This window comes from Ipomoea nil, unplaced genomic scaffold, assembly GCF_001879475.1.
Source record: "Ipomoea nil cultivar Tokyo-kokei standard unplaced genomic scaffold, Asagao_1.1 scaffold1770, whole genome shotgun sequence".
NCBI classification, from domain to species: Eukaryota; Viridiplantae; Streptophyta; class Magnoliopsida; order Solanales; family Convolvulaceae; genus Ipomoea; species Ipomoea nil.
Genome location: NW_017618198.1, coordinates 1504890 through 1565837, shown reverse-complemented (window position 1 = coordinate 1565837; position 60948 = coordinate 1504890). Strand labels below are relative to the sequence as shown.

General features: G+C 32.8%; 6 protein-coding genes across 11 annotated transcripts; 2 read left to right on the top strand and 4 right to left on the bottom strand.

Moving 5' to 3' along the window:
• The first annotated feature begins 508 nt into the window (after positions 1 to 508).
• LOC109192222 lies at positions 509 to 1401 on the top strand. The gene has a single exon (XM_019342790.1). The coding sequence runs from the start codon at positions 575 to 577 to the stop codon at positions 965 to 967; it is 393 nt and encodes a 130-aa protein (XP_019198335.1). The 5' UTR covers positions 509 to 574; the 3' UTR covers positions 968 to 1401.
• A 23917-nt stretch (positions 1402 to 25318) lies between these two features.
• Positions 25319 to 27758, bottom strand: LOC109192520 (auxin-responsive protein SAUR61-like). 3 transcript variants are annotated; one of them, XM_019343199.1, is made up of 3 exons: positions 27663 to 27758; positions 25741 to 26302; positions 25319 to 25674 (listed from the first exon to the last, which is right to left on the bottom strand). In XM_019343199.1, exons 2-3 carry the CDS (start codon positions 26210 to 26212, stop codon positions 25655 to 25657), a joined length of 492 nt encoding a protein of 163 aa, XP_019198744.1. In that variant the 5' UTR covers positions 26213 to 26302; positions 27663 to 27758; the 3' UTR covers positions 25319 to 25654. The 3 variants fall into 3 exon arrangements, with proteins under 3 accessions (XP_019198744.1, XP_019198746.1, XP_019198745.1); XM_019343201.1 differs by having other exon boundaries at positions 25319 to 25620; XM_019343200.1 differs by having other exon boundaries at positions 25741 to 26217.
• Positions 27759 to 28982: 1224 nt separating this feature from the next.
• On the top strand, positions 28983 to 30856 carry LOC109192519 (peroxiredoxin Q, chloroplastic-like). Its single transcript, XM_019343198.1, has 4 exons — positions 28983 to 29241; positions 29337 to 29474; positions 30136 to 30225; positions 30505 to 30856. Exons 1-4 carry the CDS (start codon positions 29038 to 29040, stop codon positions 30721 to 30723), a joined length of 651 nt encoding a protein of 216 aa, XP_019198743.1. The 5' UTR covers positions 28983 to 29037; the 3' UTR covers positions 30724 to 30856.
• A 51-nt stretch (positions 30857 to 30907) lies between these two features.
• Positions 30908 to 36533, bottom strand: LOC109192292 (probable flavin-containing monooxygenase 1). Its single transcript, XM_019342867.1, has 5 exons — positions 36108 to 36533; positions 35350 to 35590; positions 32080 to 32258; positions 31477 to 31832; positions 30908 to 31260 (listed from the first exon to the last, which is right to left on the bottom strand). Exons 1-5 carry the CDS (start codon positions 36531 to 36533, stop codon positions 30918 to 30920), a joined length of 1545 nt encoding a protein of 514 aa, XP_019198412.1. The 3' UTR covers positions 30908 to 30917.
• Positions 36534 to 47727: 11194 nt separating this feature from the next.
• On the bottom strand, positions 47728 to 52320 carry LOC109192517 (3-oxoacyl-[acyl-carrier-protein] synthase II, chloroplastic-like). Of its 3 annotated transcripts, none has more exons than XR_002056113.1 (14): positions 51748 to 52320; positions 50920 to 51125; positions 50638 to 50841; positions 50270 to 50380; positions 50085 to 50180; positions 49917 to 49962; positions 49757 to 49836; positions 49612 to 49680; positions 49435 to 49519; positions 49196 to 49350; positions 48968 to 49048; positions 48729 to 48788; positions 48308 to 48481; positions 47728 to 48018 (listed from the first exon to the last, which is right to left on the bottom strand). XR_002056113.1 is itself a non-coding variant. In XM_019343195.1 (14 exons), the coding sequence occupies exons 1-13, from the start codon at positions 52100 to 52102 to the stop codon at positions 48365 to 48367; spliced, it is 1665 nt and encodes a 554-aa protein (XP_019198740.1). In that variant the 5' UTR covers positions 52103 to 52320; the 3' UTR covers positions 47728 to 48039; positions 48322 to 48364. The 3 variants fall into 3 exon arrangements, 2 of the variants coding, with proteins under 2 accessions (XP_019198740.1, XP_019198739.1); XM_019343195.1 differs by having other exon boundaries at positions 47728 to 48039; positions 48322 to 48481; XM_019343194.1 differs by having other exon boundaries at positions 47728 to 48029; positions 48322 to 48481.
• A 5082-nt stretch (positions 52321 to 57402) lies between these two features.
• On the bottom strand, positions 57403 to 59728 carry LOC109192518. Of its 2 annotated transcripts, none has more exons than XM_019343196.1 (7): positions 59635 to 59728; positions 59201 to 59533; positions 58558 to 58651; positions 58278 to 58396; positions 58080 to 58148; positions 57906 to 58001; positions 57403 to 57821 (listed from the first exon to the last, which is right to left on the bottom strand). In XM_019343196.1, exons 2-7 carry the CDS (start codon positions 59531 to 59533, stop codon positions 57765 to 57767), a joined length of 768 nt encoding a protein of 255 aa, XP_019198741.1. In that variant the 5' UTR covers positions 59635 to 59728; the 3' UTR covers positions 57403 to 57764. The 2 variants fall into 2 exon arrangements, with proteins under 2 accessions (XP_019198741.1, XP_019198742.1); XM_019343197.1 differs by having other exon boundaries at positions 59201 to 59536; positions 59662 to 59680.
• Between the last annotated feature and the right edge of the window lie 1220 nt (positions 59729 to 60948).

Sequence of the window (60948 nt, the reverse complement as noted above, 5' to 3'; positions counted from 1 at the left end):
TTAATATCGAACACTGTTATCTAATCATAAACACGTTGTTATCTAGTCAGCACAATGAGTATTTCACCATAAAAGACACAATTATCTAACGAGGAACCCGTTATTTCTAGTTGGCACAATGAGTATTTTAATATGGAACACTGTTATCTAATCAGAAACACGTTGTTATCTAGTCAGCACAACGAGTATTTCACCATAAAAGACACAATTATCTAGCGAGGAACCCGTTGTTTTCTAGTTGGCACAATGAATATTTTAATATCGAACACTGTTATCTAATCAGAAACACGCTGTTATCTAGTCAGCACAACGAGTATTTTATGATATCACCGTAAATTTCGCAGGTGAACCGGAATAGTTTAACCCGGACGAAGGCCGCAGCTGGTTTTGCTTTACTGACTTGCATGGGCCAGCTTGCTTAACTAACACAATGTAACCGCTGTCGTCCTACTTTTACCATTTTACCCCTCACCCCTCCGCTTTATATACCAACCTCCCCTCTCTCTTCTCAACCCAGCCTAAAACCCCTCTGTTCTCTCTCTCTCTCTTCTCTCATCTCCTCTGTTCGATCGCCATGGCTAAAGGTGGAAAGCTCACGAAGCTCAAATCCGTACTGAAGAAAATGCAGTCCTTCAAGCTCGGCCGCGGCAACGGAAGCTCCGTCGTGGCCGCCGCCGCCACCGCCTCTTCCGACGACGAGTCTAGCAATAACAATAACAACAGCTACGCCAAGGATCTCCGCCCGGTCTACGTCGGGAAATCTCGCCGCCGGTACCTCGTCAGCTCGAGCGTCATCGAACATCCGCTGGTCCGCGAGCTGGTGGACCGCTCCGGCGACGACGCGGACAATTCCGTCACCGTCGTCGGCTGCGAAGTCGTGCTGTTCGAGCACCTGCTGTGGATGTTGGAGAATGCGGATCCCCAGCCGGAATCTCTGGATGAGTTGGTGGATTTCTATGCGTGTTGAGCGGCGATTGGGCCGGGCCGGCTTGTAACCGTCGTCAAGTGGCGGAGGAGGCGGATTCCCATGTTCTCGGCTCTATTGTTCTTATGGTATATAATCAGTTTGTAAATTTTTCTTCTCCAAAAAAAAGTTTAATGATTTGCGTATTCGTAGCGTAGAAAATCGAAGCAGAAATAGTGAGAAAAATGGAAGAGAGCGAATTTGGCTGATCGGCAGTATGTTTCAGACTTTCAGTTCGCCGGCCGGCCGGCTGGGTTCGTGGCAAGGGTTAACCCATTTTTAAACATTTAATCTCTTGATTATAAGAGAATTTAGTAATGTGGGTAATTATATTATCTTAATCAAGGCTGTCCCTTTTGTTTCTTGTAATTCCATTCGTCAATGTAAGTGTTAATTTTCATCATAATGTTTAAGGGCATTCTTGTTTTTTTCTTTAATTTTCTTCTTCTTAGTGTGTTTTTTTTTTTTTTTTTTTTTTTTTTTTTTTTTTTTTCTTTTTAAGCAACTGAACTTATAACTTTTGTGCAATAAGACAAGTGAAATTCAAATATGTATAATTAAGCCATTAAGCAAGTAAAATATGTGTAATTTGACATTTTTAATTTTTTTTTTCTTTGGGTACAATTTGAGTATAAAATATTTCAGTCTTTCCTCCTAACTAATACACTGTGTAATACTCGATTATTCAATTACACACATTTTAAGTTCATGACCTAATTGCACAAAAGATATAAGCAAGTTTTTTTTTTTTGAATGCAAATATAAGCAAGTTAAGTTATTTATTTCACACTTTTTCATTTGATTATTTCAAATAAAGTGTTTGTTTCGAGCCACTTATCACCTTATTTCTTACTTTCTGGCCGGTTTGTAATTAGTTTCAAATATCAATTTTTCTTCTATTTAATCAATACAAATTGAGAGACATAACTAAATAAGTTGGAATTCTCATGAAATAGAATTCACATTTCGTCTCTTGAATGTCTGTGGCCTTCCTCATTATATTTTGTCAGACCATGAGGTGTCCTGAGCAAGTTCTAACTGTAAGAGACACCTTTAAGCCCGTATCATATTCAGACTAATTCCCATTTAAGAATAATGTTACATATATCAAATGTTGTCATTAAATGTTATGTTAAATGACGTGGATTAATATAATTACAATTTAAGTAATTTTGTGCAAATGAAAAATAGTACTAAACATTCTTTATTTAAATTATTATGGGGTATGAGATGGTTGGAAGGAGGGCCCAAAGTTGTGGTCAGCAGAAGACGACCAAGGGCAAGGAGATATTTGTCTGAATGTTAACCATGCATCCGATAGTAACATAAAATATAGTATTTTGTTGTTGTGTGATAGGTATGATTCCTTTTAAGTAATGAATATGTTATTTCTACAAAAGGTTAGACCCAACTCTAAGGGATTTTTCACCGCTTCATCTCTAAAATCTTGTGGAAGAGGCCAGGTAAATAACAGAACGTGTCTTAGGGTGTGTTTGAAAACTCGAAAATTAATTTTTGGATTTTCAGTGTTTGGATGTGCCTGAAAAATTGAGTTAATAGAAGTCATTTTCCACACACCTCACAATCGTCTCTGACCTTGGTTTCCGGCTGAAACCCAGAGCTGCCGGAAACCAGACCCTTTGATTTTCGCAACGGAAATCAGAGCAGCTCTGGTTATCGACGGGAACCCGCCGAAAACCATAGTTTTTTATATAAATTAATTTTAATAAATAACATTATTTTTAATATTACTATAAATATTTTTATATTCTAAATAAAACAATTAAAATGTTTAATTATACAATTCTACCCATTTTTCAGAAAATGAACAAAACACACCAAGTGTCGAGTCTCACCAGTGGCAGTGTGGGAGCAACCTCTCAAAGTGAGAGGGGCTCCTTGTGCGCAGTGAGCAAATGTCTAGTCTCTATGGTTTATGTTCAGTTAAGTTACCATGATTTACATCCTCCCAGATGCCCTGTCGGGCCGAGGTATAGAGAGCCCTTAGGGTTGGGGTTCAACCTTTTGGAAAGAATAAAACTATTTTCTGAAAAATATGATTTGTTTTCCAGAAAACATACATTTTCCAAAAATTATTTTCTCAATTTACAAACATACCTCTTAGTGAAATTGAGTGAAACTCATGCTATATATGTAGGATTGTAGGTGTCAACATTGCTGAAACTTATCTTACTTTGTCATTTGCACGGTTGAGCTGACATGGAAGTGTTATGGTATTTTATTTATTTTTTTTGAAGAATGTAATAGAAATTTTTTAGAAGAAGTTCAACTTTCATGAATGATTTGAATAAGTCACAACAAGGAAACAGTTAATTACCTACTAAATGTATATAGCTTAAATACTTGCGTAAATAATTCATTGATTTACTTATGGAAATTAAATCAGTTACTAAATTCAATATCTATAGATTTCATTGGTTTATGTATGAATTTTTTTGTTGGTAAATTTAATATTTCTTGTAGTGAATTAACACTATAACAAATTAAACACAAATGTAATAACCTACTTGTTACTTGTGTGAGATTTAAAGAAGTTTGGGGTAAGAGATTTAAAGAAGTATAATTTCATCCGCATTTGTAAGTAATTTGAACCTTGAACTTAAGATTAAATTTAAACTTTTTTTTTTTTTTTTTTTTTTGTCATTAGTGGATTTGAACCTATACCATGCATGCACCATGTATTTGCCAACAAAGCAGAACTTATAAATTTATTTTGGATTGATTAACTAGTTGAGATGTGTCTGACAGACTCTCATTCGCATTTGTGAATCTATTGATGTATGGTGATATACGTTGGGTTTAAAATATTTATGCATAATTATATTGAGCAACTCTGATCTAAATTATAATTCATTGTTTCAATTAAAAGAAAAGTGAATAACCAAATATACTAAAAAAAATACAAAGAAGTTAAATAAGAATTGTATTTTATTGTCGCTTGATATTTGTTTGCATTTGAACTTTGCTAGAAAATCTTCTGTTTCCTACTACTTAAAAAGCGAACAAAAATTTCTGATAACTTGTATTGTGTTGGTTGCCAGTGTTATTGATAAGAATTATTTTGGGTCTTCAAATTAAGCGGCCGAGAAATTGGTCAGCAACTCAATATCTAACCACAAACTTTAAATTCCTGACCACTTTTTAATGATCAAAAATCCTATTTTTTTTAGTAGTCATATGTAGCTAATTAGTATTTTCTGGATCATCAACATCTATATGGCAATAATCAAATGTCAAATAATTAATATTAGGTTTGTTTTTAAATCAACTAATGAAATGGCATTTAATTTGTTTAATTAGCTAAAACAAAAGGAAACTTGAGAAGGAAGGCAAGGCTAGAATTGAAGAAGCTAGACAAATTAAAGAAGATATATAATTGCAGCAGAAAGAATATAATGTTAAATCACAATAAGTTGTGGGTTGATAATGATACATGGACATCATTGTCCTCCCCATTTGGTCACATAAATTAAATTAGCATTCCTTCTTATTAGATGCATGCTGCTAGCTACCTAAGCTACCTTAACCATTATTATCACACAACTCCATTCCTATCTAACTTCTTGTGAACCCACCCACCCTTATACTTAACTGGATCCAACTAGCTTCTAAATATATACATTGCATGCACCATATATATTCATTCTATAATCAATTATTACAAGTGGCCTATCTTCTTCCACACCTACTTAATTGCAATGCAATCACACCTACTTCTATTTTTTTTTTTCTTAATATGATTTTTACGGTACATTACTGCATAAGAACTTAGACAAAATTAGGCGGGCAGAATCACAATACAACGAGTTAACCTGAGTATAGGCTTATGAAGCTAACATACGTGTGAGCTAGCATGCATATTAACATTTCTAAGAACTACAGAGACAGAGCAAACAGAAAAGTGACACATAATATTCCTACAATCATTATTAGTGATTCTAACATATGACCAGAGCTCAATTGTGAGAGCCATTAAATTGCGATATAGATTGAGAAGAGCAGTCAGTGTGTAGATGAACTATAGTTATCCCGTGACCCTTCAACCATGATAAGGCCTTGCATGTTAAGGTTTCTGCCATGACTGGTTACACATTTTTTTCTTAATATGGTATTTAATTTAAGTAAATTAATGAAATGGTTCATCGCTTATACTGGTTTCACCACTTTAGTTCTTGCATTTTAATTTTATTCAATAATTAGGGACGAAATCATTAACTTTCAGTAGGAGTCTAAAACTATTATTTATAGTTAGCGCTATCCAAGTGCGGTGTGCCAATATTCAATAATGTTTTTTATTGTCAAAATTGTATCTTTTTAAAGTTCTCCAGGAAACTAAAATATATAAAAATTTGGACGAAACAATACCTTCAAAGGACTAATTAAATATGTACATATTTAATAGTTAATGTGCATGGTGAAATCACTATGTATAATCGATGAACCATTTTGGTAATTTAATTAATTTTAAATGTAATTTGTTCAAAATAAGTATAATTAGGTAAATTGGTTTTATATGTTTCGTATTTAATGTTCAATTAACAAAATTTTTAACCGAGTAAGTGTAATTTCATCCAATGACAGTTCAAACTTAAATGTCTAACTTCTGCCTCCAAATGCTTGTACAATAATGTCACAACAAGGCAAAATTCATTCCTTCCTCTTTTTTTTTTCTTTTTTTTTTTTAGGTAATTGGTAGAATTATATTCAAACTCGTGGCTACTAATAAAACAAACCTTATAATTTATCCTGAATTGATTAACCAGTCAGCAGTATCTTGAGACCTTTATAAAATTTTATATTATTACAAAATGGTGTTTGGTGACCAGCTCGGCGTCACACACACACACAAGCATTTATTTAGAACCCCACTTTGCTAATTAATCATCATTGGTGTAATTAACAAGTACTAATAGCGCTGTGTGCATGCTATACATCATGGTACGGTACGGGGTATGCCTTGTTTTTTTGTGTTCTTAAAGCATAGATTATTAGGTGTTTTTTCATGAGTTTAAGGATTGATGCTTTGCAATAAGTATGTAAGAAGGTATCGCACTGGCAGTACCTTGTGGATTATTTTTGTGTCGTAGAAGTTTTATAACATATGATCCAAACAAAAGAAAATGTACACTTTTCATTATTCAAGCCAGGAATAAATTGAGGGATTACAATTTTTGCCCTTCTTTTTGTGTGACAGTAAACCACCAGTTAATAGTGGTTGGGTTAGGCAAATCGGCACATATTTATATTAGTACACGGAAAAGAGGTAATATTCAAAATGATCTCTCAACTTAATCATAATTTTAATATTAGTTTTTAATTGTTTATTCATCCAACACCATTTAGTCATCATTTTCATATTAGTCTTTTAACTGCTAATTCACCCAACACAATTTAGTCATCGCATTTGTTTGGTTATGTATTTGCAGGGCCGTCCCTGGGCAAGTCTGCCCAGGGCGGCCGCACAGGGCCCCCAAATTTTGGGGGCCCCTTAAAAAAAAAAAAAAAAAAACATAGTATTAGGTAGTTTAGGCTTCAATGCAGAAGACTACAAACAAAGCACAAATTAAAGCTCATAAACCTTTCTTCAAAAAAAGCCCAAAGCTCATAAACCTTTCTTAAAAAATAAAAAAAAAAAACAAAGACAAACACCGTATCGGAAAATTATGCTATGGACCCGTGTCTACCATGTGCATGATGGACACGCTATACATTCATAATTTATATACTGTACATTTATAATTTCTATACTGTAGATTCATAAAATTTATAATGTAGATTAATAATTTCTATACTACACATTCATAATTTCTGTACTGTAGATTCATAATTTCTGTAATGTATATTCATAATTTCTAAACTGTATAGTTATCAAATTATGAACACATAGTTATTAAATTATGAATCTACAGTACATAAATTATGAATGTGCAGTATAGAAATTATGAATCTACATTATAAATTTATGAATCTACAATATACAAATTATGAATCTACAGTATAGAAATTATGAATCTACAATACAGAAATTATGAATGTGTAGTATAGAAATTATGAATCTACACTACAAAAATTATGAATGTGCATTATAGAAATTATGAATCTACATTATAAATTTTATGAATCTACAGTATAAAATTATGAATCTACAGTATAAAAATTATGAATGTATAGCGTGTCCACCATGCACATGGTGGACACGGGTCCAGGGCATAATGCTCCCACCGTAACAATGGATTAGCTTTAATCTCTATTGAAAATGACATTTTGGAAGACATTGATATCAAAAGTTTGGTGGATGATTTTGCATCTAAGTGTGCACGACGCATGTCACTTTTTAAATGAAATTTTAGATGTATTTTTTTTATACAATATTTATATTTTAAATTTTTAACACAACTTTTTGAACAACTATTATTTGTATATAAAAATTTATTGAAAAAGGGGGCCCAAATCAAAATATTGCACAGGACCCCAATTTTTATTGGAACGGCCCTGTGTATTTGCTATAGTTGAAGTTGATAAGGGTGATGAAGATCGAAACTGAAAGAAGTGCTCCCCTCATCAACTAAAAAATTGCATGATTCTGATATCAAATTAAACGATATGTTATGTTTCAATTAAATATTGCGCACACACAGTGTGTGTGTATATATATATATATATATATATATATATATATATATATATATATATATATATATATATGTATGTATGTATGTATGTATGTATGTATGTATGTATGTATGTATGTGTATGTATATGTATATATATGTATGTGTGAGCATATATCCATTAATGTGTATCCAACTATCAGCTTAAGCTTTTAGTTAAGATGGAGCACATGTTTTAATTTGGTATCAGAGCCAGACCAAAGGTCATGGGTTCGAATTTTAGCGCCACTCATAAGCGACTACAGTTTACCGGTCCACGTGTTGCTTGGAACCCACCGCACACGTGAGGGGGCGTGTCCACGTGTTGCTTGGCACCCACTGCACACGTGAGGGGGCGTGTGAGCATATAACCATTAACGTGCAATCCAACTATCAGCTTAGGCTTTTAGTTGAGATGGAGCACATGCTTCAATTGTATGTATATACATATATATATATATATATATATATATATATAATATATATATATAATGAAAGGTTCGATTCAGTGCGGTTGAGTGCTTTCCGTGCGGGCGGTTGTACGGTTGATCAATGTGTGTGAGTTTTGTGCTTAATGTGCCTGAGATTTGTACTTAATATGGGTGAGTGTGTAATGTTAATGTGCGTGAGTTTTGTACTTAAGGTGTGTGAGTATTGTGTCTAAGGTGCGTGAGTTTTGCGCTTAATGTGCGTGAGTGTGTACTTAATGTGAGTTGCTGTGTTGTTGAAACTTTAAAGTGCATGAGTTTTATGCTTAATGTGTGTGGGTTTTGTGCTTAATGTGCATGAGTCGTGTGCTTAAGGTGCGTGAGTTTTGTACTTAATGTGCGTGAGTGTGTACTTAATGTGAGTTGTTTTTTAAAACTTAAGATGCGAGTGTTTTTGTGATTAACATGCGTGAGGCTTGTGCTTAACATGCGTGAGACTTGTACTTAGCATGTGTGAGGCTTGTGCTTAACATGCGTGAGGTTTGTGTGCTTAATGAGCGTGTGTTGTGTACTTTAAGTGCGTCAGATTAATGCTTAATGTGCGTCCACCCGCACAACCGCACGAGTAACCTCAAATGCACCTGATCCCATCTCCCCCCCCACACACACACACACACACACACATATATATATATATATATATATATATATATATATATATATATATATATATATATATTGGATCGGACTAATTAAGGTTACGTTGTTATCGAATAACGTTAACAATTGCAACCTTGCACGCTATCATATACGGATATACCCCTGCTTTACACGTACATTGTTGCGTTATGTTTTTGAAGATCATTATTACACAATATACTAATCAAATTCAGATACTAAAAAAGTATCGATGATATGTAAACTACATACTTATATTTAAAGAGAGTAAATAATGCTTAAATGGGATGTATCAAACGAGTGAAACATGATTCTCGTACATCAGTACTATGAGTTAGATTCTAGTTAACACCTTCTTGATCAAACCTGATGCACAAAGTCTTCTTAAAACAATACAGAGTAACTTATTTTGACACGCTATCCAGGTAGCGTTTCGAAATAAGTTACTAGTTTTTAAACTTTTTTTTTTATTTTTATTAATTTACAAAATGACACCATCTACCATTCAATAATCAAATTTTAATATCTTAATTTACTCTTTTTTATGCCTTTTAACACTTATTAGTTAATTTAATAATTAATTTTATTAAATATTTTAATTTTAATTAATTAGCTTGTTAGCTACTAACTTGTGCACAAGGAGGAAATAATTAATTAAACTCAAGTGTCGAGCGTAGCAAGAATAGTTCTAATAGCCAACCTGCATGAAATAATTGCAAGAAAGTTACCAAAATGTGAACTTTTTCAAGTCATATATTAAAACTTTAACAAAAGTGTAAAATGGTCGTGCGAGTCGCCTTAGACCAACGCGGCCTCGCACCTTAACAAATTTTATTATATCGATAACTATAGTAGATGTTGAATTATAAGTTTGAATTAGTATCTTTTCTTTTACTAAATCTTAATAAATAGAGCTGTTAATTAATAATATTACTTGGAGGGGTTATAGGATAACTCAATTAGTCCAATAACCAATATAATAAAGGCATAGAGCTCTAAGAAGCTGGACCAAAGGAATTTACTTGACAAGCGCCACCCAAGAGACCGATCAAGAGAGGACTAGACCTACAGAGGTTGCATAATAATTGGATGGTATAGTAGGATAGATGTGTTGATTGACGTGATTACGCATCAGTCTGATTGTTTGGCTTTCTTTTCGAATGGGAGTCTACCACGTCAAGTCTCACTTGCCACCTGTTATCATGTCGTTAATTTGTCGACTCCGATACTTCACTGATGGTATGTATTATCTTCTAATCACTCATTCACTATACATCACTACATAGTTCCAATTCACATTGAAATGATCGACAAATATAACTGAATTGTAATAACTCTATTAATAATACATTATCATATTCTAATATCTTATCTTGTAATATAACTCCAAGCACGACCTTTTTCCCAATCTAATTTAACCTATCATTACCAAAATAGAATATGAAACCAAAATACCAATAACACCAAAAGCAACAATAAAGAAAGACAATTATCAAATATGGACTACATACCATACATTCTTCCCACCATTACCAAAAACCCAATCCAACAACGAACGTACTTCATTTGCATTTCATCCTGACATATTTTGGTTCCAATCCAGACATTTGCACCACACTTTAACTGACACAGTGTCACGTAGCAGCAATTTTTTTTTTTTTTTTTTAAGGATTCTTGTAGTGTTGTACAAGTTGTCGGATCGGACCATATTACTGTTTCAATTCTGCAGGGGAAGAGTACAAAAAAACTTTAGTCTATGTGGCATAGTTTATGGTTTTAATTACGCTGCTAATGATTAGTTAGCTGGTCCTAACTTTACAACTCCTTTAATTTAATTAAACATAAATTATTGTTGTTAATCCACCCAACAGCTGACACCCCTTTCTTTTTTTCCTCGAAGTGGAAGACACGAAATTAATAATAATTAATTAATCTAGGATTATATTATATTAGTACAACCTTATTATCTGTAACGCGGTTGCGGATGATGATGATAATCCAGATTATTCCTATCTGCCACTCCCTACCTTGACCACATACTTCTGTGCTTCCCAACACCATCCAAGATATTCTTAAAAGCTTAATCAAGTTTGTTTAATTTGTTAGCATTATATTATTGTTGTTATGTGTAATCTTCAACTTTATTCTTGTTTTGTACGTAAGTGTGGTATTATTGGTGCTTAGCTTGTAGCTTTTTTCTTAGTTTAAGAATTGGATGGGGTTTGCTTTGATAATTGGGTGTGATGAGTGTGAAGCAATGGTGGACAATGATCTTACTCGAATTAATTGAGGTTAGATATGTTTTTTTGTGCAACGAATTCGATCTCGACCGAGAGATAATATTGATAAAAATCAAAATTATAATTTTCTGTATGAGAATTTTGTTTCACTTTGAATATATATATATATATATATATATATATATATATATATATATTCACATTTTTGGTAAAAATTAACATTTTTCAAATCGAATCATGTATTAAACAAGCTAAATCATGTATTAAACTAAGAAAATGATTAAAATTTAGCTTGTTTAATACATGATTCGATTTGAAAAATGTTAATTTTTACCAAAAATGTGAATATATATATATATATATATATATATATATATATATATATATATATATATATATATTGAGTTTGAACATTAACACCAATTAGATTTTGTGCAATGAATTTGACTGAATGAGTGTTAGCAAGAATGAAATCCGTGATCTCTAAATACAAGAACACCAATTCGGATTCGAAAGGGGTAACTGAGTGATGGAGTATGATTCTTGTACTTAAAGAGTTAAAGATCACAAATTTCATTCTTGCTAAGACTCATTCAGTCAAATTCATTGCACAAAATCTAATCGTTCTAGTACGATACAAATTATTTCTCTTATGTGATTTATACACAAAAACAAGGTTTTGAAGTGAAACCAAACATGCAATAGTCTTCTCTAGTTTTGACAATAGATTGATGGTAGAATTAGTTAGATTTGAAAGAAGTGAGAATAACTAACTAACCATATATAGGAAAATAATAATTTTTTTAAAAGAAAAATAAGTCGTGACATATCACATCAATCGAAAATAGAAAGTGAGAGTATACAAAATATTACTCCTATGCAGTAGTTCTAAAATTGGTAAAAAAAAAATACAGTATATATATACAATTCTAGTGATTTTGACGCGACAAAAGGGGGGTGTTTGGAAGAAACTTGGAAGTGAATAATGAATTGGTGATATAGATTGGAATTGATGGAAAATGACAAGAATACATAGTAAAGAGCGAAGACCACCGGTCTTTGCGGCTTTATACGTTACCATACACCCAATCATGTTCCTATTACATCATACATTGGTCGTTGCATGTCGTTTTTCCTTTGTCCCTCTGCTCTTTCCTCTTATGTTCATATTGTGATTAATATATTTTTTTTTTTTTGGATATATTCTGGGTTTTTATCGTCAGATACAGTGATTAATTTTTTCGCTTAATTGTAGGCACTACATTTAGATTGGACAGTTAGCTTGGAGATTTAAGGCTGCTCTATACCGAAAGTCAATGATCGAACCATTGACCTTTGGTTAAGGATGGATGAGTCATTTACACTCAACTACACTCACAGGTTATTTGGCTGTGTTTGGTAAATGGTTGTTAACTGTTGAGTTATTTAGAAGGTATAACTAGTCGATAACATTAATTGATTGTAGAAAAGTGTTTGGTAAATTAGATGTTAGCTGATAGCTATTTTTTTTTCTCAAAAAGCTAATTGAAAAAGTTGTTTTGAGCAGCTTTTAGAATTTTAGCATTTTGAAGTTACAAAAAGCTAATTAACCAAACACTTATATTGATTTTTTAACCAAATCAAACAATTAATAGTGGTTAAATAAACCAAAATTGATCTATATGCTAACTATTTTATCAAACAGGGTCATTGTGATTAATATTGTTTATTTGTAATTTAATTTAAATTTTCATCCAAATAACGACTAAACATATAATTGAGACATTAATTAAGTTTTGTCGAATTAGCAGAACCTTCATCTCTCTATTACAATAAAACATAAAGAACCAATAACACCTTCAATAAGACTCAAACTCACGACTTTTCAAATAAAAATCCAACCTAAATACCATTAAACCACATAGTCTTAATACTTACATGTAATTTTATATTTGGTTTTTGATTATTAATTTGGTCAAACATAATTACTTGAATTGTTCACGTCGATCAATTCCAAACCAAAATGTTTTATGTGCATAGATATGTGAGCCCCTAACATGAATAATTACACAATCTTTCAATGAAATACGTTTTTATTTGATCTAAAATTTACGCACTCAAAATACACAACAAACATGATATAATAGTTTCTCACATTTTAAATGGTCAAACTTCCCTTGCTACCAAAATTTATTGTTAAACTATAACAATGAGAATCTTGTTTGGCCTAGCTACCACGTCACAAACTTTGTTGTAATTCAATTTTTTTAATTTTTCCTTTTTTTTTTTTGTGGAAAAAAAAAAAAGAAAAAAGAATTTTGGTAAACTCCTCCACTTTTCACCACATTATTTTTTATCGTCGTATTTGAAATATGTCAAATTACTACTACAGAAAATAGATACTATGATGATTTTTTGTACACATATACGGTGATTTACTAAGTGACTTATAGGTGGTCAACATAATAAATAAATAAATATTATATACATCGATTGTTTTTTTTTTTTTAAAGAATACATTGGTTGTTTAGAACCGCAATCTATTAAATACTATATACGGCGGATATTTAGAACTGCCGTATATTAAATATCTTATACGGTTACTTAATACACGACGACAGTATTTAAACGCCATATATGATTTTTTTTTTAAAAAAAAAAAAACATATACGGTAGTTCCATATCTTAAAAAAAAAAAAAAAAAAAAAAAAAAAAAAAAAAAAAACCTATATATAGTTATTGATTTTGTTTTTATAAATATTATTAAATTGATCATTACTTACCTTGTCTAATCCATCATCTAATTGTATTTGATAATATCATACATATATTTAATCACATAATAACCACACTTAAAGGCTCGGAGTTATTTAGAGCACCATAAAAAATTTATAATATAAAATTAATACAATATAATCATGCTTTCTAGCAAATAAAATGCGATAACTATTCAACCTTCTTCATTTAGTAAATTCTTTAATTTAGTAACGTGGAAAAAAATCGAAAAAAAAAAAGGCTAAGGAATTTTTTTTCAAAAATAAAAATTGTAGAAACTAAATGGAAAGCATGTTATAGTGGATAGATTATATTTTAAGATGGATCATTGACAAATATTCATTTTCAGTATATTAAAGATTTAATTTTTATATACTATAAATTTAATTTTAAATAATATACTAAAAATAAATTTGTAATACACTAAAAATAATATTTAATATTTTTTTTAAACATCATGATTTTTACAAGGTAGTATTTGTCCACCAGAGTTCGATTCTATGACCACCCATTTAGAATGGTAACAGATGTGTCATTATACTACATAGTAGTTGGTAATCAAAATGCATTAACTATTCAACCTTCTTCATTTAGTAAATCTTTTAATTAAAAAAATTCAAAAAAAAAGGATTTTTTTTCTCAATTTTTTTTTTTTGAAACTAATTAAGTTAGAAAGCATGGTGTAGTGGAAAAATTATATTGTAAGATGGACCATTGATAAATATTCATTTTTAGTATACTGAAAATTTATTTTGTACATACTAAAAAAATTAATTTTAAATAATATACTAAAACTGATATCTAATACACTAAAAAAATATTTAATATTTTTTTGTAAAACACTCGTGATTTTATTTTACAAAGTAGTGATATTGTGACCACTTATTTAGAATAATAACAAAGAGGCAAAAACTTGTGTGAGACGTCTCACGGATCTTTGTCGGTTAAACGAGTCTGGTCAAAATAAAATATAATACTTATACTGAAAAATTTAATACTAGATCATGAATAAAATGTTACGGAGTAATTACTTATATTGAAAAATGTAATACATTTTCCTCAAAAGTAATACATTTGCCTTTATAAGTAACAAACACTTGTCAACATTACTTATTATAATGAAAATTGTAACACTTTTACATCAAAATGTAAAAGTATTATAATTTCCTACGTAACAAAAAAAAAAAAATACTTTTTTCCTAATTTGTATTAGGCACGATCCATCTCACAAATCTGTGAAACAGTCTCATACAAGTGTAACCCTAATAAATATGCTATCACACTAGTAATTAGCAAATACTCCATAATATTTAGTATCTGTTCTATACTTCTCAAATAATTTCAACTCAACCATTAGAGTCGAACCTATAACTATCCATTTAAAATGATAATTGAGATAACATCACACTACATAGTAGTTGACAATAAATGTCAATTTAATATACTCCGTACTATAGAGTAAAAATGGAGCAGGTTTATATAATATAATGATTGGGTGTAGTGGCACTGTGGCAGTCTTGCAGAGGAGACCAGCCCACGTGTAAGTGGGCTTAGTCAAAGCCTGAGGCGGGCCCGCTTCCTCGTCGCCCACAGACTCATCTCCGAACCGTCAAACATCACTCACTTCTCAATCTCACGTTAATCCTCATCGTCTACTCCTCTGCTTTGTCTTCTTCCTATCCGGTCAGCTCAGTTGATCATGAAAGTAAAATTTGAAAATAATAATTTGAAATCGAGTCTTATCAGTAGTGATATGAAAGCTCTGATCCGTTGTTGGATTAAAAATTTAACTTTTTGAGAATAATACTTTGTCTTCTCCTGGCCTCCCTCTAGTATTATTATTTTTTGGAATAAGGGTCAAATAGGCCACTCAATTGCACATCAAAGTGCAATTAGGCCATTGAACTAAAAAAGAATGCAATTAAGTCATTGAACAACACAAAAACATGTAATTTAATCTAAAATGACTTGTTTACCTGATATAACAAGTTACCGATTTTAAATTTTTTTTTTATAATAATAATTAATTAGAATACAAAAAAAAAAATTAGAAACTGCCAGCCGGAGACGAATCGTCTCTGGCCGGCTTCGTCTCCTTGGCCAGAGACAAACTTCCATCTCCAACCATGGAGACAAAGACCTTCGTCTCCATTGCCGGAGACGAAGGGTTCGTCTCCATAGCCGGGAGACGAAACCCATAGCCATGGAGACGAAGGTCTTTGTTTCAATGGCAGGAGACGGATCGTCTCCAACCGGCAGTTTCTGTTTTTTTTTTTTTTTTTGGTATTTTAATTAATTAATTATTATAAATTATTTTAAAAATTTGTTTTTAAAATCGGTAACTTGCTACATCAGGTAAACAGGTCATTTTGGGCAAAATTGTATATTTTTGTGTTGTTCAATGACTTAATTGCATTCTTTTTTAGTTCAATGGCCTAATTGCACTTTGATGTGCAGTTGAGTGGCCTATTTGACCCTTATTCCTTATTTTTTTAACGTTTAATTACATGATGTAGGAATGTTTTATTGAATTGATAAGATTTCTATGAAAGTTATTAATGCTTAATAATGAATGAGGTACAGTGTATGTAACATCCCCGTCTGTATATAGTCAAGCACCAATCATGTTCGTATTTCTTGTAATGAAAAGCCAATACAAAAGCAAGAGGACTTTAAGAGGAGGAGGCGGTCGGGAGAAGCAATTCCGAGCGAAAGATTGTGTGATTGTCGGAGTGAATGAATTTGTGGGTTTTAGTATAAAATTGGAATTACATGTACAATTAGTTAATTTGACTATAGAGTTACAAGTTATGTTTAATGGGTTGTCCTTATGCTGAATTTGAGACTTCATAAACGTAGTATTGATGAGAAGTAATTTGAAAGTGGCTACATTGTGGGATTATATTTTATCATAACAACCTTGACCTTCGTGAGCTTATAGAACGAGATTGAAACCGTCAAATTTGTGAAGAGCTTATTCAGCCTGTTGAGTAGTTAACAACACACTAACCACATTGAAATGCAGATTTGTTTTTTGGATTCACCTCTTTTAGGTTTTAGATTACTTTTGTTGTATAACAAAGTCGAAAAATCCATATAATTACTATCCAATTGTATGCATTGAGTAACGGAACCCTATTTTATAAATCTAGCTGAAAAGAAACTATAAAGAGGTGTTAGATTGCTTTTGATAGTGGTGATACATAATTTTTGTAACTACTCTTTAAATTCATTCTTACATGTAAAAAAAAAAATATTTAATCTTGATTAAGTTTAATTAATACAAAAAATACATATTTATATTTAATATATTATATACTGCTTCTACCTGATAGGGTAAAGATGAGAGAAAGAGGCGATTCGGCCCACAGCATATTGGGGAAATCCAGTGGGTCCGAAAGCTGTCATCACAACTCAGGGGGCCAGCAGCAGATCAGATTAGCTAGATGAAGTTTTATATATATATATATATATATATGGTTGAATTTGCAGTCATATTTATGTGTACACTTTATATATATTTGTAGTTTTGCAGATAGCAGAAGTTGGTAGGTAGTCCACTTAGCTTCCACTAGTGTTACAGCCATATACATAGTCATAGCTGAATCTAGCTAGCTAGCTAGCTAGGAATAACAGTCTGATCGATCTGAAGCTAAATCCCTGAAATGAATTTGCACCAAAATCTTCAAAAGTCATACTGCATGCATGCATGCAAACTGGGTCACCATCACCATCACATATATATATATATATATATATATATATATATATATATATATATATATATATATATATCACATTCACACCTTTCCTCTTAAGAAATTAAAGGTTAGGACTTAGGATCTTATTAATAAAACTTGTTTACAATAATTATAAAATAAACTACACTCTTAACTGTATAATAATTATTAAATTGATCCAGTACTTTTTTAAAAGTTAAGGCTCCGTTTGGTTCGCGAAAAGTATTTGAGGAAAAATGGAATTGAAATTTTATGGAAAAGAAATTTCATGAAAAAAGAAATTACCGGGAACTCGGGAAGATAAATTATATTGTTTCGTTGGTGAAAAATAAATTATTGGGAAAGTTGGTGAGGACATAATTGTCCTACTTGTTGTATTCCTCATTTTTTAGGAAAATGTTTTTCATGAACTAAACAAAGAAAAATTTAGTTTTCCTCAAATTCAAGGAAAACATTTTCCATGAACTAAACATGCCCTCAAGTCTAAAACCCTTAATCGATAAATTATTGTGGACAGCTGAGATTATTACTTACATTTTACAAGAGGAACTCATTCTCATTTCATTCTGCCCCTATATATGTATCAGCTGATCTCATTCATGGAATGATTGGAATCTATACACATGCAAATTCATGTATATGTTTTGTTGTTAAGCCAAGATTTTCCTGTGCATGCATCATCAATATATAGACAGTACGTTATTGTTTAAAACTGAAGAATGTTGGGCTATATAGTAAGTATAAATAGTGTTTTGGTGTTGTGTCTTTACCTTTGCGAACCAATTATTTAGAGAGAGAGAAAACTAGGTACTGTAGTTGAAAAGTATATATGTAACTCCAAAAGCGCACACACACGAGCAAATTGGAACATGGCATGTTATTTTATGCCACCATAACTCTGTGGGCTACTTTAATTTGTCTATCTCAAAGAGAGAAACAGGAGAGAGAAATGTATATATATGTGTGTGTATGGCATTATGGATGTTGTGGTTGGACGTATATATTAGTGACTAAGTATTTGAGAGTTTGTACTTTGTAAGTCAATTGAAGTATATTTCGTTATTTACCTTCTTTATTTATTTCTAGGACACTAAATGTGAAGTGTATTTAAATTTGACGTTTAAACTTATTATGAATATTGTGATGATAAAGAAGAGAATTATTATTTTTGGTCGAACCACACTCCTCAATTAATGGATTAGCAACCCACATCAAGACTAATATCACATTCGTTCTGAGCAGGACTTCAAGGGTGACAAAACACTTCATTATAGGTTTTAAGATAATTATTTCAAATTTCAAATCCAAAATAATCTATTATTAAACTAAAAGAGATATGCATCATCTCATTCACACCTAAGAGAATGATTAAAACGATGGCGTCAGGTCGCAAGATTAGCTCAATTAGTTTCACTGATCATCACCTTAAAGTTTTACTCCAACAACAATATGAAGTTAGTGAAAATGAAGACCCCTCAGTATCACTAAAGTATATAAGTAGGGGTGAAAACTTAAAGAACCAACGGAAACATAGAGCATAATGCTAACTCATACTATGAGTTAACCTCGTCTTGTGATTTTAAAAGCTTAAACTATTTAATGTACTTTTTTTTTAAGGTTGTGGAAGGATGAAGGATTGAGTTAAAAAGAAAACAAGGTTGGGAGGGTGAAAGGAAAAGTGAGAAATGCATAGAGAAAAGAATTGAAGAGAGCATATATATGATTATAAGATTTAAGGTGAATGAACATTTGGTGAACACGTACGTTGGATCGGCCACTTTCGGCGTGTATTTCGGATTTAGCACATGTTACCTACTTTTAATTTGGTCAATCTCTCCAACCATCACCATCGGATTCAGCACATTCACTATTTTATAAAAGAATTAATTTCACTTTTGGTCCCACGATTTTTGATGTTCTATCACTTTTGGTGCACAACTTTAACATTTTTTAATTTTGGTGCCTAACTTTGTTATTTTTATCAGTTTTGGTCCTTTTGACCAAATTGACAGTGAAATGTTGCTGGATTTTATATTGTTAGGGGTAAAATCATCATCCCAAGGAAACATCTTCAATATCTAAACAAAATCACTGGAAAATCATATCTATAGGTGTTTGATAATGAGAATAATGGGGAAGACGGACAGATCTATGAGATTTATAGTTTCGACCATTGGCAAACTCTTTTTTTCCTCTTAATATGATTTTTCTTTTATTTAAATATTGAAGATCTTTCCATGAGATGACGATTTTGTCCCTGAAATATAAAATCCAAAAATATTTTACTGTCAATTTGGTTGGAATGACCAAAACTGATAAAAATAACAAAAGTTAGGCACCAAAATTGAAAAAATTTAAAGTTGTGCACCAAAAGTGATAAGAACTCAAAAGTCGTGGGACCAAAAGTGAAATTAATTCTTTATAAAAAAGAAAATAATTAGATGATCAATAATATGTATATAATAATTGAGAGACTAAAATTGTTATTTCACACACATATAAAAAAAAAATTTGTAATTTTTTTATATAATTGTTGGAAGAATTTGTGTAATCATATTAATTTTAATTAATTAGTTAAATTATTATCAAATATTATATTAAAAAAGTGAGTTAATACTACATGGGGTCCTTTTAGTATAGTGATTTTGTCACGTTTAGTCCTAAACTTTAAAGTTGATCACTCGTTGTTCTTCGATTTTCAAATTGTTCATATATGGTCTAAGTTAATCACTCATGGTCCTTCAACTTTCAAAATTTAACAAGTCGGGGGACCACGACTGGTTAAAATTGTAGTTGAAGGACCATTGGTGGTTAACTTGGACCACAGATGGTAACAATTTGAAAGTTGAAGGAGGACCACGACTGGTTAAAATTTGATAGTTGAAGGACCATGAGTGGTTAACTTGGAGGTATGGATGATAACAATTTTAAAGTCGAAGTACCACGAGTGGGTAATTTGAACGTTTACGACTAAACGTGGTAAATCACTATACTCGGAGGACCCCATATGACATTAACTCTTAAAAAAGTATAAACATTTTTATTTACAAAACTCGAACTCCAGCATTTTCAATCGTTATACGGTGGTTTAATGTCGATATTGTAAAGTGAATCACTGATACACATGTTCATTTTTAATGTATTTGTAATTTATTTTTATTGTATTTCTTGTTCATTATATTTTGATACACATTCTTTTTTAGTATACTACTTAACAATGAAAGGTAACACACTAAAATGAACATACAATATACTAAAAATGAACATATTTTAGTGATTCACCTTACAATTGTTATGACCCGCGTCCAAAATGACACCGTCTAATTTTATTTTATTTTAAATTACTTCCTTCCTTGCCGTTAACTTGGCATTTGTCTTCAGAATTCGTTCCTCTATATTCATAATTTTTGAACTCTATATTCACAATTTTTGAACCCTGTATTCACAATTTTAGAACTTTATATTCACAATTTTAGAACTTAATATACAAAATTACAGAACTATATATTTATAATTACAAAACTTTATATTCACAATTACAGAATTCTATATTCACAATTTCATAACTCTATAATCACAATTAAAGAATTTTATATTCACAATTACCGAACTCTATATTCAACAGTACAACACAATTTTGAAATTTATATTCACAATTTACAATTTTTGAACTCTATATTCACAAATTTTAAACTCTATATTCACAAAATAAATAAATAAATATATATATATATATATATATATATATATATATATATATCATTAGCGGAAAAAATAGTAACACTAACAACATCATTATTCCAAACGGGTGTTTTGGACCTGGGTCCACCACCCGAGTCCACAACATAATTTGCTCAACACTTTACATTGGGTTGCAATTTCAATAAACGGGCAAGATTAGTCCAAGAATTGACAACCTCTAGACTTACAATGGGCCTGTTTCTTCCCAGCAGGACTGCAAACAGAGCCCATGAGGCCCATCTAGCAAACTCACGCAAATTATGCCATGGAATCGTGTTCACCGAGAAAGGTGAACACAAGGCAAAATGACGTCGTTTTTAGGCCAAAAAAAAAAAAAATTCGCGGATGTGAAGTTAACGGCGCGCGTTTGATCAAATTATGAATTTTCTGTTATGAGATTATGAATTTTAGGAAAATTCATAATCTCATAACAGAAAATTCATAATCGCATAACAGAAAATTCATAATCTCACAACTGAAAATTCATAATCTCATAACAGAAAATTCATAATCTTATAACAGAAAATTCATAATCTCATGGTTCCAAAGTGAATGTGTAGGCATGGTTCCAAAGTGAATGTGCAGGCATGGATTCATAATTTATGAATGTCCTTAATTTCGGACGGGAATATGTAGGCATGGTTCCAAAGTGAATGTGCAGGCATGAATTCATAATTTATGAATGTCCGAAATTATGAATGTAATGAAAATTCATAATCTCATAACAGAAAATTCATAATCGCATAACAGAAAATTCATAATCTCATAACTGAAAATTCATAATCTCATAACAGAAAATTCATAATCTTATAACAGAAAATTCATAATCTCATGGTTCCAAAGTGAATGTGTAGGCATGGTTCCAAAGTGAATGTGCAGGCATGGATTCATAATTTATGAATGTCCGTGATTTCGGACGGGAATGTGTAGGCATGGTTCCAAAGTGAATGTGCAGGCATGAATTCATAATTTATGAATGTCCGAAATCTTTGTTCACCTCAAATTAAAGTGAAACTGCAAAATGTGAAAATAAAGAAGAAAAATCACGCAATTAATTAAAAAAAAAAAAAAAAAAAAAGAAGATAACGGTGTACTAACACCGTTAGAACCGTGTTCACCATGAATGGTGAACACGGTTCCATGGCATAACGTCTGGCAAACTCATGGCAAATTTTCAATCATTATTGTGTGGACCATATTTTGTATACTGTAAAATAATGTATATTCAATACAAAAATAATGTACATTTAGTACAAAAATTATGTACATTGTATTTAGGGGAAGTACATTATTTTGTACTGATTGTACATTATAAATATAATGTACAATCATTACAACAGTAATGTATATTTAATATATTAAAAATGTATTTTTTGTAATGATCCATGTAACATTGTGTGGACCTGGTCCACACAATAAATTGTCACAAATTTTACTGTGGACCATGTAGTATCATAGATCATGAAGTATGTATCATTTTAAATACATTTTAGTTTCATTTGACAATATTGTTATGTTTTTTAGTTTCATTTTCCTTCTATACTAGTTTCAATACAGCAATACTAAAGTATCATTTTAATTCTATTATAGTTTCATTTTATAATATAGATTTTTGCTTGAGTTCTATTTTTTTGTTTCATTTTCCGCACACAAAAGTTTAATTATAGTAATGTTGAAGTATTATTTTAATTCAATTTCAGATCATTTGACAATATATGTTACTGTATGACTCTGAAATTTAGTTTCATTTTCTATGCAGAGTAGTTTCATTATAGTAATACTAAAGTATTATTTTAATTATACTACAAATTCATTTGCCAATAATGTACTCTATTTTTTAGTTTCAGTTTTCACACACTAGTTTCATTATAGTACCACTAAAATATCATTTTAATTTTAGTACAGTTTCATTCGACGATCATGATCCACACAGCGATGTGTTAACCATGATGCACTGTATAAGAACTCGCAAACTCATTGCTACCTATGTCCCATCTGATTTTAAAAAATTTAAAAAAACAAAAAAAAATTACAGACTTACAGTTGCTTCATGCCTAAATTGATAAAAAATTTTAGCATTGGAACTGTTTGGCGTAGGATATGTAATTTTTTTTTAAGTAAATACCCAAAATGGTCCATCGACTATAGCTAAATTCACAAATTGGTCCTCAATTTTTAATTTCACCCAATTAAGTCCTTAACTTTGCAATTGTGACACGATTTGGTCCTCCATCTAATTGACCGTTTGTTGACTGTGATCGACGATCTCCAGAAGAACCTTCAGCTCTCGTTGGAGCACGTGGAGGTCTCCAGGATGACGTTGCACCGGTTCAGAAACACGTCGTCTTCTTCGCTCTGGTACGAATTCAACTACATTGAATCCAAATGGAGGATGAAGAAGGTGACCGGGTTTTGTAAATTGCTTTCGACAGTGGATTCAAATGTAACAGTGCGGTCTGAAAATGCAACCGGAACCTTAAAAAACCGACGATGGACCATGAAATTACATATATATCCTCAAAAATCACAGTCAACAAACGGTCAAATAGACAGATGACCAAATTGTGTTAAAATTACAAAGTTAAGGACTTAATTGGGTGAAATTGAAAGTTAAGGACCAATTTGTGAATTTAGCTATAGTCGAGGGACCATTTTGGGTATTTACTCTTTTTTTTTTTTTAACAAAAATATAATATTTTTCTATGCGATAACATACAACAAATGATTTCCTAAAAATATATGAAACATAATATTAATGCATAAAATATTTTTCAAAACTTTGAATTGACTTTTTAAATATGTGGTAATATATCAGTTAATGATAACATATAAACTTATATAAATCAGTATACCAAATATAAATTCATAATAATTTTAATCACAAGATTATTATTATTATTTTGTTGAAGGGCAATTAAATTAAAAGTTAAATTAAATACTATTATCAAATCCTCATTGCGGATATTATGCTGATGATTCTGTAAACATTTGCATGTTCATAGATACTAAAGTTTATATAAATTTACTGAAACTGGATCCAGTCAGCACTCACACATATGAACTTACTTAACATTTGATGAGATTAAAATTTGCAGTTGCATAGTTTGATTCTTACCGATAATTAAAATGAAAGTATGGATTTGATTTTATTATGGGGATCTATAGAGACTAATTAATGACTCAACAGATAACGTTAAATGCCAGTGTGCACAAGGGATCTGCTCACTTTAGATATACTCTCCATACTACCACCGTCGAGGTTCAGACCTTAGTCTCTTTTTCTAAATACTGTCTACTGGAACCACTGAACTAAACCCGTACCGGCATGATTCCACCAAATTTCAAGTGTAGGGGCAGCGAAGGATTTCAGAATTAAAAACTAGTATTATTGACTCTGTTATAATGTTGTATCTGTTCATAACTACCACGAGATTAATGTAACTGAATTTTGATCGGCCTCCCTCCAAGATAGACAAACAACTTTCTTAAGGATATTCGCAAAATAAGACTAATACAATCAAATCTTGGCCCCTATTTAATAAGGACGAACAATTTTCTAAGCGCGCTATTGCATAAATGTAACTTAAGTAATATTTGTCCGCATGGACAATTCAACTGGTCATAGGGGTGAAGTTTAGAAAGAATGATCAGGGGTCGAGTCTCACCAGCAGCAGTATGGGAGCAACCTCTCAAAGTGAGAGGGACTCCGAGTTACCATTCCAGATACTCTGTGGGGAGGGGTTGGGTATTCAACCTTTTGGGAAAAACTTTAAGTAATACTTTGAGATTCAAAAAGGGGCATAAGTTATTACCAAATCATATGCTAATCTTTATTCACTTAATCATATGCTTAGCAGCCATTAATGTAGATTACAGTACACCAAGCACATGTGCTCTACAATAATCCAGTACACTACATAATTAATGTTGGTTCAATCATAACCCACACAATTATTGATTCAGACTTAAAAGCATCAGATCACACAAAAACAGGAAAATGCTTCCATTAAAAAAAAAAAAAAAAAAAAAAAAAAAAAAAAAAAACAACTTCTGCAGTTTACAGATATTCCATCCTCAAGAAACCACCTTAAACAACAATATGTGATTCAAGACTGAAGAACAAAAACCATTTCTAGCAATCTTGATGGAGCATCAAACTTTATACTACTAGCAATGGCCAAAAAGAATGGTGATCAGCAGAACAATGGGCATTTGCTAATTGTTAAAAAAAAAAAAAAAAAAAAACTCATGGTGTATGAGATTCAAACACTGCAGGTTGTGAGCAGCTAGCCTTGTTACAAAATACAAATGGGAGAAGCATGAAAACAATGTAGATGCAACTTTAATTTGCAATCTGCATAAAGAAAAAAAGAAATCGCTTCTTGACTGGCAACTATGATTCATCTGCAAGTTAAAACCGGGCTGCATCAATCAGCAACTAACGTTGTTCAAACAAACCTAAACAATCATCATCTCGTCGAGAGTCATATAGATTGGGAAATGGAGGTAGCTAATTTAACTTACCAGAGTTCTCTTCATCTGCAAGATCTCTCTGATGGTTCTCCATGCACTGCAGGAGGTACTTGAAAGTTTCGATTTCGCATGGAATTGTGAGGCCGCCGCTGTGATCAAACCCAAACTCCTCCTCAACCTTCTCCAGCAACACTTTGAACAGCGGATCGCTGAGATAGCTAGTGGGAATTATGAACCTCCTGAGCTCCGGCCCAACGTACACTGCCAAATACCCCTTGGGAACATCAAGCGGCGGATCAGGGCTGTGGCAACTCTCATCATCTGAATCACAATGCACACTATAACTCCTCAACCTCCTATCAATCGCGGGTGAAATGCCTCCCCGTGAATTCTGAGAAGGCGACCTCGGGGAGCTGTCATTCCCCTTAGGCCCAAGAGTAACATTCTGCCATTTCTGCAGAAGCCCCTTCAATCTCACAATCTGCCTGATGCCTGCAACCTTGCTCCCTCCTTGTTCTTCCATTTTCTCTGCTCACCACAAGATCAGAATAATGAGAATACAACACTTTCTATTTCCTCTTCAAAAACACTTTTCTCATCAGACACTGAAACACTGCATTACAGAATAATAAGGTTCTGTCATGCCTCGGGTTCACTTTTAAACTCAAAAACAAACAAACAAGAATTCAGACAGAAAGAAATGTCTTGGATGCTTCTGTCACAAATGCAAGGCACCATCCAAAGGAATGATATGATTAATTAGTATGTGAATACACATGCCTCTAGATAACAACAGCTCAATCGGTTCTTATATCAAACATATGACCTGCAATTTATTTAGGTGATTTTAATGGATATCCATTCCATGTGATTATCTTTATTTAGCATGATTTGCGATGGTGGGAACTGAGAACCTCTGGCCTCCACATGATCAGCAGCTAATGCAATCCCATAGGTGATTTAAATAATCAGATTATCTTTTTTTATACAAGTTTGATTGCCACATATTTGAATATTAAAGTAATGTTCTATGTATCATGCATTATAATATAGTAATATACACTCATAAAAATGCCGGTGCTATGAATCTACTTCCATTGTCAAAGCTTTCGGCCCAAGCCAGTGGAAAAGAGCACAGGAAAGTTGAAGAGGAAGACAATACCAACATAGCGTCATAGCAAAGCAAATGCCTTCAATATCATAACATCAATTCATCCAAATCATTGTCTATTTTAAGAATGATGATATAAAACATCTCCTAAACTTTTAGTTATATAGGTGTAACCAGCAGAGCATGGCTGAATAGTCAAAACTCAAATCTCAGCTTTATTTAAAATAAAAAATAAAAAATCAAAGTTCGAGCTCTAAGTTATTGAATTCGAACTCTACTCAACTCAAACTCGAACTTGACTGGAATACGATCAATAAAGAAAGTATTTTCAAGTCAAATATCATAACAAAACTCAATATTAAATATTGATCATGGCCATTTTATAATACATAAATATATTAGCTAACTTTGTAACATTATATATAAACTCGTGATCTAATGAAGGAGATGTGAGATTGATTTTACGTAAATGCGTTGTATACATACTTGACTCGAATATTTAGATGTTTGAATTCGATTCGATTCTTGCTCAACAGTAATCAAATTAAATTCGAACATTTATCAAGTTAAGCCCTAATAATTCACAATTAGATAACTCGCTTATATTCGGAGGTGTATTACTCATAGCTCGTCATCACTGACATTCAAACTAATGAGTTAGGTTTAACAAACTAAAATCAGAAACATATTATTAAACAGAATACGTTAATATAATCAATCGCAGCAATATAAGCATACACCCAAAAATAGATAAATAAATCGATATATACAACTTGCAATCTGACACTTCTCTAATCATCATGCAATGATACAAAAACTTAAAAATTGCATTAAAATAAGATAAAAAGATTGATGCGTTTACCAGAATGCGATGAGTAGCGGCGGTGGAGAAGATGGGAGACAGAGTATAGTGTTGTACGCGTACGGGGGTGCTTTTAAAGGGGTGATTAGTGGTGGCGGGAAAGTTTTTGGATAGAGATAATGGAAGAAGTGATGTGTGAAATGATTAAATTTATGTATTTAATATTTAAATGTTTTTATATTTTCAATTAAATACGGAGTAATTTTTTTTTTTTTTTTAAGAGGATGCACATATGTGGATTGTTCACCGTTTTTTAGAGAAAAAAAGTACTAATATAAATGAAAAAGGGTGTAATGTCTTCTTGTAATTTTGTGGGTTTTGTCGGCTTGTGGGGCCCACATGATTGGGAGGAATCTCGCTTAACTCACGCGTGAAGACACAATATGCGCCTAGCCCGGGCACGAGTTGTTACCTTTTCTGTCTTTTTTTCTTAATTCAGTATGATTTGCTTCTTTTTTTTTTTCTTTCTATTTTCTCTTTCCTAATCGGCTAATCACACCTACAAAAACTTTTCAAAAATTACAAAAAAAAAAAAAAAAAAAAAAAAAAAACATAACTATTATAGATGCTCTAAAAACAACCTCCTCATAAAATTAACTTAAAGTGAAAAAATAGCCAATACACAAAGGGGGTTCAAAAACTCAAGACAAAAGATTAGTATGAGAGCCCACAACTCATGTAAGAGTATGAGCTATTTGGTTTGCTCATATTTTATTGTGTAAAAAAAAAAAAAAAAGGTAAAATGTTGAACTTTGTAAGACGGACTCAATTAAAATAGCATTAATATAATCATATACGTGACTTACTTGATAGAAAAATTATGGTCTATGCACTCGATCACCAAATTTGATTGTAATATAGTGCTAATTATTTTGCCTAATATGTAATTACAAGCTAGTGATTTTAAAATAGTCACAAGAAAATAAGTAATAATTGATAAGGTCAAGTAGATTGATAGAATTTCACTCTCGATAAAACTTAAACCTCAATCTTACATTGCATTTTGCTTATTAATTGTCATAGACTTGTCCTATGTCTTTAATTTTTTTCTTGTAATTTATTTGTTACTCCGTATTAAATATTAATATCACGTCCTAAATATTTTCATATTATGTTACCGAGTAGTACTTCTCATTCTCTAAAATAAGATTAGTTTAATCAATTTTTGTTAAAATGGGATGTTGGGGACCAGGCGGTCAGCAATCCTCCACGCAAGAGCGCCATAACCAAATCATTGGAATTGAAAGAGCTTTTTTTTTTTTTTTTTTTAAGGAAAAAAAAAACTTTTTTAAAAAAAAAAATTCATAGTACTATACAATGTTCGTTTTCCTCACAAGGAACACACATTCTTTATCATCTTTTTTTTTCCCCAGAAATGGCCACTTTTTCTCTTTCTGCTAATCACATTCTTCCTTCTCTACTCCATGCTCAATCCCCTCAAGCCAATCTCCCTCAAACCCTCAATTTCGTCCCCAAATCTTCACAATCCCAGTTTTATGGTCTCAAGCTTCTCCACGCCTCTTCCCTTTCAAAGCCCTCATTTTCTTCCTCTTCAACAAAAAGCTCCATTTTTGCTAAGGTAATCTGCATTGCCGTTGTGTTTGTTCACAATTAAGATTCTTGTATCTTTTTAAAAAATTTTCTTGGTTTTTTTTGGTGGTTTTGCCTTGCTAGGTAACTAAGGGTTCAGTGCCACCATCATTTACATTGAAAGATCAAGCTGGAAGAAATGTGACCCTCTCCAAGTTCAAAGGAAAGCCTATTGTGGTTTATTTCTACCCTGCTGATGACACTCCTGGTTGTACCAAACAGGTGATGTAGACTTTCATGGTCAACTTCAACTTTCCAGTCTCTTTTTGCTTTAGTTCTGTCTGTATGGCCAATAATTTTTTGGTGACCCGGAGAAAGAACCATAAAGAGGTAAACTAGCCTTGGTTGCTCTAACCGGCTCAAACAAAGAAGACCATTAATCCGCTCCTGGGGAGTCGAATTTGTAACATTGTGATTGCCAAGTCAACGATCTGAACTTGGATTGGTTGTCATGGAAAAAAAAAACATTTTTTTAATACATAGATATCTTGTAAGTTTGAAACAATTGTCATGTTGTATAGCATTCACATTTAAGAAAATGGAGAGTTTGATTACAAAATAGCCTTTTTCTTTTTTCACATGTAAGTTTGACTGTACCTGTATTCTTGCCTTCTTGGATCAATCAGAATTGGGCTGAACTTATTCTAAACTTTCCTGCTTAATCTAATTCTTTTTCTAACTAGAACTATGGTTGTGTTGTTTTGAACTGCATTTGCAAAGGCAAAGGGGATTTGGGGTGGGGGCAGAGTTGAGTTTATGAATGTTTCATCATTGGTGACTCAAATGCATAATGTTTGTCTTTGCAACAGAACGATGCCAATCGATTTTAAAGTGCTGACAATCCAAAGTGTGGGCATTAACCATCTGTTAATGCTGTTTACAGGCCTGTTCATTCAGGGATTCATATGAGAAATTCAAGAAAGCCGGAGCTGAAGTTGTTGGGATTAGCGGTGATAATCCTTCCTCCCATAAGGTATATTTACTTGGCTTGTTCATAACGATTTTTCCAGCAAAACACATGTTTCGTTGTTATGCAGGTTTACTATTTTTTTAAAAAGTTGTTTTCCAGACAGATTACGTTATATTGTACTCCATTTTCATCGCCATTCTTTATTCCTGTTCAGAAACTTACCCAAGAATATATCCTTTTTGTGAAAAATATTTCAAATTATCAATTTCTGTTACCAGGCAAGAAGAGTCTAAATTGCAATAAAATTTTTTTGTTATCGACCATTATTCTGGGTCGATGCAGGCCTTTGCAGAAAAATACAAACTTCCATTCACGTTGCTAAGTGACGAAGGCAACAATGTAAGAAAAGAGTGGGGAGTCCCTGCAGACCTCTTCGGTGCATTGCCTGGGCGACAAACTTATGTTCTTGACAAGAAAGGAGTGGTCCAACTCATCTATAACAATCAATTCCAGCCCGAAAAACATATTGACGAGACATTGAAGCTACTCCAAAGTCTTTAAGGTTCTATATTTCATCTTGTATTTATTCCTTGTAACCTAATAATAGTCTCGTGACCTCAACTTTAAGCCCCATTGGCTGTTGAGCAATAACGCTTTTAAGTTCCATAGTAATTTGAAACGGAAAGGATGAAAATTTAGTGTTGATAATAATGAATAAAGTGTGTGAGCATATATATGTGTTCATATTTGTGGTTTCAGTTCTCGTCTGCATAATCTTGGCTGTTGTAAGGGCTAAAGGCTTCGGAGAACCAGGTCGACTTCCTCCATGGTTCCCATCCCATTTCTTCACAGATTTCGTCGCTGTGGTTGATGCTGAAGGTGGAAATGCAGCTCCGCTTGTAAAACCGGGTACTCCTCCTCATGATTTCCATTTCATCAGTTGTCTGTTTGAGCATCTTCTCCACGCTTGGAAGCTTGAATTGTTCGTCGACTAGTCTAGACATCCATTTGCACCGAAGCTCGGCTGTGTGCAGGTTAGACACACTCTCGATGTAGCCAACGAAAGCCATGTTAGGAATCAGTGGATTGATTGTGCCTCTGCATATACATAAATGTCTAATGTTGTCAACATGAATGTTCTTGCTTGGTTTCCCATATTTGGCTGACGAGAGAAACCAGCAGCCATCCACTACCCGAGGGTGTGCACTGGGTAAACCTGGCCTTGTGATCCTAGCCAACAAATGACCAAAAGGATATAAACCAGCCAGGTTACCCATAGCTGACTGGCTCAAACTAAGAAGGCCAGTGTTTTACCTGTATAATGGCATCATCCCGGAGGGGAATTCGAGGAGGCTGCGAAAGGGGTCGGGCAATATGGTTTCGAGCTTCTTCTTGCCATCAAAACCAGTTGCAAGAATCACAACATCTGCCTCCATCTTTGTGTTGTCTTCCTCAAACTCAATCCCTCCCTCCCAGAACCACCACTTTGAGGCTGATCTTTTGAACTGAATCTTCCCTTTATCAGCCTCCCTGAAGAAACTCTCCGGCAGGATCGCCATCTGGCAGGATGCATAGTCCTCAACAAAGGGATGATCAGGCCTCAATCCATACTTGTCAAGTGGGAGCTTCCATGCGAGATAAGACTCGATTATCTTAGAAACAACTCCTCTCTATAAACATCAAACAAAATAAAATCCCGATCAGATCAGAGAAGTCCTCGTGGATCTCAATTTATTAGGTTGAGGTATAGGAGAAACTTATCGGATTGCACATTAATGTTACACTTTGAATCCATGCCCTTTGGTCTAGATCTGATACCAAATTGAAGCATGTGCTCCATCTCAACTAAAAGTCTAAGCTAATAGTTAGATTGCACATTAATGGTTATATGTTCAACATCCGTGCATCATAACTTACCAAAGGAAAGAGAACGTGACATAGAAGTGTTCTGAACAGGCCCTGGTTTGGTCTTTCATAGAGGAACTGAGAAAATCTGGTGGAATAGAACAAGTAAAATGGGAAACCCCAAATAGAGTAGTGTGGAACTGTCCAATGGAGGGTCCTGATCACCATGGTGCATGCTTTCCCATCTGCCCCTGCACGTAATACCAAATTACAATACTCAAAGCCAGTGTTTGCTGATTAAAGATTAATTAATGCTATACTAACCAAAATTTAATGAAACTTTAGTGTACTTTTAAAATATGTAGATTTTTATTTACTAATATTAAATTAAAGGGAAAATGATACTTTTCCCCCCTGAGTTATATACTTATAGCATTTGTCCCCCCTGAATTATTGAAGTGGCTGTTTCCCCCCTGAAATGTTAAATGAACATATTTACCCTTAAAATAAATATTTCATTTATTTTTTTTCAAAAAATTATGACCATAATTTGGTTCAAACCAAACAAACACTATAGCAACCAAACCGAAATGTTCCAATTACAATTTAGAATCGAAATCCGATATTTAGAGTTTATTAAAATCATGAATCGGAACGGACGGTTTATATTCCGAAATGAAAAAATAAAATACATTTATTGTTGAATTTAGACTATTTTAAAATAAAAAATAAAATTTTAAAATAAAGACGGTTCAAAATTGCGAATCGGATCCGGAACCGCGGGTTCACGGTTCAAGATTCAATTTTTTTGATACATAATTTTAATAAATTGACATTTAAATATTGGGTTCTAGATCTGAATCATAATCGAAAACTATTAATTCGATTGCTTTAGTATCCGGTTAAATTCAAATCGAACCGTGGTCATTCCTACATATAGGCAATAATTTGTTGAAGTAAAATAAAATGTTTACTTTAAGGGTATAAATGTCAATTTAATATATCAGGGGGGAAAATCACCACTTTTAGAATAATTGAGGGGACTAATGTGCTTACCTAAATAATTGAAGGGGAAAAAGTGCTATAAGTATATTACTCAGGGGTAAAAAGTGTCATTTTCCCTAAATTAAATTATAAATAGTTTGACTCCAATTAAGAGTTTTCATGCTGCGTTGAAAGAGAGAGGGTGAGGTGATGGAAAGTTGCTTTGAGTTATTGAAGAAATGAGTCATTTTTCAAAAAAATAGAAAATTAGATAAATGAAAAACCGAAAAATAGTGCATACTTGTGTTTACTAAAAGTCTAAAACCCATTTTTTCAAATTGAAATCTCCATTTTTCTAAAATTTGAAAAATTCATTTAACTAATCCTTCAAATTTGGAGAAATATAATGGAGAAAGGCACATGAACAATAGATCCACACTTGATCCTTTGTAACACCATTTCTAACCCTTTTTTTCCTCGAGAAAATAAAAAAGTAGAGAAATTAAAAAAAAAAGAAAAAAAAAAGAAAACAGAACAAATTATACGCTTGTTGGCCGCTTCAAAGCCGCCAACTGGCGACCACTCCCTAAACTTTTTCATTCCAAATTAGAAAAAATAAATAGACTCTCATAAACTAAAATTCTCGCCACGTATTATAAATTTGTTGATAGAAGAAAAAAAATAATAAAAATTATAAACTATTCTTTTTTCTAAATGAATCAGAACATGCTTAGGGCATCCCCAATAAGGGGATTTTGCCACATTTTAGAACAGTAAAATTTGTTTGTGTTAGATTTTGACAAATGGGAAAGACAAAATTTCATCACATTTTTCTCCTGCAAGAAGAAAACTCATGTCAGAATTTTTTAAAAAAAAAATAAAATGAATAAAGGGTGAGACGCGCAAGTGCGTCTCACCCTTCAGCCTAGCGGGCGCGTGCCGCCAGGGCGTTTCAAAGTGGCCGCCAACCACTCTGAAATTAGTTACTTTTTGGCATTTTGTGCCGTTGCAATTTGCAACGGCACACAATACTGTTTTTTTTTTCTAGTTAATAATTATATTTTATTCTAAAAAAAATAAATAGAACATCTTTCACACATTCTACTCCCATTTTTTATTTTTTTATTTTTTTATTTTATTTACTATGTTTATTTTAATTGTAATTTGGGAAATGAAAACTTGCAATTTTTACTATTTATTTATTTTATTATAAAATTATAAAATTATAAATCAAATAAATAAAGAAATAATTAAAATATGGTGATAAAATGGTGGGTCCACAAAAAGTTGTGAAAAAGTTTAAAACTAATGGGAAGAAGATATTTTGTGATTGAGTTAGATAGTGGATGATGATGTGGATGTTGGGGCCCACAAAAATGTGGGGTAAAATCCCCAACTATTGAGGATGCCCTTAGGGGGCGTTTGGTTCAGGTCATCTTTGATTACCTAGGTTATCTGAGTCTGGTAATGTTATATTACCTTGTTTGGTTTAAGTTATGAGATTACCTGGTAATGTTATATTACCTGAAAGCTGATGTGGCGGTAATGTTTCAAGGTAATGTGATTACCCCCATTTTTTTAGGTAATCTTAGATTACCTTGGATTATTCCAACTTTGCCCTTGTTAACTAATCCTTATAATAATAATAATAATAATAATAATAATAATAATAATAATAATATTATTATTATTATTATTATTATTATTATTATTATTATACTATAAAATATACATGTGTATATTTATATATTTAGTTTTTTAATATTTGAACATTGATATACATTCATACATTCATACATATAAATAAATAAAATAAATACACACACATAATATATATATATATATATATATATATATATATATATATATATATATATATATATTATTGAGGACATTATTGTAAATTAATTCATATAACCTAAAATATAACCCTTAACCAAACACAGTAATATCATATTCCACAATACAAACTAAACACATAAGGTAATCTTACATTCCGGTAATCTCAGATTACCTTCCTGGAGGTAATCTTATTACCTGGAGTAATCCAAGATTCCGTGAACCAAACGCCCCATTAGTATAAAGTAAAAATTGAAAGCATGTATAATAAATATTACTTTCCAAATTAATACTTAAATTCCCTTGCTTTTCAATTGACTTGACTTTGAATGAAATGACTTCGTGTCCGTACAAAGTCCTCCAGTCAAAAGTCAAAACATTTTATCCTCGTATATTAAACTCAAAAGTCAAAAGTTTAATGCAGATTTTTAAGGAATTGAATAACAAATTAAATAAAACAAAAGATGAGATCTGATCAGATCTATATATATATATATATATATATATATATATATATACCTTGGTTGGCTTCTGCACATTCAACAGCTACGTCAATGGCGGATTTCTTGTACCCCACAACTACAACCTTCTTCCCTTTCACCACCTCTCTACACCCTTCTTCTTCAAGCTTACAGTAATCATCGGTATGCAAAACTTTTCCGGCGAACACCTCCGGCCCCTTGCCCTGCGGGAACGGTGGAATTCTCGGCACGTCGCCATACTTTCCGGTGCACATCACCAACAACTCAAAGCTATATAACTGATGATGATACATACACACAAAATAAGGTTGAATTGTTAGGTCTCATTACAACATGCATCCATGCTAACATGTACGTAGCCCAAGAATATGATTTGTCTCAATTAAAAAAAATATTTATTTTTGTATAACACGTGAATATATATTTTTTATTATTAGAAAGTGCAAAGTTTCTCGAATATACATAAACCTATCTTCCACTTAATACAAAATTGAATGATGTGTGTGTGTGATGAAATATTAGAATCAAAATTAAATACTTAGTAATTAAAATGAATTTTTAATTAGTAATTGTAGACTCAACTCCTTGTTTAGTAGCGGATGATATTAGAATTATGTGTGTGTGTGTGTTTGTGTGAGATGAAAAAATAGGAGCAAATTAAATACTTTTTCCGTTTTCTTATATTTTTTGGTTTTTATTTTTCATTTCAAGAAACAAAAATGAGATTTTGTTTTTCTTTGAAAACCAAAAAATGAGATTTTATATGAGAATGACTTTAAATAATTAGAGAAAAACCTCTAGGGTTTCAGACTGGTTGGTTTGGACAGAAACTTCCCAAACCGGATGGCCAGGCAACAACCTCCCATAATCTCCGGTGCTTGTTTCACGGTCTCCGACGAACCGGATTCCGACCACCTTAGAGTTGAACTTGACGAACTTCAGAACGTCAAAGTGAGTCGCATAGGAATGCAGGTAGTCGAGAACTTCCAGGTACGTCGGAAAACTGGAATTATCCCTTTGCGTCCACGGAAAATCGGAGAACTCGTAGTCGCAGCGAGGAGTCTGCAGCTTAGTAGAGCGGTAAGAGCAGTGCTTCCAGACGCCGCCGATGCCGCCGGTGGCCTCAAACACCACCGGCTCGTACTTCGACAGCTGCTTTGCGGCGGCTATGCCGCTTATACCGCCTCCGACGATTCCGATCATCCTTGAATGGACCGTCATTATTATTGATGGATTTATATATATCTCTCTTGCTGTTGGCATGCAAATGAACGTATATGCTCGATTATTTATACTAAAAAAGAAGCAAAAAAAAAAAAAAAAATGAAATGAGAAGGAAAAGAGGGTTTAATTTACTTGTAGATGATGATACAAGCAGCACGTGAAAATATATATATATATATATATATAAAATTACAGATATATTACCGGAAGTTTGATCGATAAGAAATGGAAATTTCTGCTAGTCCATGATTGGCATGGTTCCATTTTAATTGGTGTGGGAAACCCAATGAGTCAGTTGAACAATTGACTGGATAACTATAAAATGATTTTTTTGGCCGGTATAATAATTTAAGCTGATTTTGCTTTATCCGATGTAGACAAATTTTATTCTATACATATTTCTGTTCTTCAAGGATCACAAGGTTATTGTATTGGCATTCTCAGTTTAAGACCGACATAACAATCTAAGTTAGTTTAATTTATTGTGATCCTTTACCAGCTAGAATTATAATACGGGCTTTATCTCAAGTGTAGTTTCAGATAGACTGCGGACTTATAGTAAATTAAAGGAATTGAATTTGTGTTTACAAAAAAAAAAAAAAAAAAAAAAATTGAATGTGTGCGTACACGGTACGTATATAAGATTCCACTTCATGTCCGTAAGATTATTGTACGTTTTATATATGTTGCTCTATTTGTCGCATATATTTGTGTAAAGTTTATTGTTGTCCTATCCCACTTATGTAGAATTATTACTAATTTTCACTTATTTTTAAATAAGTACTTCAAAATATATCAATGCAAGATTATTATATAAGAGATATTCATGTATAGATAATTTAATATTGAATTTGTTTATTTAAATAGATCGATAATTCAAAGTATATAATGCTACATAATATAGGAGAGATTAATTATAATTGTCACTAAAATAAATATTTGTAACTTTGTAATACGGGCTTTATTTCAAATGTACGGGCTTTATCTTCCTATCGATCTAATCTAATCTATATATTTATATATCTATCTTTCTATCTATCTTCTATCTATATACTAAAGCCACAACTTTTGGTAAAAAAAAATAATTTTTAGTTTCCCGCCCAATGAAAACTACTTAATTTTGATGAATTTGTAAAATTATTATTAGTACAAAGGTGATCAGCATGTATGAATGCATTTACTGCAATTTAAAAAAATATTAAATATTTATAATATTTATCAATCAACCTTTTCATATAAATCAATTGGTAATAAAGAGTAATTACTACATGTTATTTCCAATGTGTCTTTTGAGTTCTCTGTTTCTATGTTATTTTCAATGTGTATTTTGAAATAGACTTTTCACATCTACTTTTATCTTTTATTCATGTATAAATATCAACAAATACATACTCTCTTCTCAGTTCTCACCAGCACATCCCTGTTGAGGGAGAAACGAGAACTTAGAGACTAGAGCAAAGATAGCCGAGGTAATGAGAATAGGAAGAAGATATGGGTGAAGGAGATGAAAAGAGAGAAAGAAGAAGAATGCATCTTGAGCTTTGGGAGAGTTATCAATGGCGGCTTAGCTGAGAACCGGAAATCAAGAATTGAATTGAAGAAAGAAGAAGAACGCATCTTGAACTAGGATCGCGCGAGATGCATGAGGGGACTGTTGTTCAAGAAGATAGACCACCTGTAGGTGATTTTCTGAGTGGGGTGTTTTTTTGTTTTGGTTTTAAGAAAACAATTTCTTTTTAGTGTCTCATATGCAACGAATGTCAACAATATATTAATTAACAAAAGCTAAGATTGATCTCTTTCAATCATTAGTCTATTATCCAAAAAAAAAAAAAAGAAGCAATTTTTGGTCATGAATAATTGTATAATGTTATTTCAAGAATTAACAATCTTAAAGCTTTAGTAATTTTAATATTAATAATAAGGGTATGATTTTTTCATACCAAATCAACATAATAATTATTAATAAAAACTTTATTATTATATAGAACTTATATTTTCTTTTTTATATATATGAAATTTATATATATTAGTAGTTTTTATTATAAATGTTATAATAATACTTTATATTTAATTATATAAGTTTAGACTGTGCATTGCACTGGACAATATCTAGTTAATAATATTATTATTAGTAAATTATTTTATGTTTATACATTTCAATGCAAGGATGTTGGTTTGTTGTTCAACTAAAAACTCCAAGAAACATATTAAATAATCTTTAATAATATTTGATTTTATAGTTCAATTATCACTATTGAAAATTCTGAAATTTCCGACCACCTAAAAGTGATCTTAAATCAAGTTGAAAGTCTTGTTCCGACCATTTTTGGTATCCCGAAAAACCCTTGTTGCTATTTCCGATCACTTTTTGCTTTCAACTTAATTTAAGATTACTTTCAGGTGGACGGAAATTTGATAATTTTCAGTAGTGTATTTTATGCTTATACATTTAAATCATATTTTTAAAGCATTATGATGTCACATTTTCATTATATATATGACTTGCACGGATGGAATTGAATTATTTATTATTTAATATTCTTAAATTGTTCCTCGTATTTAAAAAAATATTTAAGTTTGACAATAAAGTTAAATTGTTTTGTAAAGAAATAAATGATTTTTCTTTATGAATCATAATAATAGAAGTACTAGATTCACAAATAAGTCATAAATAGAGCAAAAAATAAAGATAAAACAACATATTGAGATCTCATTCCATGCTTAATTGATTATAGACAAACAAAAAATTGTGTAACTATTTTAAGCAAGTGTAATTACGTGAATCTACGCCTAAGAGAGATGTACAATCAGAGGGTGAAGCTAAAGGGATTGAATAGTTTGTAAAATGGATAGCTAATATAGGTGATGAAGTAATTGGTAATTCAACTTATGGTGGGTGAAGCTAGCAGATATTACAATTCCAGATCACTTATTGCACAAGTGTGATGATGATCCTATTAGTGCAATTGTTCATAGCATCCTCCCTTTGTTTTGATGCGGTATAGGTGGTCTGTCCTATCTTAAGAATAGTGTTATCTTATGTCATGACAATAAACAAAAGCCAATGACAAACACTATCAAAAGTGAAATTGTTTTTAAAAAGGTCTGACTTTAACCATGGCCAAATGTACGTAGCTGTTTCAAAAGTTAGTAACCCAATGGGTTTTAAAATTTTGATTTGTGGTGAAAATGTACCATATCTAAGTAGTTTATCATTTCAAATTTATTAGGTTTTTAAACGGTATATTTTTCAATCTAATTATATTATACGGTGTATTTTATATATTATATATGTAGTCGTGCATCGCATGGATGCAACTACTAGTAGTAAATTAAAGGAATTGAATTTGTGTTTACAAAAGAAAAAGAAAAAGAAAAGAATTGAATGTGTGCGTACACGGTACGTATATAAGATTCCACTTCATGTCCGTAATATTATTGTACGTTATATATAAGTTGCTCTATTTGTCGCATATATTTGTGTAAAGTTTATTGTTGTCCTATCCTACTTATGTACGTAGAATTATATTAATGTTATTAGTTGTGATCTTAACCTTCTAAATGTTCTTGAATTGGAAGTTTGAAACAAAGCAAGTTTAATTTTAATGTCACTTTTAGATACCGAAGAGTTTTTTTAGAAGGAAAAAACAACAATAAAAGAAGCACCCTATAACATATATAGAGTTAATTCCAACAGAGGTCTCTTGTTTTTTGTGACAATTTTAAATTTAGTCCTAGACTATCATTTTTGTCATTTTACATACCAAACTATAATTTTTTGGACACTTTTATTTATTCTCATGATTTTTTCTATTTTTAGCAAGGTCATTATTGTCTTTTCATATTTTTATTTTGTTATTTTTCTGGTTTCAACCGGTTTGATTAGTTTAGAACTTTAAGTAATTTCTTATTTTTAGTAACCATATTTTTCAACCGATTTTTAGTAAAGTCCTAAACCAATTAAATCGGTTGAAACTGCAAAAAAAAAAAAAATGAAGAAACAAAAATACGCTTACTAAAAATAAAAAAAGTCATGAGAATGACTAAAAGTGTCCAAAAAATGATAGCCTGGGATGTAAAATGACAAAAACAATAGTGTGCGACTAAATTTAGAATTGCCATCAAAGACAAAGGACCTCTGGTGGAATTAACTCAACATATATATGAAAGAAGTTTGATGGAAATGGATTATTCTTATTCTTCCAAAGGCTGAATCCCAACCCTAAAGGCCCCCCACACCCGACCAGATAGAGCATTTGGGAGAAGCTCAGTTGGATTATTCTTATTAAAGAATTTCATATTTGGAATTTCGAAGAGTATAATCCCCATGGAGTTTTTGTATTATATTTTATTTAATTAACTTGTAACAAATTAATCATTTTATGATTATGAATAATTAATAAACATAAAAAATATTAATAAAACATACGAATTTGTAAAGTTTAACGTAAATACTCCGTAATTTAAATTTTGCACTTTTAGTCCCACGACTATAGTGACACTGGCAGAATTGATCCACGACTTTTGAACCTTGCAATTTTAGTTCACGACTATTGATTTTTTTACAAAAATGGTCATTCCGGCCACTTTTCCGTCAAAATTTCACCGAATTTTTTTTTTTTTTTCCATTTTTAGCCGGGTTAAAATTGACATTTTACTTATTTCAAAAAATTAAAAGAAAAAAATTGATATTTGACTACATACAATATTACTGGGCTACATACTACTGCCCCAGGCGGCGGAGTTCCTGGAGCAGGCAGGGCTGTCAGTAAGCGGCGGAGCGGCCGTGACGTTCCCCGGGCTAGTTGGGTTATCCGGCAGCAGCATTGGAGTGGTACATGTACTCCACCAATTTTAACCCGGGCTAGTTCGGTTACCTTGCAAGTAAAATGTCAATTTTAACCTGCTAAAAATAGAGAATTTTTTTTTTTCCGGTGAAATTTTGACGGAAAAGTGGCCGGAGGGACCATTTTTGCAAAAAAACCAATAGTCGTGGACTAAAATTGCAAGGTTCAAAAGTCGTGGATCAATTATGCCAGTGCCACTATAGTCGTGGGACTAAAAGTGCAAAAAACTCTTTAAATTTCCTATATTTTATATGATGATATATTTGTAATCTTGAATCGAATCAAATGGAGGCATGTGCGTGCAGTTGCCTATAAACTTTAATTGGTTGTAGGTTTCCAGTTAATTGGACTCCGTGATGGAAAACAAAAATATAATTTTTTTGGGTACAAGAAAAACTCGCAATCATTACCTCCAATAGTGTGTATTAGATATATATCTTGTATTATTATAATCTTATCTAGTTAGCAAGTCTTTCCCACCAAAAGTTGACGCGAACTTAGAATTTTGTGATTACCAAATCAATGACCCGACCAACTTGACTGATGTTACCCCACGATAATGTGAATTTTGAGTTATACTACTAATTGACGTGATTTGTTCTAATTAATCCCACAAAAAGGTCACAATTTCACAGATTTGTCTTAGAGCAACCTTATCGGTAGTTTATTTGGGGTTTATGTCAGAGAAGAAACTTGAGAATGATGCCCAAAACTGATGTGATGAAGAAATTTTAGAGAAATATATCTCCTACAAAATCAAAGATTTCGTAGGAGAAATATATCTCCACATGCGCCAGTTGGGGCGCGTCCGGTTGACGGTCACTCTGACTTTTTGATTATTATTATTATTATTTTAATTTCTAATATCAGATTATTTGTTTAAAATTAGTTTAGTTTTTTTTTTTTTCTTTCCTCCCATTTTGTCCATCCAACAACACAACATTTTTAATGAGTCATCTAACATAGCTACAATAATGTATATTATATTATACGTTCGGAAAGGAATATGATGGAGTGCATAAAATATTATTTTCGTATTAAAATATCACAAATTTAATTCTTGTCAATACATACCCTCCCTACCAATTTCTCTTGACACCCTAAAAAATAATAATGTATATTATAATAATTATCACCAAATACCCAAATTAAACCACAACCAAATAGTTGGTATCTCCGCACCTTCACCCTAATTGTCAGTTTGTCACCCCCACACACACCCAAACCACAAATAAATTGTGTCGTCACCCTGAATAATTGGCTTCTACTTTTAGTGGTCCAAGGCCCTGCAACCAACAAACCTCAAAACCCAGCCATAATCACCATAAATAATTGTATTAAATCCTACGTTATATATATATATATATATATATATATATATATATATATATATATATATATATATATATATATATATATATATATATGAGCTCAAAATGAAGAAATTCTTTTTTAAATAGAGAATATTCCTAATTAATTATGTAATTATGCCATAATAAATCTAGTAAGAGAATGACAAGTGAAATTCTTACCACACATTTTGAATTTATTGCAAGAATAAAAATTATTGCCATGGTATTAGATATTTAGATTAGTGGATGTGAAATCTCACTTAAGACTTTTCTTTGTTGTTCCTCATTTAAGACTTTTCTTCAGAGACATAGTGGGGGTTGATTCATGCCACGAAATTAAAACAAAAAAATTACGACATGCATTTTTATCAATTAGAACAATTGAAGCATATGCTCCATCTCAATTAAAAGCCTAAATTGATAATTGGATTACACATTTATGTTTATATTTATATATATACTCGACAAGAACAAGTCACAGTAATAGAAAGCAAAAAATATAGAATAAATGAGTGTTTCACCATTGTAAATATATTTCTGCAATGATAATTCTTGTAAATTCAATTCTTCACGATATAACGCTCTAAGACAGAAATTTCAGAATACTTCTCCCAAAAGATTGAGATCCTAACTCCAAGCCCTGCACATCCTGACGGACATAACATTTGAGATAATGTAAATCACAGTGACTCAATGACTCAGTAAATATGACTAAATACCAGTGCATACAAAGGAATTTGTCCATTTTGGACACAATCTCCACACTTCTGTTTTCGAGATTTAAGAATATTGTATTATTGAGAGATTGAGTTCACAACACAACACAGTGGACAAGTGAATGAATAAATTTGTTTGAGTAAATACCAGTGGACATCCTTCGACTTTGTTGGCACTGTCACTTTTAGTCCTCACCTTTTAAATCAATCACTTCCAGTCTTCCTACTTTTTGTTTCTAACCATTTATGGTCCTTCTGTTACACTTGGCCATCATCTAATGCTGTTTTCTCAAGGCTAATTTAGTCCGTTCTTGAAATTAAAGTTAATTGAAAATTAGGCATTTTAATGAATGCAAGGCGTGTAATTTTTTCCCAAAAAAAAATACTTAATACATTAATTATGAAATGACCGAATTGCCCTGGAGAAAACAGCATTAAATGGCCAAGTGTAACGGAAGGACCATAGGTGGTTAGAAACAAAAAGTAAGAGGACCGGAAGTGGTTGATTTAAAATGTGAGAACTAAAAAGTGACAGTGCCACTAAAGTCGGAGGATGTCCACTGGTATTTATTCAATTTGTTTACTTAAAAGAACCAAATTTGATGAGGGGTAATAATTAAGGGGGTAAAAGGGAAATTTTTTCCCTGTGATTATTGACCATACACGTGTCCTGAAACATTTTTATGTCCCAAAGTGCAAACAAAAAATTCTGGTAGATAATTGGGATCTACCATAGCAGTTAGCATCTTTCATCTTCGATTCCTGGCATCTTATCTCATATGCTTTCCCTCATTCTCAATCCGACGGCCCACCTTTCGTCTCCTTCTCCTTCTCATTCCCCATAAATTCCCCTACTTTCACTCCTCTGTTGCGGAGACAGAAAAGGAAACGAGAGACTGAGAAACAGAGAGAGAGAGAGAGAGAGAGAGAGAGAGCAGTGGCCAGAAAAAAGAAAAAAAAAAAGTTTTCTTGAAAGAATGAATACATTGGAATCTCCGCTTGAAGCTCTAGCTTTCAACTATCTGAGCTATGGGTTTTTAACGGCGGTTAACAATGTCTGGACTTGGGTGGCCGTTCTGACGGCCGCCGTTAGCTTCTGGAGGATCAAAACCTTGTCCCTCTCCGTGCCCTCGACGCCCCCACGCCCCAAATTCCCAAATGCGCCGTCGAATCTTCCGACGCCGACGCCGCCCAGGGGTATCGTTTTGTCTCCGTCGCCGCCGGTGGAGCGCTTGCCAGCCGAGCCGGCGTCAACGCCGGCCAAAGCTGCTGCGACGTCGTTTTCCGCTTGGGAACGGGAGTCGTTGACGAAAGGGAAGTTCACGGCGTATTTTGACGGCGGAGATGAAAGTGACGGCAATGTTGGCCGCATTGAGAATATTTATGACCGTGAGGGCGGCGGCGATGACGACGAAAGCAACAGTGACGGTGACGTTGACGTTTTGGCGTTAGGTAACGAGTGGTATGAGAGTTGGGAGCGAGTGATGCGAACGAAAACGGGGGACGCAGGGTGGTACCGTTGCCAGGACTTGACGGCGATTAACGGCAACGTCGTTAGGTTGTGGGGTGGCGGTTGTAGACGGCGGAGCGCCACCGCATTGGTGGCCGTAGGGCGCGTTGTTAGTACATGGTAGTTGAGGTATTCGAGGGTAGAAAAGTAATTGTAAATAGTTTGAAATTGGAATATTGTACTGTAATAATTTGTACGTGGTAGACTCTCAATTTCAAGTAATTAAATTCTAAAATTTTGTAAAATTATTTTTAGTCTTTTTTTTTTTTTAAAGATAAATAACGGTCGGTTTAAATATACTGACCTGACAATTAAATTTCTAATCTTGAAAAAAAATTATAATGGTTAATATATTTAAACAAATTATTATTCTTTAACAATATTATAATCTAATTACACGAATAAATTTGTGAAAATAGGAACCTAATTGCAGTATTGCATCATTTGCATGCAAATATGCAATTAGTTAATATTAAAATGTAATTATGTAAAATTAAGAATTTCTACAATTACACCGTTTTTGGGGTTAAAATGTCTAACTATAGTTTCTTAAAATACGAGAGTATATTTGATTATTTTTCTATTCGATACAAAAAAAATATTTTTTTCTAATACAAATAATTTTTATAATTGAGTTAACTTTTATATATGGTGGCTATAGCCTGCGGGGAAAGTATATCCATTGCAAATATTCGAATATTCAATAACCTACAATATATGCTTATTTATTTATTTATTATATTGTGGACCATGGAGTACTCATTTTAATAATAACTAGAATTCTTAAATTAAGCAATGATTAGAACCTAATCCATTTAATTTAGATATTTCTTTAATTCCTTTCAAAAAAAAAGTTATTTCTTTAATTATTTATTTGCATTGATATGGACAGCTACTGTCCATCTCAGAAGTAATACCTCCAATTTATTGTATTTTCTCTTGTCAGCTCATTCAATTTAATTAATATATGATGGTCATGCCATCATCAATTTTGTGTTAATTACTCCTCCTATATTAATTATTTATGGGACCACCAATTCTACTTTTTTTTTTTTTTTTTTTACAAAGGAAACTTGTAGTTACTATCTTAGGATAAAGAAAATTTCAATTTTGGTCCACTGACTATTGGGGTTGTGTTAATTGCAACACTTGACTTTTAAAACTGATAATTTAGTACATTGACTATGCAATTTCTTTCAATTTTGGTCACTCCGGCTAAATTACCGGTCAAATCTCACCAGAAATGTTTAATAGATCAAATAATGAGGGCTTTTTTGGTCATTTTACTTTTTCCCTTTCTTCCCCGGCGAGCAACTCCATTTCCGGCGAGTTTCATACATAGAAGACCAAACATTTGAGTCATCCTTATCCTTCTTTTCTTTCTTTTAATAGGTCTGGCATCATCAGACCAAACATTATGACAACTAAGACCAAACATCCTTATCAGACCAACCATCTGAGAAACGTCGGCTGGCTATGATTTACCTTGGAGTGGAGATGAGTAAGCCGAGAAGGGTAAGGTTGAGCAGGTGGGATCAAAGCTGGCTCACTGAAGAGCAGATTTAGAATACTCCATCTTCACATCTCGACTTGTTACAGTAGTTGGCTTTGAAATCATATGAATGTTAAGAAATCTGCTTCAATTCCACCATGAAAGGCTACGCTATTTTTGTATTTTGAATATTTTTAGTGACTATCATGTAAAAAGAATCGTAGGTTGTCGGCGAGCTCAAACGGAAGTTGCGTGAGGCAGGTATTCTCCGGTTGTTCGTCGCCGGAAATGGGTAGATCATCGGAGAAGAAAGGAAATGAGTAAAATGACTAAAATATCCTCATTATTTGACCTATTAAATATTTCCGGTGAGATTTGGTCGGCAATTTGGCCGGCGTGACCAAAATTGATAGAAATTGCATAGTCAAGGTACTAAATTATCATTTTTGAAAGTCAAGTGTTGCAATTAACACAATCCCAATAGTCAGTGGACCAAAATTGAAATTTTCTCCTTAGGATATGTACTTGTAAACTTACTCCCGTGTAATAGGTCGTTTATCACACAAAAGAAGTAAAACACACTAAAAATTGCACAAGAAAGAAGTAAAACACAATAAAACTCATACAAGAGAAGTAAAACACACTAGAAAGACAGTGTGTAACAGGTTCAACCAAGACTATATATATTGCTTAACCTACAAAATACAGGACTGCACTAGGATTCGATCAAAAGATTGTTAGCAAGATTGAATCTGTGACCTTATAAAATCTATCCACTTGGCCAAGTGTTAGCAAGATTGAATTTGTGACCTTATAAAACGAGAATAATGAACTACCCACTTGGCCATCACTTTTAGACCAATGAATTATCATTTTGTCATTAGAAGATAAGAATTTGCTAATTATAATTACGTACACGTAGGTGACATATATCCATTAGTTATGAAGTGAATGGTTGAAGATTCATGTCCATCATAATATGGTATAGGTAGGCAAGTTGCATTATCATATCATTCATTCATGCATTTCTCATTATTGTGTCGCTGACTTGACCCGCATCTATATTTTGTCACATCAAAACACTCCAAACACCCACTCCAAAAAAATGCCTAAGCTAATAAAGTATACTTTTCATATTTAGAAAATTACGAGTTTAATTAATTTGTGGACAATTAAATAAAAGTAAAGTTTATCTTTAAACATTCTCAAATAATAACGGCTAGTTTTTTGTCATACTTGATGACTTTAGAACAGAATTTATCCATACTTGATGACTTTAGAACAGAATTCTATAATGGATATGTATATTTGGTGAACTAGTGGAGCACAAGAATTGGTTACATGGCCTATTTCCATCTGAGCTTATAAAGGCTCATCTCATCTAATAAACCCTTTTCACATCATATAAACAGAAAAAACTAACAGGGGAAACCTTAACACCAATACCAAACACAAATTGTTACGCCAAATGTTGGGTACACACTTACATTTCCCTCCTAGCCCAGCTTGTTCCTAGGTGTTGAGCACCAATGCCATCCTATCCACAGCTACTTCCATGGAATCTGGAATTCATCTGCATTAACCCGAACACAAAACCAAAAGATATTGGGCTTCACCGACTATAAATTTCGGAAAATTCTATCCTGCCGATTAGCCCTGATGGCTGATGCTGATTCAAAACATAGTGGCATTTGTGTAATATTGAAAGATTTCTATTAGTTACTGTTAGTATATGGTACCATAGAAACCATTTCAATATTACACAAATGACATTGTGTTTTTGATCGGCATCAATGTTGATCAGCAGAATAGACGTTCTCAAAAATTTCACAAGAGTTGTAACGAAAACAGTTATGTGCATAAACCTTCATTGCCATAGTAGATATGCCAATCTTCCCATAAGGATCTCTACTTGTAAGGTGCAAACAAGATAGATGAGTTATGACCACCAAATCCAAATGAATTAGATAAGGCCACCTTAATGTCCAGTTGCTCCTTTTTAGATCCCACAAGGACCTTTGTGTCCTGTTTTTGATGCACAAGACAGTGTTTACAGACATAGTTTATGGCTTCTGATAACATATTGTATTTATGCATGTTTAGCATGTCGGGCCAGGGTGTGGGGGCTCTGGGGTCGAGGGAAATGTGATTTAACATAAAGGTGCCTTTTCAGTGAAATATTCAGTTCCAGAACATAATTCATCTGATCATGCATACATTATGCACCAATACTGAAACCAGGTCTAAAGAGAAGGAAGACAGAAAGCCTTACCACCCCTTCATCTGGATTTTCGAGATTGATGTTTGGATGAACCCACCCGGTCCGAATTGCCTACAAAGCACATCAAGCCATCACGGTGAGATATCAGTTAGTTCTCTCTCGATTGATTGAGCAAGAAACCGTATCATAATGCAGTCAATCATTCTTAGACCATGTAATGTAACTGATACTGCGTATAATATAGACCAGTGGTTTTTGAGGAATTATTATGGGAGCAAGAAAATAGGAACCTGAACAGTTGCTACAGCCTCTACAGCACCAGCTGCGCCCAGAAGGTGACCGATCATAGATTTTGTAGAGTTTATCCGTAACTGCAAGATATGAAAACAGAAAGTTGCAGATATTTGAATGAATCGTGTTTAGTTAAGGGAGCAGAAATTGTACTTGCTAGCTTGTCTTTCAAAGAAAAGAGAAAAAAGAGTTTCGATAGACTGAAGAACTAAAATCCGTTTAGTCACCTCTGGGTTCTGGCCAAAACAACGGAGGAGAGCTTGGAACTCTGTGAGATCGCCAGCCTGAGTGGAGGTGGCATGCGCGTTTATATAGTTAACATCATCCCTGCATATCCCGGAATTAGCTATGGCCTTCTCTATGCATAGGACAACACCAGTACCTGCACTTGAGAAGATAATAAGAATCAGCGGTTTTTAAAATCATTTTCAATAATAGCGAAGATGGAGTGTGAAAAAAGAATAACCTTCAGGATGAGGTTCTGTCATGTGATGAGCATCAGAAGTGAAACTTCCACCGAGAAATTCAGCATAGATTGTTGCACCTCTTTTCTGCTCACTCAAACAAGGAAAATTCGGGTTGCATGGGATGATAAGGAATGGAACGAAACAACTAGACTTGGGAAGTACATGCAAGAGTTTACCTTTGCATGCTCAAGTTCTTCCAGAAGCACAACTCCAGCTCCTTCACCCATGACAAACCCATCGCGGTCCTGTCAATAGCAATATCAGCAGATGCAAGCAATTATAATCAAACCATGAAGATGTAAATGAAAGAAATGGCATTACACTATCCCAAGGCCGTGAAGCTCTAGTAGGATCATTGTTTCTCTGAGAAAGTGCCCTGCAAGCAATAAATCCACCCACTCCTGCAACAAAGACGTTCGATATGTGACAACCACAAATATCTAGCTAAATCAATGTATAATTACAAAAGAAGATATAATACCAGTTGGTATAATTACTGAATCAGATCCCCCAGAAAGCATCATATCCTGAAACTCTTAAAGCATTTTAAACAATATAAAGTTCAATTCATCAAGATATATTCGTCGTTTTAACCACATTAAAATTATCAGTAAAGTCCATGTTGTAGGAAGTAGGCAAATCCACTTACAGCTTCACCTCTGATGATGTGGTTAGCAGCATTCAGAATGCAGAAGTTACTTGTAGCACATGCGGTAGAAATTGAATAATTTGGACCCATCCATCCCTAGTGTTAAATTTAAAAACACTTTAAAAATGCACATGGTTTCACAGTGCACAGCAGATAATAACTCAAAAAAGTTGTAGTTTAGCTACCAAATCCATGGAAAGAATGGCAGAGCCCATGTTTGTAGTTGCAAAAGGTACACAGAAAGGATTCATCTTCTTATAGGAGACCCGCAACGCCTCTATTGCATCACTAAAAATCTGCTTAGATAAAAAGAAAATTAAAAAATTTGGCATGATAAGTTGATACCGGAGTGGAGTGAGACACAAGGCTGATATATTTCACACTTCAAGAAAACTTTGATCAAGTATTTAGAAAAGCCAATGACAACCACAACCCTAAGTCTTACTTCATATATCTTTTAAAATAATCACTCCAAATATTTAGTTGAACAACTTTGTACTAATCAGTTGCATCTCCAGCAAATTTAATTTGAAGAAAAAAATAAAAAGATTACCCTCATTCCACCCAGAGCAGAGCCAATCAAAACCCCACACCTCTTTTTATCCAACTCATCCATCACATCATCTGTAATTCCACCGTCAACAAGCGCCTTCTTCCCAGCCATAAGCATGAAAAGCATAAACCTGTCCAATCTTTTTGAAAGTTTAGGCACAACCCAACCATCTGTAGAGAAAGACTTGATCTCTCCAGCAATTCTCTGCATTAGAAACACATTGTTACAAACAGAATATTAATCCACCCTTGTATGAAAACAGTTCCGAAAAACAGAACATACTGTTGAATACTGGGCACAATCAAAAGCTTCTATCTCGCTTATGCCACTGACACCTTCAAGCAGGTTTTCATAAAACTCATTGGGTTCATGACCAAGAGGAGATGCAACACCCAACCCAGTCACAACCACCCGCCTTTCTCTGGTAGAAGGTTTCTCCTTTGTGACAACATCCATTGCAGGCTGCAGAGCAGTGGCCAATATCCCCCCTGGACCACACAAGTTCTGAAATGTCAATTTCAGGTTGGTAACCAAAGTGGTTGCAAGAAGACATAGTCAATAAATGATAAACAGGAATCTTAATTACTGCTAAGCAACCAAACCATCTAGAATTGGTAGCAGAAAAAAAATTAAATGAGTTTGTCTCCACCATTCCAGGGAGGCCATTTGTGTCATGTAAAAGAAACCATGACAAGGCACAGATAGCCTTAATGGGTTGATGATAATATCACCACTACCTTACCAACTATACCTAAACTCAACAACCAACACAACCCAATTGAACAATAACAAAAGTGTAACTTTGTAAACACAGAAACAAATAGAAGCAAGGAAAGAAATGAACTTTCCAGACTATCTTAAACTTAAGATCAGATGTTCAGTGGAATCAGTACCTCAAATATCTTTTGCATAAGACTTGAAATTCAGAACAGTTAATTTATCCATTCAATACAAACGTTAGGAGACTAGAGTACTAGTATTTGCTTGAACTTCTAGTAAGTTTTTCTAAAAATACAGCGATTTCAACAATAAATAAATAAATAAATAAATAAAAAAACTCAGGCATACAGATAAATGAAGAATTAAACCAAATAAAAAGTGGGTGATTACCTTTGTGAGCAGAGCTATTGGATTTGCAGCGTCTAACAGGAAGAGCATCATTTCCAGACCCAAACAAAGAAGAGAAGCCATTATCAACAAACTTGGAATTGGAAGAAGAGAGCGAATTAGAACTCCGGGCATACAACCCAGAACCAATGCTACTTTGCGTCGCCTTGAGAAGAACACTTGTCACGATTCTTTTCCTATTGCCACTCCGGGAATCATGAGCTGATGAGGAGGAGCATTTGCATTTCGGATTCGACAAAACGGAAGAACATTCCAGAAACACTTTCCCGCTATCCTTTTCACAAGCAACTGGCGTGCATGCTGCCATTGACCACGATAAAATCGCCGACGATCCCATCCTCTCTCTCTCTCACTCACTCAAAATCTTCTCCCCCCTCTCACTCTAACACACACACACACACTCCCTCTGTGTGTGAAGTAGAAATTTATACAGAGATAGAAGGAGAGTGAAGGGTGGGGCTTAGAGCGATCAAAGAAGACGAGGAAGCATTGTGTGTATGTATGTATTGTATGGAGAAGACGAAGAAGTCGAAGTGGTGTCGTTTGTTTCTGGATCTCTCTGCTCTTTGAAAACGAAACTTATAAGCCTTTTTTCATTTGTTACGGAGTACTAAATTGTTTAATATTTATTTGTTAACGAATCAAACTTATATTTAAAAATAATTTAAACAATATTGGCAGCTAATATATATATATATATTTATTTATTTCTTTTGAATTAAAATGGTTAAATATGATACTGAATTACATGTAAAAATACAATTAAATCACTCAACATTAAATAAAATGTAATTAACTTTCTAAATAAGTTAAATTCGTACAATCAATTAAAATGGCTAGTGCTAAGATCTTGTGATCTAATAGCACAAAGGTTGCACTTCCATATGAGAGGTAGTGAGTTTGAATCTCAATGGATGCAGCATCGACTCTTTGTATTTTAGTAGGTTGAGAATTTTTAGTTATAAATCCAACTAAAATGATTAGTTGTACATTTTAATTACTGATCACCCTTATTTACTTGACTATTTTGCATTTATATTAAATAACGATATTTTTTCATCTTTCTAGTTACAAATGAAGAGACAAGGAGAAGTTAGTTCTTTGTTTTTCAGGCTAAAGACGAATAAAAGTCTTTTTTTTTTTTTTTTTTTTTTGTCGAAAACAAAAGGTGAAAGCAACCAAGTTGGCAACCTTAAGGTTGTTGATGATGTCAACACAAATGAAATAACAATAATAATAATAATAATAATAATAATAATAATAATGGTAGATGTTTTGAATGTGTACAGCATATATACAAGGATGCAAGTCATGCAACATATATATGAGTAGCTGACCAAGAATAACAAAACCCACAAGCTAGCAGAGATGGAACGTCCTCCACTATATATATATCACTAATATTAATTAATTGGATTAAATATACAAACAAATTCATAACCACTATATATGGGTGCATTCTGAGTTAAACTCATTTTGGTTAAGAAGGTTAATTTTATATAAAATCAAACTAATTTAAACTTGAAATGTCGTGGGATTGAATTTTTTTTTTTTTTATTTTTTTTCTGAACCCACAAGTTGAGGATGCACAGGACAAAGATATACTCATCCTTAAAATAATCATACACCATTTGTATTTGTTGTTGTCCATATATGTAGATCGGATATTCGAATATATATTCTTCAAAACCTTATTATTATTATTATTATTATTATTAAAAAACTGCAAACAAAACGGCGAACAATCACGTTATTATATACTTAATTAACAAATATCAATAGCCACCACCCAGCTGCTCAATTGGTCACAAATTGAGGTGAAATTTGTCACAATAAATCAATGATCGAGTCTCACAGCAGTATGAGAGCAATCTCTCAAGTGAGAGGGCTCCTTAGGTGCAATGAGCAAAAGTCTTGCTTCTGTGAAAGCTTATACACAAATTCGAAAGAGGTAATTGAATGGATAAAGCATGGTTCTCAAACCAACGGTTCATATTATGCATCGCATCATATATTAGCTTATATATATAAGCTTGAAAGGGGTGGTTAAGTGGATGAAACATGATTCTCATACCAACAGTTCATTTTTTGTATCATATATTAGCTCATACACAACCTTAAAAGGGGTGATTAAGTGTGTGAAGCATGATTCACCTCGATTGAGTGGATGAAGCATGATTCTCATACTAATGGTTCATATTATTGTATCATATATTAACTTATTATACACAATCTCGAAATGAATGATTAAGTGTGTGAAATACGATTTTCATACCGACGATTCATATTATTGTATCATATATTAGCTTATACACAACTTCAAAAGGGATGGTTAAGTGAGTGTATTTACTAAACGATCCACGAACATGGCTGCCCATGTGTTAGCGAAGGAGGCCTTGATCATAGCCGATTGTAGGGAGTGGTGGACTGTTCCCCCTACTTCCCTTCTTGATGTTCTTGCTTCTGATGATTAATTAAATGGTTATTATTATTCTAAAAAAAAAAAAGAAAAAAAAAAGAGTGAAATACGAATTTCATACTAACAATTCATATTATTGTATCATATATTTCTATGAATTTTATCTCGAAAAGGCCAAATCGTACCATTACCATTTATTATTAATTTGCTCGAAGTACTTCCAATATTCAGACAACTACTATAGTAGTACCCTCGTATGAAACTCATTAAGAAAGATTATGTTTAGATCACAAAATATACTTTGATATTATTGGTGTTTAAGTTACAAAATGTTATGGAGTATACCCAATAGATTAGCACTTTTACATTTCAAAAATACTTCAAATCACAAATTTAAGGAAACTTCATAAAATATTTCAAAGTTATTTTTTTAAACTTAAAAAAAAATTAAAAATACATTTTTTAAAAGAAACCACTAAACAATTAATATTTATGCATATAAAAAAAATTGTAAATACACACTATTATATATGTGTTTATATTTATATTTTTCTTATACATTTCGTATCATGCGTTTTCTATTTTTTATTTTCAATTTCTATGCAACCTAGGAAGCGAATTCTCATATATAATAATTATTACTTCACTTTAATCACCTATGATATAAATTTGTTAGGTTCATATTAAGAACTCATATTCTGCTCCTTAAATCAAAGAAAGAGGAACGACTTTAACATTGTTAATAGATCACTATATAATAAGGTTATTTGGTACAAAAGTAGTTGTACTTATCGGAGATTCACATGCAGGAAAATGGGCAATTACATTCCATGTTTTTCACATTCATTCATGGCTTGCACGCTTGGCACATTATGATCCTCTCCAAAGATCATAAATGAATTTCAAGAATTTATCCACCACTCCATGTGCAAGAGCAATTGTACAAGGTAGGAATATAATTGTGATTAGTTTAGGTGAGACGTTGGGTTTCGAACGATTTATTATTATAATCAAGTGTTGTATTCTAATAAAGCTTATAAAAATATAATCTCGAATTATGAAGTGATTTATTAGTGGCGATAGAAAATATAAAATTTGAATGACATAAGAAAGATCATTTCTTGCATATCATTAATGACAATGTGGCATTTGTAGGTTTAATTTGCCTAGTAGATGCAACATTTGTTATGTCCATATTCCATATATAAAGAGGCACACTGTCATGTATTAAGCATGACAATTTTTCTCTGACCCTGTTGGATTTAATATATGCTCCAACACGGACGGGGACTAAACTTTGGAGAATGGAGATAAGACGGCGGACATGGAGTTGTATCCATTCCCCACCAAGGACGAGGATACCTACCCTTCATCGCATTGCCCTATCTCGGTACATTATATATAATATGAAATTATGAAGAATTAAATATTTAAGTACCAGATTAATATTTAAATTTAATAGTTTAAATTAAGAATTTAATATTTACAGTTTTTATTTAAATATTAAAAATTATACTAAATTATTTGTTTGATTATAAGATTGTCTAGTACGGGTAGAAATTCTGTCTCTGACAATTTCCTACTGGAATGAAAATTGAAAGATTTTTCTATTCCTTTCTCAGGGGATAAGGAGTATACTGTATCGCTCGTACAGCTTTCCGAGATTCTAAGTTTGCTATATCGCTCTAAAGCTTTCTTGCACATATACATAACATTCATAGTTTGTACAATAGTTTAGAGACATGTACATATCAACTATTAGGCAGTTAGATAATTAAGTTTGGTTAGAGCTTATTCTGTGGTTGTTATCTACTTTTCTGCGGATCCTTTGTGAATAAATAACACTGTAAACCTCTGTGCATTCAATGTGTAATATATCATTCATTAATCTCAAGTAGAGGTTCTAGAGATGATTAGAATATTCTAAAACCTTAGAATCCTTAATTTTGTATAGGTTTTGGGAGAATTTTAGAGAGTAAATATTAACTGTAGGATTAAGTAGATCTCTACCATTCATTGAGGAAGTAGAATGGATATAAATAATCCTTTAAGGACCTAATTTGTAATCATCCAAGAGTTCAAACAATCCAATTTCTTTACCTAGTTTTCAAGTGCTTTATTAAGCTTCTTTGCAAGATTCTTGCATTACTCATTTTCTTGGTCATATCAAATTAAGCACTAAAAATGGTTGAACAATTCATTAGGAAGTCAAAGTATTGGTAACCAAAATCTAATAGATGATCCAACATTAATCCCAATTCAGCACACAAAATATACTTCTAGCCATTAGATTAGGACTTTCATCTTAATAACATTTAGGTAGAAGTGTCAAATATGACCATCTATTACAAACTAAAATATAGCGTAATCAGCCACGCTTAGCAGCTAAATACAAAAAATTGCATCAGTCGACGAGGACCACCGCCACTTATAACGAAACAAAAAAGAGAGAGAAGTTGTTGTCACCGTCGTGAGCACCGCCACTCATCTGTGGCTTTTGGTCCAAAAAATGCTTACTTAGAGGTAGAGGGAGAAGGAAGACAGCAAAAAGAAGCTTCTCTAAGCTGCAAGATCTACTTCTCCGTCATCAAGCATCCACACTTGTAAAGAAATCAATCACGTCACGTCCAAATACGAGATCTTCGAACGAGTCGGGTCTGGCGCGTCAGACGTGTATCGAGACCGTTGTCGATCCGACTTACTCACCGTCACCTTGAAGGAAATCCATGATTACTTGCCGGCCCTCAGCGCCCTGCAGACCCTCTAGAACTGCCCAAACGTTGTCGTAATGCATGAGTTCTTGGAGCCAGGACGAGGACTCTGTGCTGGTCCTGGAGTTCCTCCCCACTGACTTGGGAGCTGTGATCAAAGCAGCCAAGAAGAATTGGGAGAACGACATAGGGACTTGATGGGATTCTCAAATTACACAAATTAAACTTTGCTGCAATGGATTCTTAGCGTTAGCTGGTTTCCAGTTTCAGTCTTTTTGTTCAGATACATACCGATTTGTTCAGATACATATTGATTGGTTGGTTTGTTCAGAACATTACTAGGATGTAAGACAAAATGAATTTCTAATTTTTTTTTATGAATATTGTCCAAAGCAGACAAAATCTGCCTCATAAAAAAAAAAAAAAAAAAAAAAAAAAAAAAAAAAATCTATAGATAACAATATTTTTGTTACAAACTATATTAACCACAAATAAAAAAAAAATGAATGATATTAAAACAAAAAGATATATACATTCCAAATTTCACGTTGTAAAAGCCAATAACATGATACCCAAGAAAATTTTTAAGTTCTCCCTAAAGAACATAATTTGTCCATGAAATCCAAAGGAAACACATTTTTTAAGCTAACTTCGGATGTGCTTAGAATAAACTTTGCTCTGTTACTAAAGCCAACTTGATATGGCTATGGCTCACGGTGGGATAAAAAAAAACCTCAAGTTGCATGGTGAATCTGGGTGCCTTTTGGTCTTTCCACGAATGCAACAGGACCAAGATATAGGGAATTAGAAGTGTTCAATAAAACCAACATGAGCCAAGCACACAACTTTTTGCACGTAGTTGGCTGACCTCAATTAGTAGCATCCAACCTTTGAACGCGTTGGTCTTCGATCAAATTTTGAACTCTCTGAATAAAATACCAGGTGTTTCATTATTAGATCAAGAGCGAGTAAAATCAAGTTATTTAGTCCATTAGTGATTTAGCTCTCACCTTGACAGAACCACCCACTTCTTCAAGTTTCTGTAAAATTGCAAGCTCCCCAGCACGAGACAAATTATCATGCCTCCTTGATTTCGATGGGGACATCTGTCACTCATAAAAGTCAGTTAGTGAAAAGCTAAGAGAAAGAAATAATATGCGGTGTTTTTGTTAGTCACAACATACCAAAGCAGCATTCGAAACCTGCCTAGAGAATGCCTTGCTTTTAGTTTTGGATAGTTGCATCATAACAGCCTGAAAAAAATTATTCATTGGTCACGTAATAACACCACTTGGATATTACAACAGTTTGAACCTGCAAATAGTCTACAAAAAGTATTACTTAGTGTAAAAAGATAAGACCAAATTAGAAATAAAGCATGCCTTCTTAAAAGCACAAGGATTTGCAACCCCATGGATTTTAAGATCGTCGTTCGGGGGCCTTCTTACACCAACATTTTCAATTCTGATAGAATAAACCCCAAACAAGGACTGCAGATACCCTGACAAATTTTTTTTTTTAAGATTAATAAAAGGTTACCATCCAAGCTTTTGAGGTATTCAGGAGCAGTAATACTCGAGCAAATTATCGAATAAATAAAGCTGTGATAAACAGAAATCCAGCATCTTTGCATGGAATAATTCACTTATACGGTCATTGTACCTTGTTCAACAACAATGTCAGCAACTGAATGCAATAAAACATATTTCTCCCTTTTCAGAACCCCGAAACACGGAAATGGAACTTGTCTTGTTACCTGGTCAAGAAAACACAGCATTAACACCAGGTGTCATTTTGTAAAGCCCAAATCTTAGTTTCTTTCACAAAACATGAGAACCTAACATCCATCGAGATAAATGTGTACCGTCAATTTATTGAAGTATGTTGAAAAATAAAAAGTTAGATACTTACAGTTATGTGTTTGTATATATATGTACTATAACAACAGATAATATAGAATATATTGTAACCTTTCACTTTTATATATATTTTCTCATTCCTAATTCTTCATTCTTCTTCTGTTATTCTCCACTCGCCAGGCCATTTCATCTTCTAAATTCAACAAACTACTCATACAAATGATGTTGTTAAGCTTACACAATCGTTTCATTTCAAACACAAAAAATTTGTCCATTAACAGTCACATAGAAGCCTTAATTTAGTCTCATATCAAAAATATGCATCCCTCCATCTAATTGAACATGCAACACATCCGCATACAGAATTCCATATCCAAACAACAATGACTACTGGAACAAATTGAAAGGAAAATTGAGATTATGAAAAGTAATTAAGGAACAATTACTTTGAAAACAATGGCATTGGAAGTGAGAAAGAGCCTCCTGGACCGAATATCTTTCCGCGAAATGTACCTCCGAAAAGGCAAATAAAGCAGCATGAAAAGCCCTATACCCCAAGCCAATATCAGAAGTAACGAATATAACACCCACTGAGCTGTCTGATACTTGACGAAATTCTCCTCCGCTTCCTTAAACGACGCCGTGTAGACGGCCGGCTCATTGTCTTCGTCCTCCTCCTCGTCATCGGCGGAGGATTCGTATCCTTCATCTGAGACGTGGTTCACTAGCAAACCCCTTTCTAGCCGGTCGATCTCGGCGACTTCATCTCTCGATTCCATCTGAAAAACACAAAATGAAATTCAATTTAGCTCATTTTCAAATCATATCGGAAAAGCCTAATAAAAATATTTTCCGGCGATTATATTTGCTGCAGTTAAACCTGGATATAGAGTGGAAAATGGAGGTGCTGATCCCAAATTTGGCAGACAGATTTGGATAACTAGCAAATAACAATGGAAATCTACGTGGCATAACCTCCTTTCAAGTTTCAACGCTGCACAACCGACTCCAGGCCCGTTTATGGCAAATTATTCTGTGACAAAGGTGGACCCGAATTCAAAGATACACAATTACATACTAAGGGGGTGTTTGGTTCTGGTTATATAACATAATCAAAGGAATATGACATTCCAAAGCTCAGTTTGGTTCATATTATCTTAAGGAATCTAACATTTCTAAGGAATATCACATTCCCTCTACATAGGACTTAGGTGGCAAATTATGCTATGCGCACGTGCGCAAGGTGCGCACGGCGCTAAAACGGCGTCGTTTTCCGTGAAAACGACGCTGTTTTAACTAAAAAAAAAAGAAAAATTGTTCGAAACGCCGTTAACGGCGTTAACGGCATATTCGTTATGAAATTATGAATATACAGTTATGACATTATGAATATACAGTTATAGAATTATGAATGTATAGTTATGAAATTATGAACTTACAATTATGAACATAGAGCTTCGAAAATTATGAATGTTCGGTATGGAATTATGAATATACAGTATGGAATTATGAATGTACAGTTATGGAATTATGAATGTACAGTTATGAAATTATGAATGTACAGTTATGAAATTATGAACATAGAACTCTGACATTATGAACTTACAATTATGAACATAGAGCTTCGAAAATTATGAATTTACAGTTATTGAATTATGAATGTACAGTTACGGAATTATGAATGTACAGTTATAGAATTATGAATGTACAGTTATGAAATTATGAATGTACAGTTATGAAATTATGAACACAAAGCTGTGAATATATGCTCCTATAACAAAGCGATCTGAAATTAAATTTTAAAAAAAAAAAAAAAAAGGGAAGATAACGGTGCCTGACGGCACCGTTATCCGTGCCCATGAAGCACGCTGGGCACGAGCCCACAGCATAACTATCCGCTTAGGTAATGTAAAATAACCTTGTTATGTTAGTTTATTATATATATATATATATATATATATATATATATATAATTATAATTATTTTTGTAATTATATATTTTTTTTATTATGTTATGTTAGCATATAAAATAATTTTGTTTCTCAAGTTTAAGATTTTAGTTAATATTTTAAAATCATGTAATTATATATGATACCGTTATCTTATTTATTTATTTTAATTTTTAAATATATTAAAATATATGAAAATATGTTAAGGATATTATACTGTGTATAAAAGATAACCCTAAACCAAA

What these genes read in the sequence shown, in the direction of transcription:
- LOC109192520 (XM_019343199.1), bottom strand. Translation starts at nt 26,212, where the DNA reads ATGGAAGAACAAGGAGGGAGCAAGGTTGCAGGCATCAGGCAGATTGTG. An exon ending in TGCAGATGAAGAGAACTCTG is followed by an intron (nt 25,675 to 25,740) that starts GTAAGTTAAATT and finishes ATGATTGTTTAG; the next exon opens with GTTTGTTTGAACAACGTTAG.
- LOC109192517 (XM_019343195.1), bottom strand. Translation starts at nt 52,102, where the DNA reads ATGGGATCGTCGGCGATTTTATCGTGGTCAATGGCAGCATGCACGCCA. An exon ending in ATTGTGCCCAGTATTCAACA is followed by an intron (nt 50,842 to 50,919) that starts GTATGTTCTGTT and finishes TTTCTAATGCAG; the next exon opens with AGAATTGCTGGAGAGATCAA. An exon ending in CTGCTCTGGGTGGAATGAGG is followed by an intron (nt 50,381 to 50,637) that starts GTAATCTTTTTA and finishes TTATCTAAGCAG; the next exon opens with ATTTTTAGTGATGCAATAGA.
- LOC109192518 (XM_019343196.1), bottom strand. Translation starts at nt 59,533, where the DNA reads ATGGAATCGAGAGATGAAGTCGCCGAGATCGACCGGCTAGAAAGGGGT. An exon ending in TGACATTGTTGTTGAACAAG is followed by an intron (nt 58,397 to 58,557) that starts GTACAATGACCG and finishes AAAATTTGTCAG; the next exon opens with GGTATCTGCAGTCCTTGTTT. An exon ending in AGGTTTCGAATGCTGCTTTG is followed by an intron (nt 58,002 to 58,079) that starts GTATGTTGTGAC and finishes TATGAGTGACAG; the next exon opens with ATGTCCCCATCGAAATCAAG.
- LOC109192222 (XM_019342790.1), top strand. Translation starts at nt 575, where the DNA reads ATGGCTAAAGGTGGAAAGCTCACGAAGCTCAAATCCGTACTGAAGAAA.
- LOC109192519 (XM_019343198.1), top strand. Translation starts at nt 29,038, where the DNA reads ATGGCCACTTTTTCTCTTTCTGCTAATCACATTCTTCCTTCTCTACTC. An exon ending in CTCCTGGTTGTACCAAACAG is followed by an intron (nt 29,475 to 30,135) that starts GTGATGTAGACT and finishes TGCTGTTTACAG; the next exon opens with GCCTGTTCATTCAGGGATTC. An exon ending in ATAATCCTTCCTCCCATAAG is followed by an intron (nt 30,226 to 30,504) that starts GTATATTTACTT and finishes GGGTCGATGCAG; the next exon opens with GCCTTTGCAGAAAAATACAA.
- LOC109192292 (XM_019342867.1), bottom strand. Translation starts at nt 36,533, where the DNA reads ATGACGGTCCATTCAAGGATGATCGGAATCGTCGGAGGCGGTATAAGC. An exon ending in ATGTGCAGAAGCCAACCAAG is followed by an intron (nt 32,259 to 35,349) that starts GTATATATATAT and finishes TATTACGTGCAG; the next exon opens with GGGCAGATGGGAAAGCATGC. An exon ending in GTCACGTTCTCTTTCCTTTG is followed by an intron (nt 31,833 to 32,079) that starts GTAAGTTATGAT and finishes TGATGTTTATAG; the next exon opens with AGAGGAGTTGTTTCTAAGAT.